A 72,089-nucleotide genomic window follows, 5' to 3' on the forward strand; every position below is an offset into this window, starting at 1 on the left:
AGGGAACAGGATAGCACCACCGTGTCATCCACATATAGTAACAGAGAGAAGGTATGAGAACCAAGTTTTGGAAAGTATCTGTCTACCACTCGCAAAATAAGAGCTAGGTCATTAATAAATTCATTAAATAGGGAAGGAGCCAAAATGCAACCTTGTTTGACTCCTCAATTAGAAGAAATCTTAGGAATTAGCATACCTAACTTGCTATATCAAACTTAACAGCTAGTGGAAGAATGCCCACATCTACTTTTTGAGACCATCTCATTCTTTGCATAAGTTAGTGGGAATAGGAAATAAACAGATGGGGACTTCACATTCAAGGATCATTATCAGTGAGATGTGGTCACTATCAGCACACTTTCCCACAAAAAAGTCCAGGATATGTCTTTTCAAATTAAAAGGAAAAATAACACAGGGCTTTTTTTTGTAGCAGGAACTCCTTTGTATATTAGGTCACACACCTCTGATGTAGCCAATCTTCCTGGAGCTTCCAGTAGGCCCTGTACTAAGAGCCTTGTAAGCTCTTGGAGGATTGGCTACATCAGGAGGTATATGGCCTAATATGCAAAGGAGTTCCTGCTACAAAAAAAAGCCCTGCAATAACATAATCAATAACACAACTACCTTGGATGGAGCTAAATGTATATTCACTAGGCAAATCCTCAGGCAGAGACCCATTTAGAATAAATCTATTAGATGGTATACAAAAATTAGCCAAAGAGACCCCTGCAGCATTAACATTGGAATTCCTTATAGAAAGAAGAAAATCAGGAAGGGAATGATTGGGGTTGAAGTCCATAGCCTTACGCAAAAATTGGTTATCCTTCCCTATCCTAGCATTGTCTCCTACAAGCAAGAATTCCACTGAAGAGTATTCCCACTCAAGGTCCTCAACATACGCGTTTAAATAGTTCCATTGAGCTAAGAGATCATCTCAATTATAACAAGGAGATAAATATACATTAATCACAAGCAGGCTTAAATATGGCAGTTTAAAAAAGAACTGCTTGGGCCAGTGGAGGGCAGGAGAACAAAATGGTAGACTCAGCCTTTATCTGAGTTGAGATTAAGCAGCACAAACCTGTTCTGCAAGGGCTCCTATGTTCTGTTTTAGAACCCAAAATTGTGTAAGTTCTATATCCCTCCAACTGTAGATATCAAAGTCACAGGGAACCTCCCTGGATGCTCTTCTATATGATCTCCAAGTTATGTTGCTTTGAAGTTTGGTAAACATTTACATTGAGTGGAGACTGTCTGGAAATATATCCATTCATGAACCAGCACAAATCTCAACTAAAAGCTTGAAAGTTCATGGGAAGTTTGAGCCAGTTCAGCTGTCACAAACTTGACTTTGTAAACCACAAACTGGCCAAAATTCTTCACAAACTTTAGTTCATGAGCCAATTGTGACCATCCCTAGATACGGCTGCTATTTATATCACCTGAGTAAAATGGACTAAACTTTACATCCATGTTTTCAAGGTTCTCTTCATATTATTGAATATAGTAGACATTTTAACTGCCTGCAAGCAATCACTAACTTTGTGAAAATATTTCAGTTAATCTCTAAAGCTACATCCTGAGAGTTTGAAGTTCTGTTCTTCCTTCTTATTCATTTCTCCCTCCAAAACAAATACTGACAAGATTGTGTGGAATCCTCTCAACATCGTATGTGTAGAATCACTAGCCCTGTACAAGGGAAACCAGTGGAGCCAGGTAAGCAGGTGAAGAGGAGGAAATCTTAAAGTCTGAGCAGAGCTCAGGACATTAATGCCTGTTATCCTTTTGAGAGTGGGCATCACAAGCTATCAAGATTAGTATTCCAAGGCAAAGTATGACAAACTTCAGCCATTTATCTACTTTTATTATCTTAGCAGTGAAAGTAAGATGACCAACTAAATATAGCAGGACAAATTATATTCTTTTTTTTATTACAAATCAATGTTTAAGAGATGGATTTGGACCTGTATTCCAGCATACTCTGACAGAGCAGAAATCCCAGCGTCATTCAAAACAAAGCGATTATCATAATTCTTTCCATAACTCTGTGGAGCTCAGGCCAAGGCATCATAGACTCAAATCAAGTCCTGCTCATGGCACTTTCAAATCACAAACTGCAGTTATTTTTCTAATCAGAAGCATGTGATAATATTTACATTTTTCTGGAACATAGTAGCTGATCTGTCTCATGGTGTGATACACTCTCTTCCAGCTCAAAATCACACTATGCCTTGTTTTTACATGTGTAATGACCTCTGACACATAAAATAGTTGATGATATCATTGATGCATGCACACACCTCACCACTATGAGGATTGTGGGAATGCGCTTCTTTGTGCATGATCATAGCGGATTGTGGAATCTATTCCATTTCCATAAACCAGGCTTTTGACAGAATAGAATGAATCCATTCCTGATTTTACCTGTGCTACCTTTCCTTTCTCATGCACAGCTGTTGTGAATACAAGTGAAGGGGCATCAGCTCTGAGAAAAACAAATCAGAGTAAATGTTATTTACCTAATTTTTTGAGGGAGGGATTAAGAAATTTGAACATTATGCAAAACAAGAATCATTTGGCTTTTGAAAATTATTTACATGAGCAATTTGGCATCAAATTTGGATCCTCTAGTGCAGCTGTGAATCATCATTCAGTGGCTGTTACTTTAGATATTCTGCAAGTCCTTAATAAGGAAGTTGATATATATCCTGTTAAAGCAGGCTGAAAAAAAGAACCACATGAACAAAGGCATTTCTATTGCAGAGATTTGTGCGTATTTGCAGAATGGGAATGAAGAGAAGACTGTTCCACTTGTTTTGTGAATCTATTATTTATTAAAATCTAAGTGTGTGTTCTCTGTTTGGTTCTTCTGCCTGCAGGAATTTTGATTTGATTTGACAAATGCAACGAACTGTGAACATAGTTGGCCAAAACCCCATTGGACTAGATCTCATTTGCAAGTGCTAGCATATTCTTTGCACTGAAGAACTGCAGGATTTCTGAGTCTTCAAGGACTCTTGATGGTAGCAGCCATATGGAAAGAAATATTTTATCAGAAACAAAGTAGCCTTGCAAGCCTGCATCAAAATTTTCTTCTGATAAATCACTCCACCTTAGGGAAGTAAGATCTCCCAGTATGGTTGAAGACCTCCCACTGGCAATTGTCACTGTTCGCTGCCACTCTATGAGCTGAAAAAATGCCATTGGCCTGACAGCATTACATCACTTCTGGGGGAAATCTGGAAATGGTGTCATGCCTCTTTAGGAATTGTTTTGAAACTCTATGGTTTTATAAAATAATATAACCCCAGTGCACTGACAGTGCCACCCTAAGATGTCGCCATCCCCAGTCTTCCTCAGGCTGGCAACCCAACTCCAATGAGTTTGCTGCAAACACATCAATATGGTCTTGAGCTAAAGGGAAAAATCCAAATCTATAGATAACTGCATATATCCCTCTTGGAAGGGCAATTTCCAACATCTTTGAAAGAGGCCATGGTCTGCCCTCTCTTGAAAAAAAGTACAGCAGACCCGGCCGAATTGGCGAATTACCGACTGGTCTCGAATCTACCATTTTTAGGTAAAGTTATTGAGAGGGCAGTGGCAGCACAGTTACAGAGATTTCTGGATGACACTTCCGCCTTAGACTTCCACCAGTCCAGCTTCCATCCAGGCCATGGAACAGAGACAGTGCTGGTCGCCTTGGTGGATGACCTCCAGCGGCATCTGGATTGAGGCGGCGTGGCGGTGCTGATGTTGTTAGATCTGTTGGCCACGTTCGACACGGTCGACCATTGGCTACTGGCCCGCTGGCTTGCCGACACAGGGATTAGGGGGTCGGCCTTACAGTGGCTTTCCTCCTTCCTTGATGGGCGGGGACAAAGGGTGGCAATTGGGGGAGAGCTGTCCCAGAGGCACCCACGACTGTGTGGGGTGCCACAGGGTGCAGTTCTCTCCCCGATGTTATTTAACATCTACATGCGCCCCCTTGCCCAGATAGCCCGGAGGTTTGGGCTCGGGTGTCACCAATATGCAGACGACACCCAGCTCTATCTGCTAATGGACAGCCGGCCTGGCTGCGTCCCGGAGAACCTGGACTTAGCATTGCAGGCCGTGGCAGGTTGGCTCAGGCTGAGTGGGTTGAAGTTGAATCCAACGAAGACAGAGGTCCTTTGCTTGCGCTGTGGTGCCCTGGGGGAGGGGGAAATCCCCCTTCCGGCTTTTGACGGTGTACCGCTGAAAGCGGCCCATAGAGTCAGGAGCTTGGGGTTTTTTCTGGAGCCTTCATTATCAATGGCGGCACAGATAGCGGCCACTGCCAAGTCCACGTTTTTTCATCTTCGACGGGCGAAGCAGCTGGCCCCCTTCCTTGGGTGCCAGGACCTAGCAACGGTGATCCATGCTACAGTCACCTCAAGACTGGACTACTGTAACGCCCTCTACATGGGGCTGCCCCTGTGCCGAACTCGGCGGCTGCAGCTGGTGCAGAACGCAGCGGCTAGGCTGCTGTTGGGGCTCCCAAGATGGGAGCACATACAGCCGGGGCTACTGCACTGCCTGCCGGTGGCATACCGAGTTCGTTACAAGGTGCTGGTTATTACCTTTAAAGCCCTATATGGCCGAGGACCTGTCTACTTGAGGGACCGTCTCTCCCCGCATGAACCCCAGAGACCGCTGAGGTCAGCTGGAAAGAACCAGCTGAATATCCCTGGGCCAAAGGAGGCCAGATTGAAGTCCACCCAGGATCGGGCCTTCTCTGTAGCAGCCCCCTTACTGTGGAACCAACTCCCGGAGGAGGTATGGGTCCTGCGATGCTTAGATCAATTCCGCAGGGCCTGTAAGACCCACCTCTTTAAAATAGCCTTCACATAAACCGAGTCAAGAAAGTCCTGTTGGATATGTTCTATGTTTTATGTTTTAATCACTGGATTTTATGAAAGATCTTAATTATAGCACCATAATCTTAAGTTTAATGTAATTTTAATGATTTTAAGGATGATTTTATATTGAAATTGTATATGAATTTATAATTGATTGCACATGGTTTTATTGTATACTGTATTCACATGTTGTGAGCCGCCCTGAGCCTGCTTGCGGGGAGGGAGGGATACAAATAAAAAGTTGTTGTTGTTGTTGTTGTTGTTGTTGTTGTTGTTGTTATTATTATTATTATTATTATTATTATTATTATTATTATTATTATTATATAGATATCAGGACTGTTGCAACTAGATGGTTCAGTGTTTGCAAATATTGCAATCAAACTTTATATATGCCTTGTTCTTAATGGGTGATTCTGTTATGTATGCCACGGGCACAGACATTATTTATTTGCCATTTTTGACAGTTCTTGGCTAAACCAATGGAACAAACAGACACAAACACCCAAGGATGTTTAACAAAAATCTTTATTTTAAGAAAGGAAATGGCTTTGTATTAAGCCTCATTTTTATCTAGGTAAGTTTCAAGCAGCCCTGACCAGGATAGCCCAGGCTAGGCTGAAGTAATCAGATCTCAGAAGCTAAGCAGGGATGGACCTGAGGCAGAATTTACTTTTGTACACTTTATTGTACCCTCAGTAACACAAACAACCTGCAGTCCTCAGGAACTGACACAGAAGAACAAATAGTTTTCTAGGCTATACTGATAAACTTTATTACACTTATGTTCCTTCTCCAGTCAGAAGTCTTAAAATGCATATCTAGAAAGGCAAAGCAATTAGATAACATTAGTACAATTTCAGAATATAGTTAGAAGGTTATACAATCGTATTCAGATAAACCTTTTCCCAGTTCTTGTAGTCAAACTTACTCTATCTTATAATCTAATACCTGCTAAAAATTAATTCTATGAAAACTTAAGTCCCATTCTATATTAGAGATCTCTAATAAGAGTTAATTTCATGGCTTGACCAGCATAGAGACCCTCTGTCTCTATGAAAGTCAGCTACTTCTTCGCAAAATCCCAGAGTTTATAAAGAGTTTTCCCCAGGAAACTGGCATCATTTATCTCTATTTCATCATCATCTTATCTTATCATATACGTCATCAATTTCCAGTTGCATCAACGGATGGTCTCTCACATCTGCCAACAGACCAGTTAACTTTACTCTATCCGGTTCTTCTCATACCTCTTAAAATCAACAATTATGCTGCCAAATCAAAACATTTAAAGCTAAGTTTGCCCTCAGATAACTTTCACCCTTCACCTACTTTTCTAGTAGCTAGCTCAAAACTTGATGGTGCTGGATAGCTTGGACCCCTTGTGGCCATTTTCATAAGAGAACCAACCCCAAAAGAAATTCCACGACAGGACCTTGTTAGTATTTGGATGATAGATTATCAAGAACACAGAGGCAGGCAATGGTAAACCACCTCTGAACTTTAGTTGCCTTGAAAACTCCATGGGGACACCATAAGTGACTTGGCTACAAAAAAAGTTTCAACCATGGAGAGTTCAGTTCCTTATCAGGTAATTTTGACAGGTAATACTCCAGCTTTGTTAGAGGGTTTTCCATTACTTTGCAGAGAAATCCATTTGCACATGTTCATGGCTTAAGTTCCCAGAAATCTGTTACCAGATGAACTCCCCATTTCCTTTGGGTTCTGGCTTTATGGTAGCTTCCCTAGCATCCTTCAGAAAGTTGTGTTTCTAAAAGCTCTGGGCTTTTCTGCCATTCCAAAACCTGTGTCCACTGCTGTTTCAGCTGGGAACCTGCTTCCTCCTTCCTGGAGGACTCAGCTTCCCCCTGCCATGTCCTGCACAGTCCTTCCACTTTGCCTTCTCCCCCCAACATCAGCCTCCACCCTCACTGTTAACAACTGCCTGCCTTCTTCTACTGCTCTGTTTCCACTTCCATGTTGATGGGAAGAGTCTGGAGGCTGTCCTTGAGCTCTTGCAGAACTGATGCCAGTGAGAAAAGAGCTGTCATGCCAGTTTTGTTCCCAACTTCTCTGTCTTCCAGGTAGCTTCCATCTTGCAGCCGTCCTGTCTGCATCTGGCATCCCAGTGCTGCCAACAGATCCTCTTGAATAAGAGCAGAAGCATGTCACTCAGGGCTCTTTTCAGGGAGAGCTACTCTTTGCCCTGTGCCTCCTCCCTCACACAGCTATGCATTCAACATAGAGACTGACTGTGAATGTGCAGTGTTAATGCACACTCACAGTTACAAGTTTGCTTGGCTAATGTATGCCCCAGAGTCATTGTTATAGGGAAGTCACCGTGTAACCCAACTATTTGAGGGCATCAGTTATGTCACAGCTGGAGGGGGTTGGTAGGGAAATGGCCCTGGAAAGGGGCCTTACCTGCAGCTCCCCAGAACCACATTCCCCAAAGGAGACAGAGGAAAGAGACCCTGCTCAGCCAGCCCTGAGCAAGAAGTAGAAGAAGAAGAAGAAGAAGAAGAAGAAGAAGAAGAAGAAGAAGAAGAAGAAGAAGAAGAAGAAGAAGAAGAAGAAGAAGAAGAAGAAGAAGAAGAAGAAGATGATGATGATATTGGATTTATATCCCGCCCTCCACTTCGAAGAGTCTCAGAGCGGCTCACAATCTCCTTTACCTTCCTCCCCCACAACAAACACCCTGTGAGGTGGGTGGGGCTGGAGAGGGCTCTCACAGCAGCTGCCCTTTCAAGGACAACCTCTGCTAGAGCTATGGCTGACCCAAGGCCATTCCAGCAGGTGCAAGTGGAGGAGTGGGGAATCAAACCCGGTTCTCCCAGATAAGAGTCCGCACACTTAACCACTACACCAAACTGGCTCTCCCTGGCAAAGGGGCGTAGTTGGGAAGGCACATCCCTGGTCAGGGCCATACTGGATGGGTGTGTCCTATCCTTTGCAGCAGTGAGACTGGGCCATGCTGGGTGGCAAGGCCAGGCCAGATGGGTGCATCCAATCCTTCATCATAGCACACTTGGCCAGGCATGTTCAGTCACTCCCACAGAGAGTCTGGGCAGGGCAGGTGCATCCCTTGTTGCTGTAAGCCCTTCTTTCCCACACCTCTGGCTCACATCTTTCCCTCTCCTGGACTGGGTGGCCCTGGCAGGATATGGCCACAAGGCTGTGGTAGTCACAGCTGGAGAAGGCAGTCCTCAGGCCATGTCCACTGTGGCTGCATCTCTTTATAACTGATGGATTGAACTACAGTTCCTAGATGGCAGTGTGAGAACACATTATTTGAAATTGGCCATGTTCGAATTTATGTGCTGAAAACCATGTTCATGAAATTCAACAGTTGGCAGCATTCATTGTGCTGGTGCATGCTGAGAATTTACTGAATCAAACTACAGTCACCAGGCAGCAATACAAGAATATGTATATCCTGTTAATACAAACAAAGGAACTTAGATGCATTCAGCTTTGGGAATCAGGCAGAGAGAAAGCTGGGCATGGCTAAAACACTAATGAGACACACCATGCATCTCCATTCCCCCTGTAGGATCAAAACAACCAAAAGATGTCTCTGTTTGATAAGTGATTTTTTTTCCAGTTGAGAGCTTTTCTGAATGCATGGAGGAGGAAGACAATCATGGCAAAGCATTAAGTATTTGCCCATAGTGTATTGCAGCAGCCAGGCAAAGTGGGTGAGGGCAAACTAGAAATACAAGCCATGTGACTTTCACTGTGGGTGTGTTTTGTTACATATATTATGAGGGAGGGAAAAGGATAAGGAATGCAGTTTGAGAATGCATGTGTAATACTGTCCAGCTAAAGAAACAGCACTGTTAATTAATAGATTCCTATCACTCTCGTTTAAAGCTTTCCAGCTACTGCAAAAACACAGTTAGGTGGCTGCTTGGTTGGGAATGCAAATGAAGACTGTGAGTCAAGGCTTCGTTTCCTCCTAAGTTCCTTTCTGGAACTGTCAAGAAGTAGTTACTTCGATCTGACATTCCTGGCTGTTCCTGATTTGCATTGCCCTAGCAGAGAATAAGTAATAATTTGTTGTTGATCAAATTTTTCAAAATTCAGACTGTTCTTAAAGTAGAACGTATATATCCTTCTATGAGGAAACCTAACCAAAACTGATTTTTCCCCCCTGAAAGGACAGAATGGGAAAGGAAAAGCAAAAGAAAAGAAATAGGAGCATAAAAGATGTAGGTAAATCTTATCCAACATTCATCTGAACTGTCGTTCATTTCATAACCAACTTCTTGCTTTAAAATGATAAAAAATGAACTGCCAATGTCTTCTTACATGCAAAATTAAATGGAAGGCTCTACAAAAATTAAAAAGTCAAATAAATTCCTTACTTGTCTTGCTGAAAACTTCATTTTCCAGAAAGTGAAAAGGGAGACAATGGGATTTGCAATTTTGGACTTGATTCTCAACAGAGAAGAACTGGTTGATGAAGTGAAAGTATCAGCAGAAGTATACAGTCCAGATCATGCAAAATGATGTTATTGCTTTACTCTGCTCTAGTTAGACCTCACCTAGAGTATTGTGTTCAGTTTTAGGCACCACAATTCAAGAAGCATATAGACAAGCTGGAATGTGTCCAGAAAAGGGCAATGAAGATAGTGAGGGGTCTGGAAATCAAGTCCCAAAAGGAAAGGTTGAGGGAGCTGGGTATGTTTAGCCTGGAGAGGAGATGACTGAAAGGTGATATGATTAGCATCTTCAAGAGCTTGAAGGGCTGTCATATATAGGATGGTGGAGAGCTGTTTTCTGTTTCCCCAGAAGGTAGAACCAGAACCAACAGGTTGAAATTAAATAAAAAGCATTTTCAGCTAAACGTAAAGAAGAACTTCCTGACAAAGTGCTTCCTCAGTGGAACAGGCTTCCTTGGGAGGTGATGGGCTCTCCTTCTTTGGAAGTTTTCAAACAGAGGCTAGATGGCCATCTGACAGCAATGCTGATTCTGTGAATTAGACAGATCATGAGAAGGAGGGCTGGAAGGGCTGCATCTGTGTTGAGTTCTTATGTGGCCCTTTCTTACATTTCCAGAGAAATGCTGATTACTGTTTTGGGGTCAGGCAGCATTTTTTCTCCTGACCAGTTTGGCTCCTCGAGGTGCTTTTTTTTTTTTTTTGCCATATTCTGGGCATGGAGGAAGGGTTACTGGGGACATGGGGCAGGTATTTGTGAATTTCCTGCATTGCGCAGGGAATTGGATTAGATGACCCTGGAGATCCCTTCCAACTCTATGATTCTAGGACCATTTTCCTTTCCCCTGTATGCAGAAACTACAAAATAAATAAGTTGTCATCTCTCTCAAACAAAAAATACTTTACAGCAAATTCAAGAGTATTTTTCATGTTCTGTCCAAACACAAACATTCTTATGATGAATTGATGGATTCCTTGAAAATATCTGGCCAGCAGATTGTACCTGGTACTGAAGACTTTCTTGAGAGTCTCAAGATGTCACACTCTTTCAGTAGTAGTAGAAGAAAAGTTGGTTTTTAAACCCTGCTTTTCACTACCTTGAGGAATTTCAAAGCAGCTTAGACTGCCTTCCCATCCTCGCCTCACAACAGTCACCTTGTGAGGTAGGTGGGGCAGAAAGAATTCTGAGAGAACTGAGTAGCCCAAGGTCACCCAGCAGGCTTCATGTGGAGGAATTAGGAATCAAACCTGGTTCTCCAGATTAGAGTCCACCACTCTTAACCATCACACCACTCTAGCAGTCAAAGTCAGCTTCCTCCAGTCCCTGATGCTGCTGAAACTGACCACTAATTCAAAAGTGAGATGCTGGCAGTGATGAAGCACTTGTCTGTTTCTGTTCCTGTTCGTATTTTTAATGGGCACACTAAATGACATTCTGATTTGGTGAAAACGCTGTGAAAATGGCCTCAGAAAGAGCTTAAGAACCTTACCAATATGCACAAACCAGGAAAATGTACAATTAATTGTGAAGGAAAAACAAAGAAGTTCTCAGTTGCTAGCTGGAATAGGCTAGTCTCCTTCTAACTCAGCTCTGCATCAGAATAGGTATCTGAATTATTGGAAATAACAATTAGGTATTCATAGAAGTAATTAAGTAAAAAAACTAACAGGGTAGTCTTCATCTGAGCGCAGAAGAATAAATGCTTTTGAGCTGTGGTGCTGGAGAAGAATCTTGAGTCCCTTGGACTGCAAGAAGATCAAATCAGTCAGTCCTAAGGGAAATCAACCCTGACTGTTCCCTGGAAGGCCAGATGCTGAAGCTGAAGTTCAAATGCTTTGGCCACTAAATGAGAAGGGAGCACTCACTGGAGAAGATTCTGATGCTGGAAAAGACAGAAGGCAAAAGAAGAAGGGGACGGCAAAAGATGAGACGGTTGGACAGCATTACTGATGTAACTAACACAAATTTGAGCAGACTTCGGAGGATGGTGGAAGACAGGACAGTCTGGCATGACTTTGTCCATGGGGTCACAAAGAGTCAGACTCGACTGTGTGACTAAACAACAACAATTTTCTCCACAAGTAATGTCTGGCGCCAATTTTACACTAGCCAAATTTAAACTTGGTTTTGGTTAGGGAAGTCTGCAATTTTATACCATGAATTGAGTGTAAACTACAAAACCCTTTTTCCTGCCACCATGGTTCTTTCTAGTTACAGCACTGTTGGATTCAAATATTCCTGTTACATGATAAAAAGGAAAGTGAAATCTTCCTAAGTGCCTTGAGAGATTTGTGTTCCATAATGGTATATTAAGAGCACAATCCAAAGGGGGGGGGGCTGCAAGTGCTCTGGGAGCGGACTTGCCGCTACGTGGGCGCCAGAAGAATTTGTGCCGACGTATGGCCAGTGCCGCCGTGGAGGAGGTGAGTTACGTGGGCGGGGGTCACCAAAGTGCCGCTCCACCCGAGGGCAGCGGCGCCTGAGGGCTGCACCCAAGCGTGGGCGGAAGTGAGGCGGAGCGCGGCACTCAGGCGGAGGAGGCGGTGGAGTTGGAGGCATGGCCAGGCTTAGGTGGCTTCCTGAGCAGTTTGGGCCATGACACGCCCCCCCCCCCGAGAGGTGCAACATTACGCCTGCAAAACAGCAGCATGTCCCATAGGCACTCGTTGAAATAAAAAACAAAGGTCAGCTCCGCCGCTGCAGAAGCTCGCAAACCCCTTAGAGAGTGGCATGATTGCCTCGCCAATCCCCTTGCGCCTCGGGCTGACAAGCCCCCTCCCCAGCACCCAATCGCAGTCTCCCCCCTAATAGAAATACTTACACTCTGGCCTCACACAACTCTGTTGTTAGGGAGAGGAGCGCATGGACTTCTGGGTTTTGGCAACACGGCGTTGAGAGTGGCTCGGACTGTTGCATCCTGAGCCACTCTCAAATCGGCACTTCAGAGGGGTCACCCATGAAGGACAATCTGACTCTGGGGGCCAGGAAGGCTTCCAGAAGGTGGGAGGATCGAGCGGTAGATCGGGGAAACCAGCGGAGGCGGCTGTTCCCATGATCCCGCTTTCCTCGAGCATAAGGGTCAGCCACCTGTTTCTTTTTCTACTTTCTTCCACTCTGCATTCTGGATCTTCAAGTTTTACAAAGGACAGAAGCTTCTTATTATTGTAAGTGTTTTTCCCTCACTTTCATTCTACTTAAGACTTGTAATATTGACAGGGAAAAAGAAAATCAGGAACAGAGTTTTAGCAAAGCAAGAGACTGAGAAAGAGGGGGGGGGGAATCCTCCCTCTTTCTTTTGCAAGGCTTGAAAAAGTTTGCACAACCTGATATATGGAGAGTACCTGCATGTAAGAAACTTCATCAATTTATAGTAGATGGCTGAACTTAAATGGTTTCTTTGAAACTCTTGTGGGCGAGGAAGGCTCTTGGCTTCTGGAGAAAAGATCTCTGCTGATAGATCTGAGATAGATCTGAGAGTTGGATGGCTTGGATGTGTTTTGCAGATCTTGTTTAAGTGTTTTGATGGAATATTAAAAGTTGCTGGGGATTGGGTATTGATTATAAGACATAACAGGATCTCTGGTGACAAGAAGTGCACTTTGCAAAACTTTTTGTTTTTTCAAGAATAATAATTGGCTTTTTAACCTTTCCTTTGGATATATATTATTTTATGGGGTATTTTACCTTTTTCTTTTTTGATTTTTTGTATACCTGTGGCTGGATTATTTTTTTGGATATAGTTGTAAAGATTTTTGGTTTGAGTTTTTATTTCTTGTGCACCTGTATGCTCTTATTTTTTGGATATGGGGGTCTTTCTTTCTTTAGGTTTGGATCACTGATTTTTTACTTATTTTTGGGGCATCTGTTTGGATTACAAATAGGGCATTCAGCCCTGGATTACAGATTTATGGTTTCTCCATCTGGATTATTGAATTTTTTGTTGGAAGCATCTGTTTTCTTTTTTTCTTCATTTTTTGGGTATTGGTTCTTTTCTAATGTGGTTTGGTTTATTATAATTTGAACTTGGGTCTTACCTTTGGATTACAAATAGGGCATTCAGCCCTTGGGTTACAAATAGGGTACTCAGCCCTTGGATTACAGATTTATATTTGGTATCTTTCATACCTGAAATTTGGCTGGCAGATCGTTGGTGACTTGGATTACAATTGAACTAATCTAGTTTTACATAGCAAGCACTGGCTGCATTCTCAGAGAACTGAACTATTTTTTCCTGTTTGTTCTACTAACTTTCTATTGTGCTAAACTGATAAGTGGTTTTTTTAGTATTGTTTTGACTAATGTTTATAGAAGTCAGAAAATTGTTTCATTTTTGAACTGTTTGATAGTAAGGATATACTAGGATGCAGTTTAGTCTATTTGACACAAACAAGAACAAAGAGCTCCAAAACAAACGTGGAAGAACTGTTATTGGATTTTTGCTGGTGAGTATTTTTACTTTCAGCAAAAATGAATGGACCTAAGGACTCTGTAAAAAAACAAAAAGACAACAAAGACAGAAAGCAAATGTTTCCCTCACTTAATCCTCCATCTGGACCAGGTAAACTAGTGGCCATGCAAGGAGATATGAAAGAGATGCAAGCAGCTTTAATGACTGCTATAGTACAACTAACTAGCAAAGTAGACAATATTGGTGAGCAGATGACAGAGATTAAAAAAGAGCTTGCAGAGAACACTAGACAGACAACTGGGACTAACATAGCCTTAAAAGTGTTGGAGGGCCAAGTGACAGAGAACACACAGAAGGTGGAACATATGGAAAAAGAACAGAATGTACAAGATTCTAGACTCCTACAATTGGAAGTAGACAGAGCTGCCTACATGCTGAGGTTCCAGAACATACCAGAAGAAAAAAATGAAGTTTTACAGAAGATTTTAAGTGAAACGTTGGCTGAAATTTTACAGGTGACCCCTGAGAGGATGGAAGAAGAATTTGATCAAGTTAGACGGGTACCCTCGAGTTATAAAAGATGAAACAAGCTGCCCAGTGAAGTACATCTGAAGTTCACAAGAAAGAGGATCAAAGATGATATTTTAAAGCAAGCAAGGGATAGACCAATGATGATAGCTGGAAATATGGTGAAAATTCTCAGGGAGATTCCCTGGCCTGTGACACAAAAGAGGAGAGAATACCAAGAGTTAACAGATTTTCTGAGAAGAAGAGAAATACCTTATATGTGGTTAATACCAGAGGGCCTTCTTTTTACATATCAAGAGACCAGATATAGGATCAACTCCATCTTTAAAGTGCAACATTTTTGGGAAAGAATGAAGGAAAAGAAGGATGAAGAAGAGGAGGAGGGTGAAGTTTCTGGGGAAGAAAATCCAAGTGAACCACAGAGATATCATACAAGGCAACACTCTAAAAAGGGGGGGGGGGAAGATAATGATAATTCAAATCCATAATGGCCTCAATAGTCTCAATTAATGTAAATGGACTTAATTCTCCAGCAAAAAGGAGAAAGACATTTAGATATTTGGCAAAATTTGAAATGGATATAATTTGTTTACAAGAAACTCATATTTTAACAAAAGATCAACATCTCTTGAAAAACAAAAAAACTAGGTAACCTATTTACAGCAACAGACAACAGCAAGAAGAAAAGGGGAGTGGCAACATATATTAAGGTTAAATTCAATCCGCAATTGAAATTTGCTTCTGAAGACAGAAGAATTCTACTAGTGGAAATCACTGTGAACAATAAAAAGATCTTATTGGCAAATATCTATACCCCAAATGATCATCAAGATAAATTTTTTCAAGTTTTGCATTCTAAATTAATAAATTTGGAATATGCAGAATATTATTTAATAGGAGACTTTAATGTAGTTCCGGATAGAAAATTGGATAAAAAAATGTCCAAACAGATGAAATGTAAGGTTGCCAGTTGCCAGTAAGCTTTTGGAAACTAGCAGAAGAAATGGATCTGGTAGATGTATGGAGAACAAGGTGAGGCACTCCAAAGGGATCTGTTGAGGCTGGGTGAGTGGGCGTCAATGTGGCAGATGAGGTTCAATGTGGCCAAGTGGAAAGTAATGCACATTGGGGCCAAAAATCTCAGCTACAAATACAAGTTGATGGGGTGTGAACTGGCAGAGACTGACCAAGAGAGAGATCTTGGGGTCGTGGTAGATAACTCACTGAAAATGTCAAGACAGTGTGTGATTGCAATAAAAAAAGCCAACGCCATGCTGGGAATTATTAGGAAGGGAATTGATAACAAATCAGCCAGTATCATAATGCCCCTATATAAATCGATGGTGCGGTCTCATTTGGAGTACTGTGTGCAATTCTGGTCGCCGCACCTCAAAAAGGATATTATAGCATTGGAGAAAGTCCAGAAAAGGGCAACTAGAATGATTAAAGGGTTGGAACACTTTCCCTATGAAGAAAGGTTGAAACACTTGGGGCTCTTTAGCTTGGAGAAACGTTGCCTGTGGGGTGACATGATAGAGGTTTACAAGATAATGCATGGGATGGAGAAAGTAGAGAAAGAAGTACTTTTCTCCCTTTCTCACAATACAAGAACTTGTGGGCATTCGATGAAATTGCTGAGCAGTCAGGTTAAAACGGATAAAAGGAAGTACTTCTTCACCCAAAGGGTGATTAACATGTGGAATTCACTGCCACAGGAGGTGGTGGCGGCTACAAGCATAGCCAGCTTCAAGAGGGGATTGAATAAAAATATGGAGCAGAGGTCCATCAGTGGCTATTAGCCACAGTGTGTGTGTATAAATTTTTTTTGGCCACTGTGTGACACAGAGTGTTGGACTGGATGGGCCATTGGCCTGATCCAACATGGCTTCTCTTATGTTCTTAAGGTATCCTAATTCTAAAGATTTTACCTACTATTCTGCCAGACACCAAACCTGGTCAAGAACTGACATGTATTGGCTTTTGGCTAGTTTGATTAAAGATTTAGTTGACACAGAGAGGCAATGACATCCCAAAAGAATGGTAAAGCTCCTGGTCCAGATGGTCTACCTGCAGAATTCTATAACGCTTATGAAGATTCTTTGATCTTACCATTCAAGTGTCTCATAGAAAAAAATTCAAGAAGAAGGCCAAATACCAGTCTCATGGCAAGAAGCTACAATATCTTTGATTCCAAAAGAAAACAATGACCTGAACTTTACCATTACAGGACTATGATCTGAAAGACATTAAAAACTATCGTCCAATTTCCCTTTTAAATATGGATTACAAAATTTTTGCTGCAATATTGGCACAAAGTTTGAAGAAAGTTCTACAATCTATAATACACTATGATCAAGTAGAATTTCTTCCTAAAAGATATTTAAAAGACAATGTAAGGACAGTTTGCAACATTTTGGAATATTATGAGAGACATCCAGAAAAACAATTGGCTCTAATTTGTTTGGATGCTGAGAAAGCTTTTGACAATGTTTCTCGGTACTTTATGTTACAACAATTGAAAGGTATGGAGTGTGGCGAAAACTTTTTGAGAGTAGTAAAAGCAATATATTCTTCACAAAATGCAAGGGTGACAGTGAATGGCGAACTAACAGATGTTATTAAAATTCAAAAAGGTACAAGACAAGGCTGTCCATTGTCACCATTACTCTTTATCGTATCTCAAGAGATGTTGAATAACCAAATAAGGAAATGCTCAAATATAAAGGAAGCTGTTATAAAAAATGAACAATACAAACTCAGAGCCTTTGCAGATGATTTAGTCTTCATACTAGAACAACCAATGGACTCAATTGACTGTCTTATAAATAAGATCAAACAATTTAGCCAATATGCAGGATTAAAGATTAATTACCACAAAACAAAATTTTTAGCAAAGAATATGATGACGGAACAAATTCAATCCTTTCAGCAGAAATCAGGATTTTTGTATAAAAAAAAAAATTAAATACTTAGGCATCATTAAAAGCAGACAACTATGACTACTTAAAGAAATTAAAAAGGACTTGGAAAAATGGTATGACTTAAACTTATTTTTATTGGGAAGAATAGTTTTAATAAAGATGAATATTTTACCAAGATTATTGTTTCTATTCCAATATTTTTAAATAGTGAATTCTTTCAGGAATTGAACAGGATGATCGCTAAATATGTCTGGCAAGGCGAAAAACCTAGAATTAAACTCAAAGCATTGCAGAATTCTAAATTAAGAGCATGCTTGGGCCTGCCAGATTGGCAGTTATATTATAAAGCATCTACACTGTTATGGATAAGAGACTGGATACTCCTGGATGACAAGAGACAACTGTTACTAGAAGGACATGATTTGACTATGGGGTGGCATGCATATTTGTGGTATCAAAGACTTGAAGGTCACTCTTACCTTAAAAACCATTGGTTTCAAAAATCTTTGTACCACATCTGGTCAGGGTTGAAGATGAGAATCTATCAAAAAATTCCAAGATGGGTCTCGCCAGTAGAAGCATTTACCCATCCAAATATTTTAAAAACAAACCAGAATTATAAGTATGAGGACTTGTTGGGAAAAGACAATCAATTGAAAACCAAAGAAGAATTGGAAAACATGGATATCATGAAATGTCTTTAAAAGCCAAATTTGTCAGAGCCAACGCTGTAGCTGACTGCACTCCGCCATGTTGCTTTGCAGGAGTTGACTTAATTTCAACCTTCAGTTAGATTCACAGTTCAAATGAAAAGACTCTAAAAATAAACCTGTCTTTGAGGGACAACGTAAAACTTTGTAAAACTTTATAAAACATCAGCTGTAGTTCGTTAGCTGTAGCAGTTTCTGAGTCAGAAAGCGAAAGCAGAAGCTTATTAACTGATTAAACAGCCAGAGCTTGGGAAAGACAAAACAGCTGGACCAAAATTAGAAGTGAGGTGATAAGATAAGACTATTTAAAAACAATTCCTTCTATCAAGGCAAGATAAAAGTTAGAAGATTGAAAACAACTTAGCGTTTTTAGGAGCAAAGAAACAAACGTCTGTCTTCCTCCGAGTCTGCGCCAGGGTTCACATGGATATCAAAATGAACTGGTGGTTGAGAATGCAAGTTGAATCGAGATATGCCCTGGGCAATCCCCCACCCATCAGTAGCCTCTCTGAGGGAATGCCTGGGAGGGTGGGCAGACTTGGTTCAGGGGGGGGGGGGAGTGGGCTATGAGCCGCCACGCTGCCCCCCGCATTGCTGGACAGGGGAGGGGGGTGCCACCCCTCAGCCTGCCCAGGCTGATGGTCTACCCGACCCCACAGGGCTGTTGTGCGCAGGGCACTCTGACTTCTGCAGTCCCCAGGGAAGGTGTTCTTTGCACATAGTGGGGGGTGGCAGCAGGGGCTCCGGGGGGGGTGCTCCAGGGGCTGTCTTTTGCACTTGGTCTGCTCGCTCCCAGACACACATTCCAGCCACTGTCTAGGACAGCAAACTCCTGCACTTGGGACTTCCTGCCATTGGCAGAATCTCTGACAGTGGGAGGGAGTGAGGGGATTGATGGCCTCTCAGATGCGGGCTTTCCGCCCCTTTGCCTGGTCATGTGCAATGGGCTGGCCAATCCTGTGGTTCCAAGCGAGCCTGTGCCTCTGCCACCCCCGCTTCAGCAGCGGGCCAATGGCGTGCGCCTGGGCGGAATCACCATGGCGACGAGTTCTCTCTCTCTCTCTCTCTCTCTCTCTCTCTCGTCAGGCTGCTCTCCCCCTCCAAGCATGGCCTAATGTCTCCCCTTTGGGAGCTGACTATGGCTGCCGATGCTAGTTTTGCACTCGAGCGCATCTACACAGCGGTTCTATGGAGTGGGCAACCCAAGACTTAATGTGATAAGTGATACTAGATAATTTACTCCAGGCCCAAGCTGATATATACATTTTAAAACACACACACTCACACATCTCAAGGCTCACACAGAACCATCTCAGGTGGGCTCATTTTTCATGACTGACACCAAAATAGGGAATATGGCAGAATTCAATGCATGATTGTTCCTTATTAATAACTAAACTGAAGAGATAGGGAACATCTGTGGATTAAGAACCAAACACATTTATTCTCTAATATCAGCCTTGAGAATCAAGAAACCAGTCATATACTAAAAAGTATATTATTCTTTCTTGTTCATATCTGTTATGAAAAACATATTAGATATTGTTTTGAAGGATTTTTTCCTTTTGAATATATTAAAACAATTTATTCCATAATCTAAAGAAGCTTTCATTTTGTTTCTTGAGATAGACTAAAGTGGCATTTTAAAAGGTTGATGACAAAAAGTGCTTCTGTTAAAGCAATTCACATCTACTTAACTTGCAATTTAGATCTCAATCTATTACAGACTACTTAGCAAAAGTGAGACATACCTAAGCACTGCTATTAGACAGCATTATAAGGGTGCTTTGTCAACATGATACTGACAAAAAAAATTGTTTTCCTAGTAAGCTAACCTTTACAAGGGAAAAATGTAGAAGTTTTGCTTAGAGTATTCTGGACAATTTAACTAACAATTAAGCAGATTACAACCAGCTTTTGCGTTATGAGAACTTTTGGTGACTGTTTTTGTCACCTGAAGGGTATGTATTACATTTTGTCATTGTGCTACCAGTGACACTCCATGATTCACCCCACAAACTACATGATTTAACCACTGAGTTTTGGGCAAATGCTGGAGTGCCATTTGGGGTAGCCAGTGTTGCTTTTTAACCCTACCTACCACCTTTATGTCCCAGAGACACTCTCAATTTTTTCAATGTATTTTTAACGTAACATTGCGTGCATTGTAATACTGTGAGAAATGGGCAGCACAACGTTATCAGAGGGATGTCAGTCTTCAGGTGGGGGCAGGGGATACTCTGATTTGGGGGGCTCCCCTGAGGCACAACCAGCTGGCTAGTGGAGGAAGCCCTGCCCCTAACAGTCCTCCATGGCTCCACAAGTGCTGTGTGCATCTGCCCTCGCAAGCTACAAATTCATGATTGGGGGCTGGATGTGCTGTGGGGTCACTCTTTCCAAGTGGGGGCTGCATGTCCATTCCTCACAAGCTGAACATTTGCAGTTGCAGGGCAAGCACACATGGTACCTGCGAATTTGTGGCTTGCAGGGTAGGCATGCAAGGCACCCACTTCCCCCCAACCATTTAAAGGGAAGGTACATTTAAATGACTGGGGAAAGCAGGGGGAGTGTATGCACAGCACTGCATTCCCGTGCAATGACATCACTGGCTCTGGCAAACCTAGGGAAGAACAATACAGATATATCCACTAATTTATTAAAAACAGAAATTATAAACCTGTACAGGCTGTGATAGCAATGTGGCTCTAAATGAAATCTAAGTGGCTTAATATCTTTTTTTCAGAAGTAGATACTTTAACAGCAAAGCGAGAGGGGAACCCCAATTGCCTTGTTTACAGTGAAAAGGAATCCAGAAATGGACCAGAAGACATGCTCAGTGCCTCGAGTTCTTTCACTGTGTCAATTGTGGCAGGGAGGTCATGTCAGAACGACGAGACCTTACCTGCAAAAAAACTCGCAAAAGCCTCACAGCCAATTTCCAATTCTCTAACATTTGATTTACCTTGCGGTAAGGTTGTCAAAGACCTAATTATACTAAATAATTGTACTGGGTGCGAAATTGCAGATGCAATCCAGGTCGCAAAGTAAGTTTTCTTTGTGGCTCAGACTGCCATCTTATAGGTCCGCATAAATGACTTATAAGATGTTCTTCATCACGAATACGTCACCACTATCTCTCTAGTTGTCTTAGTCACCGTTTCATTGATTGCAGCTCCAGGATATACCACAGTGCGGATCATGACTGGGGACAAAGAGGACATTGAGGAGCGATCTCATCAATGGCTGCCAAGAGCTGGTTATTCCATGTCTCTGCCAGCTCATTCAACGAGTCACCAGAGGGCCAGGGATCCCGCAAAGCCATTTGAAAGCGCACAGGGTCCGTCTGGCTTTGTGGGTGAGCCAAAACCTGTTCACCGCCTAAATAGGGTAGAGGTGAAGTATTCACACGGGCCTTTAGGGCATAGTGGTCAGACCATGGCAATGCATCAGCAGAAATCTGATCCACTACAACTCCCACCGCAAAGACCAGGTCTAATGTGTGTCTGGCTTGATGTGTGGATGTTGTTACATATTGGGAGAGTCCTAGTGCTGTCATGGAAGACACCAGGTCCGTCGCTTGAGTGGAGGCCGCGTCCTCAGCATGGACATTGAAGTCACCCAGGACAATAAGCCATGGGTGCTCTAGTGCCCAGCCTGCCACAGCCTCCATCAGGGACGATAAGGCACTGGCCAGTGCATTAGGCGGACGGTACACCAGCCAGATTGCCAAACTCTCCCCAGCATCCCACATCAATCCAGCACACTCTGTACCCCTGATCTTTGGGAGCGGGAGCACCCGAAAGGAGCAAGCCTCTCGCATGAAAAATGACACCCCTCCCCCCCCCGCCTGCTAGTCTGTACCTGGTGAAGGACGGAGAACCCAGGTGGCGCCACCTGGGAAAGAGATACTGTCTCCCTGTCTCTCACCCAGGTCTCCGTCGCGCAAGCCAGGTCCATGTCCTGCCTGATTAAAAAATCCTGCAGGACTGAGGTCTTATTATTTATGGACCTGGCATTGCACAACACCAAGGACGGAAGCAAGTGTTTCCACTTGGCCCCCATACCTACTATCCTTGGGATGGGACACAGGCTGGAAGGTGAACGAGCCCTCCTATGTCTCAGTCTCCTTCCGTTCCAACCCCACCTGCTCCCACCGTTATACTTTCCCCTCCCCAGGAGCACTGTATGAATTTTGATGGTGTACTAACTGATATAAGATCTTTTACTCCTCTTTTATGTATTTGGTCAATGATTGTAGAAATATATTATATATGTAAGAGTATGGCTAATAGAAGTACATTTTGTTTAACACACTGTAACTTTAGGATCATTAAGAGGGAGACGCAGCACATTTTTTGTAGGAGGGACTCCTTTGCATATGAAGCCACACACCCCTGATGTAGCCAATCCTCCAAGAGCTTACAGAGTACTCAGTACAGGGCCTACTGTAAGCTCCAGAAGGATTTGCTACATCAGGAGTATGTGGCCTCATATGCAAAGGAGTTCCGGCTACCAAAAAAACCCCCGCCCTGGTGGAGATGGTAGGTGAAAGAAATGAGATTCATTATTTATGGAGAACAGAGTGGTTCTGTCCCTGCTGAGGACCTAGGCTGCCAGATTGACTTTGCAGACTTGTGCGATTAAACATTTTGAGCAATGGGTGAGTTTTCTTAGGAAGTGTTATAACTGGTTATATAATGGTTTCAGCGCTCATCAGGTTTTCTGATAAGAGAAGTATTGTTATAATTGCTTTACAATTCCGATTCAACGTGGTGATTTGAAAAAGAGAGAGCCTCTTGAAACATGCTGCTATAAATAAGCCTGGGAGTCATGTCATCACCATTTATCACCAATTATCAACCAGCGCTGGAATACCATCTGTGAAATTGACTAGAGTCACCTATGGACTTTTGCTGTCAGTAATGCATTCTAGTGGCTTACTGAACTAATCTATAGTGCTATGTTAACGTGTTATAGAATACTGTATGAGTGTGTACTGTGAGAATAATACAAGAACACACCAATACAAGTAAGTCTATACAGTGTTTGATTCCTATGGTTGTTCAACCTTCACACCACTGTTTCTTGGTTTTTGATAGAAAAAGAAGCAGAGCAGCCTTTTCCATTGGAAATCACTGTATGGAACCTTATTCATGGAGACAAGGTGACAGTTTCAATAACATCTATGTGCAGCATTTAACATAACAGTGCTGTTATGCAACCAAAATCACATTTTTAAGAAAGGGGGGAGTCTCCATGGCTTCCTAGGAGGTGGGGGAAAGCAAAACAAAAAAGGAAGGCTCCATAGCTGATGTAAATGACACTGTGCATGATGGGGCCCCCATTTCAAAGTTACCGTGTAATGCTTAGGACAAGTCCGATCCAGGATCTAAAACCCAATTGTGGAACTAATGGAAGCATCTGATTGGGATTCAACTCACGGGTAAAAGCGGGAAAGAGCTTGGTCTTTGAGTATCCTGAATAGATTCAACTCACGGGTAAAAGCGGGAAAGAGCTTGGTCTTTGAGTATCCTGAATAGACGTTAAAGGAAACTTTCCAGCACAAATGCCTGTGTTTAGCGCAAGTGGATGAGCTTGGCACAAAATCTCAATAGGAACACCTGGGCTGAGGATTTATTTTGCCTGAAAGCTAACTAATGCTTTTTGCAGGATTGTGTGATACCTAGGGGTGTGCATTCGGTTCGGCCGAATCAAAGAAACCAGCAAATCACCCCTGATTAGGAAGTATATGGCGCCATATACTTCCAAGTCCATTTTGAAGTCATTATACGGGAGCCATATACTGCTCCCCATATATTTCCGAATCGATATTTGAAAGTATATGGAACTCCATGGAAAAGGTGGGAAAGGAACTTCTGCAGCCTCAGGGGAGCTGCTTGCCTCCTTTCCCGCCTTTGGAAGCCTTTTCCCACCTCTCCCATAGCCTCCCTGGGATCAGGGAGGGAGGGGGAAGGGAAGAGGAGCCCCAGCAGCCAGTCCAAAGCATGCATTTGCAGGGCTGTTGTGTAGCTGATGGCTGGGCTAATCCCCCAGCCATCAGCAACATTGTTGTTCTTTTGTTTACTTGGGTATCCAAGTAAACAGTGTTCTACCAATCACAGAGCAGTGGTATTTTTTGAAACTGCTCTGTGTAGGGCCAGAGAACCTTTTTAAGGAGTCTGCCTGGCTGGACTCCATTCCATTGCTGCTGTGTTGGAGTGTTGGTGTGTGAGAGAGATTGTGCTGCGCTGGCCCTTGGCCTCAGCTGCTGCTGCCGCTGCTCTCTCTCAGCCTTGCCTGACCTGCCTGGAGAAGAGAAGACATCTAAGGTAAGACAGTATTGGGGTTCTTGTTTTTATTTTAGTTAGTAAAAGAACTTTTTAAGACAGAGTCCCTTTACTTATCCAGATCTGGGTGGGTGAGTACTGGGTAGTTTATTTGAGGTTAGGGGGTTGTGCTGGGGGTGGAGGCCTGGGGTGGGGGGGGGCGTGTTTGCCAATTTGCCCATATCTAACTTTAGTGAGAGGACTTTAAAAGTGCAGTGTCCTTTTACTTTTCCTGATTTGGGTAGCTAGGATTTCTTGGGGTTAGGGTGAAGGTTTTTTGGGGGGAAGGGGTTGATAAAGTTCCTGTATTGTTAAAAGTCAAGTTTTTTACTGTTTTAAAAGGATTCTGTGTTTGATTTGTTGCTGCTGTGTTGTGCTGTTGTTGTTCCTTTTCTCTTCTGGTTCTTGGGGGAGGGGGCTGTTTGGCCTAATTTTCGTTGTTAAAAAGATCACTTTTTTAACAGTTGAGTTTGTTGGCATTTTCTCAGTGATCTGTTTGGATCTTTTCTCTGTTGTTGCTGGTTTTGCATCCTGTCCTATTGTCCCTTTTCCTGGTTCTGGTTTGGGGGGGGGGGTTAAAAGTTAAGTTTCTTTCTGTCACGTTTTGGTTTTTTAAAATTACCTCTGGTTGGTGTGGGGGTTGATGTGTGGGCTGTGTGGGGTGGGTCACTTTCATGTTTTTACAGAGTTATTTTTGGAGTCTGAGGGTGCTTTCGGTTTGGCTAGGGCCACTAAATAGGCTGCCCCACTAATAAGGGTGTTTTTAGGGATTGTGTTTGAGAGTTGTGTTGTTTGGGGCAGGGCTGGAAAGCTGGCATCTGTAGATTGTGTGTTCTGTAGCAGGGAAGTTTGCATTTGGGTGAGAGACCCAGAATCAGCATGCTTGTTGTGCTTGGCCAGCTCTCCCCATGCTGTTTGGGGCAGGGCTGGAGAGCAGATTGTGTTTTGTGTGGCAGTGACATTGGCAACTGGGTTTATATTGGTTCCAGGCCAGCAGGGTTCGTAGAGTAGATAGATGGATGTACTGCATTTGGGTCCTATAAAGATTCTCTAGTGTGAAGTTAGGTTTGGCTTTGAGTGCCCCAGGAATGGGACTCCCTGGCCCAATCTTTTTGGGACTTGGGAGTTTTGTAGGGGAGAGTCCCCTGCAGGTTTCCAGCAGTTTTGGGGGCTCTCCCTCAACCCCCCTGCCCCCCAGTAGCCTCTAATTATGCCCTATGTTGGCATTGCTTTCAGTGGCCCATAGGGTATAATAATGGGATAGGGGCACCCTGTTTGGGAATGGGATCCCCTGGCCCAAACTTTTTGGGACTTGGGGGGTTTGTAGGGGAGAGTCCCCTACAGGTCCCCTGCAAATTTGGGGGCTCTCCCTCAAACCCCCTCCCCTCCAGGCAGCTTCCAATATACTCTATTTTGCCATTGATTTCAATGGCCATAGGGTATAATGGGGCCATATATTCGGAAATAGCCATGCATCTACTGTACATGCTACTATTCCGAGTACTGGTATTCGGAAATATACGGTATTCTGAATTTTTTGGCCCCATATATTTCTGAATCCGATTTTTTCTGTATTTTTTGCACACCCCTAGTTATACCTGAATGAATCATATATTAATCTGTTATGATGCAGATGTTGCCATTTACTGTTTATGCTGAATGCCCAAATCCAAGGTTAAGTGCATAAAAAGGGAGAGAAGCACTTCCAATCTTCCCACCTTTGGGCTTGAGCTGAATTGAGGGCGGCAGGCAGCATACTACAGTCACAAATAGTCAATTGGGGACAAAGTCAAGCAAGCAGCCTCCACAAGCTGCTTAAAAGATCGACCACTAAAAAAACCTTTACTCAGCAAACCATATACACCAGCTGTCAAGCTAGCCTTTCTTCCCACTTTTGTATTCAGAATAACTTTCAACCGAAAGGCTTTGTTGGGTCTCACTTTAAATTTCACTGAGGGCCTAAGAAACCCTTGGGAAGCCCAGGCCTTTTGAAAATGGCCGACAAATTTCCCTGCAAAACAGGTGTTGCTCCATCACTGCCCCTGTATGTGCAATAGGAAGCTGCAGGAGAGTGCTGATAGCATTTAGAGTGAGTGTTCATAATGGCTATGAATGATGAGGCCCAGCACATCTGACCAGCAATCGGCCTTAATGGTACAGCCCAGAATCTTATATTATATTCAGGAAATCCCAGGCAGTAACAGATCCTGCAAAGGCACAAAGCCAAAGCCTACTAATATGGGGCGTTTTCCCACGGAGCTTACCTCGGAGCGACGTCCCTCTTCACCGCGCAGCGTCTGCGCGGATTTCCCACCAACTGCTCTGCATAACCAGAAAGTGCCGGACCTTTTGCGTCGCAGATTAGCGACGCAAAAGCCGTGGCTCTTCCTGGTTATGCGGAGCAGTTGGTGGGAAATCCGCACAGACGCTGCGCGGTGAAGAAGGACGTCGCTCCGAGGTAAGCTCTGAGGGAAAATGCCCATAGTATATAATTTAGGGCTGCTAGGTTCCTCCTGGCCACTAGTGGGGGAAGGATTGCTGGCTCCAGGCTGGAAAACTTCTGGAGATTTGGGGATGGAGCCTGGGGAGGACAGGGACATCAGTGGGGTACAATGCCATAGAGTCTACTCTCTAAATCATCTATTTTCTCCAGGGGAACTCATCTCTGTAGTCTGGAGATGAGCTGTAATTCTGGCAGATCCCCAAGTCCCACCTGGAGGCTGGCATCCAGTGTTCCCTCTAAGCTGAGTTAGTGCGAGCTAGCTCAGTTTTTTAGCCTCTGGGTCACACATTTTTGTCTTAGCTCAGGAAAAATGCTCCTAGAGCAATCTAATTTATGCAGTAGCTCACAACTTTAATGCCGGTAGTTCACAAAGTAGAATTTTTGCTCACAAGACTCCACAGCTAAGAGGGACCAGGGTTTTGTTTTGTTTTTTAGCAGGAACACACAGGAATGCAATTCCAGCTGGCTTGGTGTTGGGGTGTAGCCTAATATGCAAATGAGCTCCTGCTGAGCTTTTTGTACAAAAAAGCCCTGTGGAAAACAATGGTAATGTCAGAGGGCATGGTCTAATGTGCAAATGAGTCCCTGCTGGGCTTCTTCTGCAAAAAAAAAAAAACCCTGAGAGGGACTACTGCTGGCATCCCTAATTTGTTCCACATCTTCATTTACCACAGCAGAAAACCAGAACCAGAATGGCCGAGGACCTGTCTAAGGGACCGTCTCTCCCCATATGTTCCCCAGAGAGTACTTAGATCTGGGACACAGAATCTGTTATTGATCCCTGAGCCGAGGGAGGCAAGATTGAAGACCACCCATGAGCCAGCCTTCTCTATAGAAGCCCCCTATCGGTGGAACCAACTTCCAGAAGAAGTAAGAGCCTTGCAGGACCTTGTTCAGTTCCGCAAGGCTTGTAAAACAACTTTGTTTCAACTCGCCTTCAACTGATAGTAATATACGAGGATACTCAAGAGGGCTGAAGATACTGAAATTTAACCTTAGCACCAAATTGTTTTAATATGTTTTAATTGTTTATATTGTTCAATGTTTTAATGGTTAAAGTTTAGTACTGTAAATGTTTTATTGATGTGAACCGCCCTGAGCCTACTTCAGCGGGGAGGGCGGGATATAAATCCAATCAAATAAATAAATAAAAATAATGGCATTTTGGCCATAGGGATATGGACAAAAGCTACTTGTCAAGGAAACTCTATCACAGTGCTCCTCCCCATGGGTTGCCAACTGACTTGGATAAAAACATCCAGTCCCTTTCTTTGAGGCTTAATGGGATGTTATTTATCAAGTGTAGCTGTTTACCTCTGGGTCATGCAAAGTATTAACTGACCATTTCCACATATGAACATTCTATTTTAGGCACAGGGACATTTTTATTCCCCTCCTCATGAAGGTAAATGAGGTCCATTCCAGGGTCAGGAAAATGTCAGTTTAATTACTGAAATAATTTTGGAATCTAAATAGTATCTGGTTTAAACCTGTAACAAATTATCTGTAGTTCCTTGCTTAATCTTTGTTTAAATGAGCAGAGTATAATATATCAACAACGGGAATCAGTTTGGCTTCAGAATTCTAAGAATTGAGGCTGGGTTATTATATTCGTTTCATTAAACATGCAGTAAAAAGTTAAACAGAAACTGTAACTGATTGGCATTTTGACCCATGCTGATATCCAACCAAAACCCAGAAATTTCAAGCATGAGAGGAGAAAAAGTAATTGGTTTAGGGAAAAAATAAACAGCCTGACTTAGGAAGACAAAAGCTGTGTATCCTTTTGAGCACAGAGGGAAGGGCTTGTATTGGACTCAGGTCTTGAGTATCACCTCCCTTTCCTGCTCAACAAAGATCCAGCCATGTAAGGTGATTAACAAAGAACCTCTCCTGTGCACTTTTACAGATAAGCTGACAGACACAGAGCTGAACTTCCAACTGTCTCTGGGAGTCAGTTCTGCTGATAAACTTATGAGTTCCAGTTTCTCTCTGATGACTTCATGAAACAGCTGGAAATAGGTCAGCCATTAGGTCAGCCATATCTTTTCCACAATGCGGCTCATTCATATGGCCTCTATAATATAGTGGGTTCCATACATGGAAGAGGCGAGATGGTAGTAAATCATAGGCTCTTTATTGATTTCAGCATAGTAAGGCCTAAGTATAAGACTGGGGAAAAGGGCCAACGGGCCAACCTTATATACATGTCAGGGTTCCCGCGCTAGCATTCTATTGGCCCATTCAAACCAGCAGGGGGCTTGTGATTGGAGCAGGGATTTGGATCCTGCTGCCTATTGTTCCCAAGTCCCCAAGCTCTGGTTGTCTGGCTCCAATGAGCCATGCAGGAATACCCAATTCAGTTCTCACTTGAGTCTACATACATAACAGCCTCCTTATAGAGTCCTTGTTTCTCATGAACCTTATAAAGACTTTTCTCATTAACCTTATAAAGTGTACTTTTACACTTTTAGACTTCAGTGAACAAAACTTTACACTTTTAGACTTTAGCGAACACAACTGTGCTTCTACAAATAAACCAAGAGACACAGAGCTGCCTTCCAACTGTTTCTGAGATTCAGTTCTGTTGATACTTTATGGTGTCTCATGAAAAAGCTGGAACTGGGTCAGCCATATCTTTGGAGGAAATAACGACAGTTCTGGATTCTATGTTTATTTCTTCTGTTTTCACTCTTTTTTTCTTGGTGTTCACTGTCTGGCTCCTCCTCTCCTATTTTCCAGCTCTAAACAACAAAGAGTCTTGTGGCAAATTAAAGAAGTTTCAACTATATTATTGCAGGCAGCTTAAGCTTTACTATGTATCTAAGTAGGGTTGATAGGCAAGAGGGTTGTGAGCAGGGATGAGGGGGCTGCAATGCCACCTGCGGCACTGCATCACTTTCAGTTAAAAAAAGTGACATGGGGTAGCTCTAGGAATCGCCAAAAACTCTATGGCCTAGAGCAGTAGTTCAAAACCTTTGTGGTGTGGGTGACCTACAAATCCAAATTTACTTTGTATATTTAGGCTTGGCCGTATATTTGAGAAAGTGAGCTCTAACTCATGAGAGCTAATGATAAAACAAGGTTCTACTAAACCCCTGTGTAATTTTGCTGTTAGACTATCATGGCTTCCCCTTTGGAATTATTAGTGTAAAGTTTTGTTAGTCAGAACACATTTTATTGTACGTAGTGGGCCCTGATTCATGAAAGCATATGCCACAGTTAATGTGTTAGTCTTTAAGGCACCACTGAACCCTCATTTTAGCTGCAAAGATTGATTTGAAAACATATTGGAAGCTTCATTTGGTGCCAAATGGTGCAGTGAGACTCTTATCTGGATTCAGCTGCTTGGAACATATAATGTCAGTTCTGCATCAACAGTATTGGCAGTCTATCTGCTTCCAAGGCCAATTCAAAGCCTGGTGACCACCTTCACAGCCTGGAACTCTCATACATCTTGAATCACATCTCCCAGTATACTCCTGTGTGCAGGTTATCGTACAGACAGATTTTTCCTGGTGGTGCCCACCCCTAGTAGACTGTTCATTTGGCAATAGTACTGATAGGAAATCTATCCCTTTGGTTCCATCAGGATTTAGCTTAAAGAACTTTAACTTATACATTATATCTTTCTGTCTCTTAAAGCAAATTATTTGTGTACACTGCTGTTCTTGCAGTCCAAACCAGATGTACCATCAGAGAAGCTAGAGCAGATGGGTTGGGGTAGGAAAGAATAACCACAAGACCTGGGGCTCATGCCAAGCTATGACCAGGAAAGATATGTCACAAGCAATTACTGCTGTATTGGCAAATTTGTTACTGATAAATCCATTGATCAATCACCTTGCCCAGAGGAAAACCTACTGGAGGAAAAAACCTGAAGAGGTGACACAAGGCCCAACTATCAGTGACCATAAAGTGAGGATAATTGGCATCTACAAACTGGTTAAGGGGGCTCAGCCTACAGGTGGAATCTCACCCTCAGAAGAAGATGCAGAAAGAGAAAAACTGAACAAAGAAGTCTGGGTGCAGAAGATCGGGGCTGCAAAAAGCAGGGTAGAAATCTCTCTTGCTAGATTTCTCTTGAGAGTCAGTTTTATTCCCAAATTGGCAAAGCCCTGGGGCAGGTAAGCATATCTCTTGGAGAACTCATCTACAATGCATTATATTAAATAAAAGCTGCTGCTTTGTTTTTCTGAATACTGGATCTCTGGTCTGTTTTATTCTGGAGGATGTATGGTGGAAGGTAATTGTTAAGCTGTGTTTGTTTAACTCTGTGTAATGGTTTTTAACAGTGTGCCTTTGTGTATTTTTCTTAACTTGCTGTATATAATATCTGTGTCCTGCAGCTTTTGCTATTTTATTAGCTGCCTTGAGTTTGTGGTGACAAGGCAGGGGTATAAACAGTTTAAATAAATTAATGAAATTAATCCCCATCTTCTGATTTGTTGCTCCAGCAGCTAAGGGTCTGGTTGATCTTTAATCCACATTCCTGTTAAATTTACCCTTGAACAGCACTTCTCTTCCACTCTCAGATTCCAAATTCTTACTGTCAAAAGCCAACTGGTGGATACTGTCTCTGTTTTCCAAAACCTCCTACTGGCTGGGGCTGATGTGTTGCTGGGGTAAATTTCAGTGCTCTTCCTGCCACATTCATGTTTTATCAATATGTGGGTGTACATCAGAAATGTGGAGGGAGGAAAGATGAAATAATCGAACTGCGCATACTGTAATCCCCAGGATTAGTTTTAGAGTTTCTCGTAGTTAAAATGACATAAAGGAGGGGTGTAATGCAATACAAAACACCCTGCTGGAATAATAAAGGATTGAATAGCGGCATTTCCAAAGTTGCTTTACTGCTTTAAATAATATGCTAGATGTACTTTCATCCTTAGAATCACAAAATGTATATTTTAAAAAGGTTGTTGTTAAAGTTTTGCATACCGATAAGGTCTCTTATTAACTAATTTTTTGTCTTTCATGGAGAATAAAATTCAATTAAATCCATGAAATTAAATCACTTTCACTTTGCTTATTTAATATATTTTAAAAGTGTTAACATAAGATAGCCAATTTGCCCTTTGTATATACTGCTTTAATTTTCACCAAGATAAAAAAAAAATCTGTTTAGATAAGGGCTGCTTTTCAAATCAGAGAATGTTCTGTGTGAGTCAACCAAGGACTGGGCATTTTTCCAAATGAGTCTCATGCTTGCACACTACAATGGCAATTGTAAATATATATATATAAATAAATGTGCGGCTGGTTATTTAGCTGCAGTGAAAATTACTTGCATTAAGCACAGCCCAGTTTAGATTATATAACATGATGCAGAAGAAGAATCATCTGATTTGACTGTAACTGCTTAAGGCTTACAGTACTTATCTGCTTGAACATATACAGAATAATCTGTTGTAGAAATTGAAAGAAAATACTTTTACCATGCCCCAAAATAGAGGGACAGATAAAAAGTAATGCATCTGCCGTATGTTTGTTTGTTTTAATTATGTTGACATTGGATCCTGCAAAACCCATCAGCCAAGTCAGCACTGGAGTAAACCAAGACCAACCAGGACAAGCTACAGTCCTTGACAAGATAGCAGCCTCCTAATAAGGTTGCTATCTTGAGCAATCTTTGGTATTCCCAGGGCTTGAATTCAGCAGGAGCTCACAGAAGCACAGCCAGGGTCTGCATGCAGTGGGGAGTTCTCTTCCCTCTGCACACAGATCCCAGGGCATATGTAAATGAGATACGCTACTGAGCTCCTGCACCTTTTTTCCCTACAAAGCAACCCTTGAGTCTTCCTTTTCCTTTACTTCCACTCAGCTCCATAGTTTGCACAGCTAGGTCTTGCAAAGGGGCAGCCCTGTTAGTGTGTGGCAGCAAATTTAATCCGTCTGTGAATGTGTGTGCATTAGTTTTTTCCAGTCTTTTTACTTTAAAAATGTACCAGTACTCACATATATAAGATTGTGCCAACTTTCAGTAATTTCCCTGTCAGGATTTGGGGGAGCCAAGAAAAAAAGGCATTAGTACTCAGTACCAGTGAGTGCTGTCACACACACACCCCACACACATACCCACCTCTGTCAATTAGCTATTTCACACTGATGCACAAACATCTTCACTCAAACCAAAGACAAATTTGACAATATTGTTACACAGCAAAATTAACAATTCAAGGTGTTTAGAGAAAACTAATGTGAGTTTTCATTTTTTGTTCAAATAAGATGAGTCTTGTGTTATCAGAGAAAGATGCCCAAACTAGTACTTGATGTAATAATAGCAGGATACCTGGCACAGCATACTTGATACTGAGCTTTGACAAGAAATGAAGGGTGAAAAAAACTATATAAAACCTGCCTTTTTGATGGCCTGTCTTTCCCCACTATATGTATTTTAAAAGGCACTATGTCTTTGTTGACCATGATGGCTCATGGGAAAAACAAACAGAGAAAATCTTTCAAAAAGCAGAAGCTGACATATTTGATCAGGCTCAAAAGACATCTAAAATGCTGAAAATAAAGTTAAGGTCAGCACCACAGGATTCTAAGAAAATGACCATCAACAGCCATTGCTGGAACACTATCAATAGTTCCCTAGCCACAAAGGTCAGAACTGATTCTGCATGTGGAATGCTCTTTTGGGCTCCATTATGTGTAAAAGGATTCTAGAGAGGGAAAATCGTGCATCCAGCACAGCACCCAGAGCTGCATTTACCGCTACAGCACTGTGTTTATCGCCAGATACAATCAACATTGTCAAGTGGAAGCATTGATCATATTGCATTGACTGACTCCACACCTCAAATAAGAAATGCATTATGTCAGTTCTAACAATTGGCAGAAGAAAGATGGAGAATCGGTTGTAATATACAATATTGCATGCTGATGTATACAATATTCTCTGAATCAGAAAAAATAACATATCAAGCAGCACAAAGATGCTGTTTTATTAAAACCAACCTTGTGCAATTCAGTATTTGTGGCAAGCCCAAGGAAAAGTGAACCTTTAGCAGAGTTATACAGATGAACTCAACTTTACATCTAGAGTTATTGGCAAGAGCAGGCCGGGGTCTGCATTCAGTCCAAGGAAAGGAGTAAAGGGCTACACAAACAGTGAGGGTACAAGAATGGACTGAGATAGACACTTCAACACCCAAGCAGGTGGCATCTTTGCCTGGGGGCCCATGGTGGCTCTCAGTAGACCTGATCCTAGTTATTAGGTTTGGTCAGAACCTGGGCCCAGCATCTCCCCAGCTTGTAATATCACTTCCCCACTCCCACACACACTTGAGCTTTACAGTAATTTTCCTTCTGAGTCACTGTTCTGTCTACTGGCCTATGATGGTGTTCAGTCTTTTCAGACCAGCGCTGCCAAGACTAGGGGGACAAAATTCCAAGGGCCCAGAGCATCCATAAATCTGGTAAGCATGTGATTTAATTTCATATGAAAGTTTGGTGTGATGGGAAGCTTAACAAAAATCTTTGCATTCTTGCCTGGGACCTATCATTAATTCCCAAATACAAAATAAAGTCCTGCTCCCCCATCTCAATAGTTCTGCTTGTCTTTCTCCCATTTAAAACTATTTTAATAAGACAATTTGAGTACAGTGCCACTGACGCAAGCAATTTAGTTGTGGATTATGGCCCATCTAGTGAAGGTGTAAATTCTTGGATCACTTGCAGACATTCAGTGGGGAGATCGGCATTGTAAGAAAATATATTCAGGTTAGCACTTGTGGATTAGGTACGGAGAGCTACAATATTAGCACGTGTTCAATTTGACTGATTTCAGGTGATTCTTGGATTAATCATTGCTTAATACTACTCTGACATTTTTCTCGGATAGGAGCTTTTCAGTACAATGAAGAACATTAGCAAATTTCTCACTTAATTTCACAGATGGATAATGATCCAGGCAATATTATCAACACATACACCCTCACAAAGTCTTGAGTGTTTTTCAACCCAAACCTGTCTATGTTTACTTAGAGATTGCTATGCGATGTACACCCAGGTGAGTGTTTATTGAATTGCTACTTTGGTTTCTCAAACAAAACTTTCTGCCAATAACATCAAGGTTCTTTCTTCAGTTTCCTGAGTATCTGGCAAAATAATGTCCTTTGCAGCAGCTGCTGTTTTCCACCTTGGCCTCAGCATCTTTGAGATCAATTTGATATGGGGATTCTTTTGTTATTATTCATGATTCCTATAATACTGCTAGCATACACAGCATATTTATAGTTATCTCCCTTATCATCACAACAGCACTGTGCTAAATGCTAGGCTAGCAAAGACTGATTTTTGCAAAGGTAGCTGGTGAGAGTCATGGTTGAATATCTGCCCAGTGATCTTGAAGGGGTTCCAAACAGGCCTCTTCTGTACAAAATACAAGTGGGCCAAGTTTAATAAGCCAGGAGGGGAGATTGTTTCCAGATTTGTTCGCAACTAGTCCTTATTCATGGAGGTCAAAGTAAAATGCAAGTATTGCAAGCATGGGAGAGGGGGGCTTCAAAGAACCACAAAGAGCCCCATTAGGCACTTCCAGCTTAATGTAGTGGTTAAGTGCATGGACTCTTATCTGGGAGAACCGGATTTGATTCTCCACTCCTCCACCTACACCTGCTGATGTGATCTTGGGTCAGCCACAAGTTCTCTGAAGTCTGTTCTGCTCAAAAGCAGTTCTGTGAGAGCTCTCTCAGCTCCACCTACCTCACAGGGTGTCTGTTGAGGGGAAGGGAAAGGAGATTTGTAAGCCGCTCTGAGACTCCTTTGGATAGCGAAGGGCAGGGTATAAATCCAATCTCCTCCTCCTCTTCTTCTCCTCCTCCCTTTCATCTCCTTGTACAAAAAGTATAGCAATCAAATGAACAGGGAAGCCTATGGAGGTAGTTGAGCTGGCTGATAAGCAAGTCAGGATCCTCCCTTTGCCTAAATAGATTTGCTGAATTTGGGCTTCTCTGCAAGTGAAACAAACAAACAAAGAAAGAAAAAAATCCTGCTGCACATCCTGGAGCCTCCTGCAAGTCACAACAAAATCAATGAAGGTTGCATGCCACTCAAAAAGACTTTTGTTCTCAAAGCTAGGTTGTAGGTGTGTTCTGAAACATGAATATATAGACATGCAGTCTCTGGTTTTACTCCACACTCCTTCATTTACAAGGACAGGTGTAAAGGCCCCTGGATCTGTTTATTTTATATAATCATTTTTGAAATGGTTTGATTTCTTTCCTACTTAATACTGTAGCATTTTATATCTGTCAGTTACTTCAGTGCTTCATTCACCAAGACCACAGCACTAGAATGTTAACATCCTAGTTGGCTCTGGTAATGGTATGAGAAACCAGGAAGTAACATGTGACATAATACGTAAAAGATGATAATTTGATATAACTGCACATTTATGATCATAGAATATTTATTCTAGAAATGTGTTATGTTTTTCCTCTTACTGATTTATTAATCAATTTCAATTATTCAGAATGTTCTCTTTAGTTCTGCACAGTAAAAATGGTGTTCCATTTTTTGCTCTGGGTTCCAGTGATCCACTAAGGATGCAAAGAATTCATGCATATCTGTGCTTCTGATGCTATTTTCCAACCCAGAGCTGGCTACCCCACTCAGGACTACACAGTGGGGTTTAAACCAGCAAAGTGTTTTTTTTAGGATTACACTATGAATTGCCTGAACTTTTCAAACAAGCAAGCAAGTCATTTCAATCATCCTTAGAAAGTCAGGTCGCTGGATGCTGGGACTTTGGGTTTTGGGGGCATTTTGTGTGAGTGTGTGTTTGTTTGCACCTGGAAGTCATGTCAACCTCTGGTGACTGACCAGTACTGGGGGCCTGAAGGATATTCAGAGAGGTCAAATAGAGCTTGCCCTGTCCTCTCGACTGGGTATTTTAAGGACATCTCCCATCCAAGTACTAACTACAGTTGACCCTGCGCTGAGATCTGAGATCTGACGAGATCAGGCTTGCCACTATCCAGGTCAGGGCCCTAATGGGTGTTCTTAGAGGCTCCACATAGTTAGCCCCTTCCTTAATTTTTGACTACTGCATTTCTTTAGAGCTTAAAGTTCTGTATAGATAAGTCAAAAATATTTGACATCCTGCACTTTCAACTCAAGCAAAACCAAAAACAATTATTTGAGATACTTCAGAACAAGCTTTTCCCAAGTAAAATCCACAATAAGACCCAAAATTGTTAGACCACTTAGATTTCTAGTCAGAGGATAACTACCCTGAGATGGCAGCTGATGTGCAGAAAACCTGGCACAGTGTTTTTCCCCATAGTGGGAATGCCCTAAATGTGACTTATGATAGCTTTACCCTGTCAGTTTGATGTATCTGCAGAGGTGGTGTGCAGGTGTAGGGTGTGTTCCCAGGCCTTACCAAGAACAGAATTCTCACATGCTGGCTATCTGCATTTGGCAACTGGAAGAAAGGCTTCCTCATCTGAGACTTCTGGTGATCCTAGTTAGGATGACTTTGAACTGCTGATCGTTGCACTATTTCAACCCCATTTAGAGTTTGCTTCTTCCTTGTGCAAATGGCAATTAATTTTTTGTACCATTTTCTGTTTCCTCACACCAGATTGTTTCTAGAAAACATACACATTTGTTCAATGTTATTTGTGGAACAACAAATTAACTTTGTGTATATGTGCAGAAACGATGTACATTGTACATAACCATTGTGTGTGGAGAAACTTTACAACATATGTCAGGAATATAAATGAATTGGCAAAAACAACAGTGAAAAGCAAAGCTCCAAAAAAGAAATGAATTAGAGAAGGGAACTTTTGTTCTTTCCCTAATCCTAGTAGAGATTTGCTGACATCACCTGCAGCATATCTGCTCTCTTGGTACCTTGTTGCTGTTTGCTCTTCCTTGGCTTATGGTCCAGTTTTCATGAGCTAAACTGTAGATAATTCTGCATCTACAGTTTGCTGGGCACAGGAATGGTCACAGCTCAAGCAACCCAAGCAGTGGCTAGCAGTGCAAGACTCACAGGGCGAAGTGACTGCTGTAGAATTTGCATGTTGCCTCCCTACTGGTTCCTTTCTACTTATACTGCTGCTCAGGACTTTTTTCGTAGCAGGAACTCCTTTGCATATTAGGACATACCCCTGTGATGAAGTTAATCCTCCAAGAGTTTACTAATCCTTACTAATCCTCCAAGAGTTTACTAAGGACCTTACTCCAAGGACTTGTACTAAGAGCCCTGTAAACTCTTGGAGGATTGGCTACTTCAGGGTGTGCGGCCTAATATGCAAAGGAGTTCCTGCTGCAAAAAAAAGTGCTCCTGCTGCTTCCTGGAGCTGGCAGGAGTGACTGTGCATAGGAGCAGGCATGCCCCCCACACTACTGTTGCCCAACTGCAGATACACTATGATGGGCGAGGCAACAACACCGTGAGTGAGAGGAGCATACCTCCTACTATCCATTCCTCACCGTGTGCTAGACTCCAACAGCTTGGCAGTAGCAAAATGCATTGATCTGTGCTGGTTGGGCATGGTGATTTCTTTAAATATCCTGGAGGGGAGGGTTGAGTTCTGGTGCCTCCTCTGATTTTTCAGTATTGTGCAGCTGTCATGAAGAAAATTGCATTGCTTGCTTCTGTTTTTTTAAACAAAAGGCACATTTTCATGTATGTTGTCTAGATTTAACCGTTGACCTTAATCGCATTTAATTTTTTTGAAATCCCCACATCTATACACACTCCTGCAACAGCTTTAATTATTCTCTCCCAGTCTTTGTGTTTTAAAGGTAAAAAGGAGTCTTTTGATGCCTTCAGCTTTTTTGTGGCTTAAACGTTTATAGACTGGATCCTACTTCATCAGATATACTTAAAAGATTTGACCTGAAACAACCTCTTCCTGTTCTATCTGGCAGCAGCAACAATTCTCTAAATGATTCCATGGAGGATTTATGATGTAGACAGATGTTCTCAGGGGACTGTAGTTGATCAAATCCATTTTCACTTGTCATGGAAGATGGCATCTGAACCCAGGAGAACTGAAAGGCTCTATTTCTAGCCTTATCAGGTGCATTAAATAAAAATCTCCCTCACTCAAAAGTGGGTCATTGTTTGGATGACGCTTAGAAAGCTAAAGAAGTGCCCAGTTTCTATATGGGATAGCTGAGAAGCAGAACTGCATTAAGGGGAGGGGAAAGTGATGGACAGTGAGAATTCACTATCCAATTATCCTCCTTTTATCCTAGTCAGAAGATGGAAGGGGTGTTGTAAAGAACGCTTGTAAAGGATGCAAAGATTCAATGTATATTGGAGCCAGCTTTATTAGAACAGACGGGGAATGCTTCAGGGCAGAAAATTAGCATCTGTGGTGAGATAAAAATTGGGTGTTCATTCACTCTAACACCTTGGGCTAGAACAAGGGACCAGCATGCCTCTGAGTGCTGTGCCGCATCCAGCCTCTGAAAACCATCTTTCCATGGGAAATTCCAAGATACTTAATCATCCCATCACCTGGGTAGTCTACAAGCGTTGCTCTGAGCCTCTACACAAGTCATGGAGCAGTAGAACATCTGGATGGCCATGGTGCACAGCAACCACAATGAGGGTTGGTCTTAGGTGTTCGCAGTGTGCACCCCTTTGGTCCAGCTTCAGGATGCCCAGTGCTCCCAGGCACTACTCCCAGGCCAAGCTGAGGTCCCCTTGCAAACTCACTGTGTGATGTTTCCCCCAGTGCCTGACACTTGTGCCCATGACTCATGCTCCCTTCCTTCTATGAGCTGCAACTAGAGAAACAAATGCATATGCAACATGCCACCATGTATGATTGCACTCACAAATATGTGTTAGCGCACATAGATATGGAATGGGCAAATATATGTTAGAATCTCCACTACAGCCCTCTACAGATGCCAATATACCACTGAAATCAATGTGCATAGACAGCATGCTGCAGACACCAATTCCCATGTGATTGTCAGTTTCTGAGCACACAGTCTGTGCAAGTGGGAAGTGTGCATGTGTAGACTCCTCTCTGTGATCAAGAGCACTGGGAAAAAAATCAGTGTTCCCAGTTGGTGAGAGGGAGTCTGCTTGTGTATACTTGATATACATGTCATCTTTATGATCATGATCTAGTGATTGCACATAGGTGGAGTAGGGCCAGCCTGTTCTGATCACTGCCCTCTATATGCATTGATTTCAGTATATGTCATATGTACAGGACTTCAGAGTAGCATCATAGTAAGTAGATCCTTAGGGCATCAACCTTTATCCCATGGGTCAAGAACCTCAAGTGAACCATAAGACCCCTCTCCTATATAATCACAATAAGGAATGCCAGTTTGGTGTAGACTCTAATCTGGAGAACCAGGTTTGAATCCCCATTCTTCTACATGCAGCTGCTGGTGTGACCTTGGGTCAGTCACAGTTCTCTCAAGAGCTGTTTTTGAAGAGCTGTCTCAGCCCCATCTATCTCCTCTGTTGTGGGAAAAGGAAGAGAAGAAGATCATAAGTTGCTCTGAGACTCTGAGTAAATGGTGGGGTATAAATCCAATCCTTCTTCCTGTCTTCAGTGACAGTAGCAGTTAACAACTGTATGACTATTGTGGACTGGAGGAGGACTGGAGGACTGCAGTGGACAGGAGGAGGGTAGATAGTAAGCATAGCCCATACAAGCTGAAATTCTCAAGGGGCACACTGATAGAAAGGCTGATTCCTGATGTTGTCGTATTTTCCCCAAAAAGGTCAGGCTTATTGCTTATGCGATGAATACTCAGATGCAATTCTCTGCTTGGGGAGAATTTATCATAGAGTTTCTGCCTTAATACTAGAGCATCACCCTGACATTGCTGCATGATAGTGTCACTTCTGAGAAGGCTTGCCAGCCCCCCAGTCCCAGCAGGGGATCCCCCAGGTTTGCAGGCTTCTCCGCACTGCCAGCCAGCTGGCTGGCAGGGGGAAGCTCCACCCCAACAGCCACCATGTGCATTTAAATCGGTGCAGGCTTAAAAGAAGCTGGCAAACTTCCTGTGTTTTGGACGGTGTGTGCGTGTGTGTGTGCACGCGCACACCTTTAAATCTGAGCAAGAGAAAAGCTGAATGGGTGGGGTGAGCAAGCAGACCCATGTGGGTCTTCCCAGTGAGTTTGTGAAGCATGTGATTAAGAAAGAGAAGCCAGCTGAGTCCCTCTGTTTGGAGGAATACTCCACCCCCTAGGCAGCTGTGCTTTCATTTTCCTGTTAGTCTGAAGAAGTTTGTTGAAATACACCAGATGGTTACATTCAGCAACTCCCATGAGTAAATTGCCCCAGTGAGATCACAAAAGTGTGTGTGTGCTGTATTTATTTTGGCTGTTGTGGGAGTGTGTGTGTGTGTTCACAGTCATTTAGTGGAAGTGCAGCTGCTGGGGATGAGGAAATGAAGACTGTATTCAGGGAAACTGCACTGCTGTATTTTTATTTATTTATTTTAGGGAATGGGAAAGTCTCCTGGCTCCACCCCCAAAGTCCCCAGTTATTTTCTGAGTTGGACCCTGCAACCCTTCTTCTGGGTCGTGTCAGAAGTGATGCAGACATGACATGACAACATCAGCTGAGCCTCCTTCTTGCTCCTGGTAAATCCCCCCATCACCACTGGTTGCCATGAGGGATCTGGCAACCCCACCCCATCCTCATGTGCCACACAATGTTGTTGACGAGACAAAATGGAATAGCCCCGTGTATGCTTCAAAGGGGACACAAATATGATCAACTGTCTAAAACATGCTGGCTCCCTCTATAGTTGATAAGGTTTATGTATATTATGTACTTAATGTGCCTACCTGAGTATAAAATATTCTGTTCTGAATTCAGCTGGACTGCAGGCAGTTTTGAGGCTTCATTCTCATAATAAAACTCCCCATCCATGCAGCCAGCATATCTCTTCTTTTTTGTTATCCCCTATGGTGTCCTTATTGAACATCCCATCACATTCTGTCTTCCTATGTGTCCCCAAACTCCATTTTTCTACCCAGCATAGCATATGACTTCCTAATTCCATCCCATGCAATATCTTTGACATGTCTCCTTTTCTTCCTTGTTATTTAATTTTACGTAGTTGATTTTATATTCTTTGTTCCTCTCTTATCTCATAAAAACAGTACATGCTTGTTGAATGCAGTATACCTTCCTTCTCCATATATGTTCTCAACAGCTTAATATTCAGTTCTTCTTCTAATTGACTCATTTCATTTACTTCCAATCTTAGAGCTTACTAATACCTTTGCCATTTTTCATTCTTTTGGGACTTCTTGAGCGGTAAGCCATGCATTTTAATTACGTCTTGACCTAGTTGTGCACAAACGGCAGGCGTCTCCTCTGTGAATGTCACTTCTGGGAGATTATAGTTCAACCTGGTCAAGTATTCATTAGGTTACTCTGGGAAATCAGCTATGTTATTACTTCTTGTCTCACATCCAGCAACTACTCTGAGAAGCCCACACATCCTCCAAACTGTTGTGGACAACTTTTAACTCTCATGGATGAGAAAGAAGCAGAATTCACTTGGTGTCCAGTCTGGGGTCATTTCTGTCACCGAATCTCTCTGTACAGCCAGTTGGGGAAAGGTTGTTGAGGTTGGCTATTGTCAGCATGGAAAATAATAACATGCTCCCCTTCCTTCGGGGTCTTTCCATGCTACTGTTTCAGAATTATATTGAATAACATGTTTCCAGGCACTTAAACTACAGACCTAGGGCAATAATTTGGATATAAATCATGTAATACTGTCACTTCCAAGAGTGTCTCATTGTGCGAATTTCTGTCTGCAGGCAAAACCTGCACTAGCCTTGAAGAAGACTCACAGGGGGGGCGGAGCGTCGCTGGAACATGGCGGACGTGTTCTGAAGTAGCTCCTGAACCACCCCCTGTAAATCGGACGTTTAAACTCACCAGACTTCGTCGCTAAAACCCTTCTGATGGGACTGCAAACTAAAAGCAAAAAGAAATCGACTTCTAAAGGAAGAAAATCTGTTGCCGACTTCTTCAGGCCAGAAACTGCAGAAACAGTGAGTCCCCCTCTAACCAGATCGGCATCTAATATGGCCGCCAGTAACCCTTCTTCCCCGGGACCGGGGCAGGAACTTGAAGATCAAGAAGCCCCTTTATGTAAAAGGGACATAGATGTCTTGAAATCCGATATACATCGGTTTTTCACAGAGGCTTTGGAAAACTTTTTGAAACCCATACGATCCCGGGTGCAAGAACTCTCTGAAGAATTATCAGTCACCGCCAAACTAGCGGAGCAAGCAGCAGAGGGAGCGTTGGGGCTAAAAGAGGACATCAATGCAATGAAAAAGCATGAGCTACAGCTCGAGAACAGGATTGCTCTACTTGAAAATCATTTCCGAGCTGCGAACCTCAAATTTAGAGGAATAGAAGAGGGGGAGGAAAGAGACTTAGATCTATCTATTTTTATGACTAAATGGCTGACCAAATCTCTAAAAATGGAGGAGGGATCTCCAATTGCGATTGCAAAGGCACAAAGACTCGGTGCAATGGCGGCAGCAAAGCGCGGCAGGCCAAGAGATATCCTAGTAAGCTTCGTTTTCCCAAAAACAAGGGACATGATATTAAGGGAGGTGAGGCTTCACGGGACACTTTCCTATAAAGGAAAATCAATCTTGGCTCTCCTGGACCTACCTCCCGAAGGCCTGACAAAACGAAGGAAACTCAAGCCCTTCGTTTCAAAACTCCATGAAGCAAATATCAGATTCCGGTGGAGCCCGTCGTCCGATATTTTAGTTTTCAAAAATGGCGCCCTATTAAAGGCTTACAACATCGAAACCGGGAAGGTCTTACTGAACTCCTTAGCAATCAAGCTATCTCCGGCCGAAGAAAAAGCCCTGGAAAAGGAAAACGCTGCTGAAGAAAATATGCCATCTGGATCTTGAACGGTTTTGTCCTTGTTTGTTTTCGTCTAAAACAGTTTGCAGAGTACGTTCGTCTTTGGCGCCAAAACTGCTAACGTTCCCGCTGGAGAAGACGGCTCAAGGACGCCATTGAGAGATCGTTTATTGCCCACAGCGGTCTGCTATTGTTACTATACCTATAACCATGACTGTCTTGAAGTTTATTACTTGAAGTTCATTATTAGTTCATAAGCAACGGGTATGAGAAACGAATGGAAGGCGTGAGGAGTGAGTGAGGTATTGAGGTCGATGTTGGCGGGAAGTTTGAAAGTGAGTGCGGGTGGACGGGTGATTGTGGAGCGGCGGGATGATGTAGATGTGTGTGCTTCCTAGTCTTCTATCCTTCTTTTTTATGTAACAGTATGAATGAGATATACATGGTATAAGAAAGTTGGAGAAGATCGTGAATTAGTTACAATGCTAAGTAATTCACTTTAAGACAGAGGGAGTGAGGGGGAAACTGATTGTACTTTATTTCACTGTGTGGTGTTAATAGCTCTATGTTACTAGTTACATGCTCTTGTATTTAAAGCTATGTATTTATCTGTTCAGCATCTATGAAAGGGTAGAGGAGTTTTGAGTGTATGTATTTCTCTGATAGAACTAAATGGTAGTGAGGTCATAATGTTTGCTGTTCCTGATCATACTTGTTAACTGAAGAAGCCTGGACTGATGTTCTAATATGTGACCACAGGGGGGCGGTGACGGTGTTTCATCCCAACCTGTTTGTTTTACATCACTAATATTTATTGCTCCCTTAGTTAAGCTAAGTAGTTTCACCTTGAGGGGGTACTTTGTGTATTTCTCCCTTGTGCTCCTTGTACTAGGGGTGGTGGAACCCTTCCCCATTAGTGGGGTAGTTGAGTTTGTTAGTATTATTAATTTGCTAAAAAAGCTGGGCAGAGACCCTAGTAGTTAATTCATCTGTTGGTTGACCCTACTTTTAGGGGTCTGAGTGTTGGAACTCAGTAAAGGGGGAGGGAACTTTTCTAGAGACCTTTTCATTTGTGGTATACAATACACCCCCCCAGAATTGAGAGAGGAGACAGGTTAAGTTAAAAGTTGTAGTTATTTATTAATGGTTATTTAAGTTCAGGGCAGTTGTTCCCTGTGAATAGTAATAGAAGTGCATGGCCGATCACATTAAAATAGCTACATGGAATTGTAGAGGATTTCATAACCCCATAAAACGCAAACGTATATCCAATTATTTGGAAAAGAAAAAACTTAATATTGTATGCTTGCAGGAAACCCACATCAAGGAGAAGCACATCAACGTCCTCAAATCACGGTGGTTTGTCCAATCATTCCAGGCTCCTGGTACCTCCAAGGCAAGAGGGGTAGCTATCTTAATTTCCAAAAACACTCCTTTCGTCTGCTCTCAAACAAAACTTGACCCCCAGGGCAGATTCATTTTTATCAAGGGCACACTGGACGGGAAGCCTACTACAATAGCCTCAATCTATGCCCCTAATTCTGGCCAGAATGACTTCCTTAATAAAACGTTCTCCGAGCTGCATACATTTCAGGAAGGCAATGTATTAATTGGCGGAGACCTTAATCAGGTGATTGATCCTCTTTTAGACAAATCCAACCAACATAAAGCTATACGGAATCAGACCTCTCCACCTTCTAATTTGGGTACGATTCTCAATAACTTCAACCTAATAGACACGTGGCGAAATTTACACCCCAAAACCAGAGATTACTCTTTCTTTTCTCCTGTGCATAACTCCTATTCAAGGATAGACTATATACTTGTCTCCCAATCTCTAATTAATAGCATATCAAACGCTGAATTTGACATTAGAAACATCTCCGACCATTCGCTATTGCAGTGTGAATGGTCAGCTCAAGACACGGATGGAAAGGGTCCTAAATGGTCTCTAAATAGGCTTCTATTGTCCAGGGAGGACATACGTCTGAAGATAGAACAACAAATTCAGACGTACTTTGAGTTCAACACCAATTGCGGGGCCCCTCAAACGATCATCTGGGACGCTTTCAAAGCAGTCATGCGAGGAAACCTTATTTCTATCGCATCCGCTTGTAATAAGGCTCGTAGGAAAACCTTAACAGATCTAACTGCCCGCATTGCAGAACTCCAAAATAGACATCAAAAATATGGGGGAAACAAAACCTTAAGAAAATTAGACCAAACCAGGAAGCAACTGGAACTACTCGAATCTTCCTCCATACAGAAGTCTTCCCTCTACCTCAAACATAGGTACCTAACAAAAACTTCGAAATCAACTCGATACTTGAAATTCCGTATTGCCCAACAAAATCCCTCTAAATCCATCCATGCTATAAGAGATTCTAGGGGAACCCTACATTCATCCTCTAAGGAAATATCAAGAGTCTTTCTTGACTATTGCAAGATGCTCTATGAATCTGGGAAACCCAATGGTCAGAACATTGAGAACTATCTTAAATCAATTAATTTCGATGCAACCCTCTCTATAGAACACGCAGACTTTCTTGATAGACCATTCGATTTGACGGAGCTAACTGCGGCTCTCTCCAAAAGCAAGAATAATAAAGCTACTGGTAGGGACGGATTCCCTTCGGAGTTTTATAAACTATACAAAACCTCGTTACTAACCCCCCTTCTAGAGACTTGTAATACGGTCCTTAAGGATGGTCAACTACCCCCTAGCTGGCGGGAGTCACGAACAATATTAATTCCCAAATTAGGCAAAGACAAGTGTAATCCTGCTTCATATCGCCCTATATCAGTGTTGAACCACGACTTTAAAATTTTTTCTACTATGCTGGCGGAAAGGCTAAATAAAATCATCACTAGTTATATCCATCCTGACCAAGCAGGCTTCATGCCTGGCCGTTCCATCACGGATAACATCCGTAAATCGTTAAATCTGATCCATATGGCAAAAAAGTCTCCGGCCCCCTCTCTGATTCTATCACTAGACGCAGAGAAGGCCTTTGACAAAGTGGAGGTTGTCTACCTAAAGACCCTACTCCAATTCATGAATTTTGGCCCAAACTTCCGTAAAGCCATTTCAGCGATATATAGTGCCCCATCAACCCAAATTCTTACGAACTCTTTTAGGTCAGAGGAACTCTATTTACATAGAGGTACCAGACAGGGCTGCCCCCTTTCCCCATTATTGTTTGCTCTCTCAGTAGAGCCTTTCGCACATGCTACTAGAACTTCACCTGGAATATCAGGCATTCAAGTGGGTGAGTCTGAATTTAAAATAAGTCTATTCGCAGATGACATGGTGTTCTATCTAACCAATCCTCTCTCTTCGTTGACCCATCTTAAAGCAAACCTAGAAGAATTCGGTAAACACTCTGGCTTCACCATAAACCTTACTAAGTCGGAAATTTACCCTATTAAGATTCCAGAAAGCTTACAGCTACTTATAAAATCATCCCAACCGTTCAAGTGGGTTTCTAAATCATGGAGGCATCTTGGAATACAGATTCCATTAAGACTCGAGGACTTATTCCAAGCCAACTACGGTCCCTTGGCCAGCTCCATGACTTCTTCTATATCGGCTTGGTCCAAACTTAACTTTTCTCTACTAGAAAAAATTGACCTTCTCAAATCCTTTCTGCTACCACGCCTGCTATTTCTATTTCAAAATCTACCAATTAATGTCCCCAAAAAAGAGCTTGCTCGTTGGCAGTCACTGTGGTCATCTTTCCTATGGAACCACCGCAAACCTAGAATCGCCCTTTCCGTACTAACCAGACCATGTAATATGGGAGGCCTGGCTGCCCCATTAGTGGACAAATATTTTATAGCGGCACAACTGAGAGTCATCGTTTATTATGCATCACCATACGCCCTACCTGCATGGGTCCAAATTGAAAAGGCAGACTTGCCCAGTGTACTCCTACACAAATTTATTTGGTCCTCGAGAGCAGACAGAAAGGAGCTTAAAATCTCAAACCCATTCCTAAAATTTACCCTCCAACTCTGGGATCAATGGAGGAACACTATTACTCCAGCTTCTTCTCCAGTTATGGCCTTCCTTGGGCAATCTTGGTTCCCCCCGGGAAGAGACAAAACTCAATTTAGAGTCTGGAGGGAGAATAATATTTTTAAGTTAACTGATATTACGTTGAATGGTAAATTGTGTTCACACACCCAATTAGAAAGTAAATTTAAAATCACCATTCCATGGTTCCAGTATCTACAAGTACACCACGCATTACAGCATATAATACCCATTGTAATGCATAACAGGCCATTAAATCCGGTCGAGAAATTAATTAAGACAGGTAACTGCACCATAAAAGGAGTTATCTCTATGATTTATATTCTCTTAAATAAAAAAACATGGAAGTGCCCCTCCACTCATCTAAATAATTGGCAGAAAGATTGTGCAATCTCAATTAATGAAGACCAATGGAGTCAGCTCTGGACATCACCTTTATTCAAATCCAAATCCCTTTATTTTTGTCTTCAAAATTATAAGTTATTTGCAAGATGGTATATGACTCCTCTTAATCTCTTTAAGGCAAAGGCGAAGGCTGACCCCCGGTGCTGGAAAGGGTGTGGGCTTCCAGGTTCATTTTTCCACTGTTGGTGGGATTGTCCCAAAGTAACTGATTACTGGAAGTCTATTCTAGAAATGATATCAAAAATAGTAGGGGTAGATATCCCTTGTACCCCTGCAGTGGTCCTATTAAATCTATGGCCTGATCAATCGCTGTCAACATTGAAACAGGAATTGGTTACTTTACTTTTGCTTGCTGCTAAAATTACCTTGGCATCACACTGGAAACACCCAGATACCCCTCCACTACGGAAGTGGTGCACGAAAGTGTGGGACGTCCTGATACAGGACAAGCTAACTACTGTTATATCTATGCTGGATAACATCAAAACAGGAGACTGGTTTTTAAAAAAATGGTTTAGCTTCCTTGAATACGTAAACAGTTCCGACACTATATTTGGGAAACTGCCAGCAAAATATCTGAATATTATGATTTATTAGCTTTGACTTGATATAACCTATAGCTTTGGAATCTCGACTTGTATGTATCTCTTGTGAGATAATTTCTTTTTTGTTAAAATCTGCTGACAAGATCAAATGTGTCGTAGACCCCATGTTGGGGCGTGTTGTTGGTTGTTGTAAGGTTATTTAAACATTTCAATAAAAATTTAAATTTGAAGAAGACTCACAGCGCTATCCTAAACAGAATTACATTCTTATATGCCTTTTCTGTCTCATTCTGCGAATTTCCTCTGCAGGCAAAACCTGCACTAGCCTTGAAGAAGACTCACAGCGCTATCCTAAACAGAATTACACTCTTATATGCCTTTTGATTGCAATGGATTTAGAAGGGTGTAACTCTGTTTAGGATTGCATGGTCAGAAACTTACTGGGAGGAACAATTTTCCCATCATGCCCCCACCCATTTCCTCTAGTGTCCTGTCACTCACATACCAGCTTAGCCCATGGTTAGATTGTATATGTGTGAGTGTAAGAGAAGTGCCATAAAATCACTCCCAACTTATGGTGATTCTATGAATCAATGTCCTTCAAAATGTCCTTTCATTAATAGCCTTATTCAGGTCTTGCTGACTGAGAACTGTGGCTTTCTTTATAGCCAATCATCTCATGTTGGATCTTCCTCTCTTCTGCTGCCTTCAGCTTTTCTTAGCATTATTGTCTTTTCCAGCTAGTCTTGTCTTCTTATAATGTGACCAAAGTACAATAACCTCAGTTTAGTCATTTTAGTTTCTAGGGAAAGTTAAGGCTTGATTTGATCTAGAACCCATTTATTTGTCTTTGGCAGTCAACTTTCTGTACCTGTGAGCTTTCTTCATTGTCCAGCTTTTGTAATGTAATGTAATGTAATGTAAAATTTTATTTATACCCCGCCCTCCCCCGCCAGAGCAGGCTCAGGGCGGCTCACAACATTTAAAATGAACAATACAATAATAAAACATTAAGAACACCTTAAAACCAATCAGTGATTGGTAATACATAGTAATGAGGAATACTGTGGCATGAGTTAACTTGATCTTGGTTGCCATCAATACATCCTAACACTAAAGAATCTTTTCTAGTGCCTTCATGGCTGCTCTTCCCAGTCTCTCTGCCCCTCAGGTTTCTTTGTTGCAATGTCCCTTTGGGTTTATGAGGGTTACATTAAGTATTACTGCATTTTTCAGCAGGGTACATTTATGGGAGCTTTACAACAATTTTGCAGCACACAGGAAGAGCTGGAGCCCCCAAAGACAATGTAGAAAAAGACTGATGATCTGTTGTTTGATTGCATCAGTCTACATTTTGTCTTGGATCTGCCAAGTAGTTTTTTTTAAATCAATATTGTTAAGCAGATTATGCTTGCTTTGCCCACAACACAAAATATTTTTCCCCATCATACTAAAAATATTCACTTCATTGCAAAATAGACTTGAAAGCAAATAAATTATTTATTAGTCTCATGATCTTTGTAGAATTATAAACCAATATATACAGTATTTTTTTGAAAATCTTATAAAATAAAATGGTTGATAATTGTGCAAAGAGTTATGTCTGGATCAAAACAACCAGTGGGGAATATGCAGGTTGGTGTGTATTTTTAATAAATGTTCTGCATATAGTAATGGGCCAGTCATTGGTGCAAAGAACTGAAAATGAAAGATTCCATTGAATTCACTGAGGCTGCATATGAGTATAAGTGATGCAGTCAAATTATTAAACTCTGATAGCTTGTAACAGCTGACAATTGCCTTTTTAGCAATGCATTTGAAAAAGCTTTAATGTTTTCCGATATAAGCTATCAGAGTTTAATAATTTGACTGCATCACCTATATTCATATGCAGCTTAACTCAGCTGCCTCATCCAAGGAAGGCCTTCTATGGGGGCTGACACAGTCCTCAGGGAATTCAGTGGAAACCTTATAAAATAATATGGTTGATAGTTGTTCAAAGAGTTATATTTGGCTCCAGTGGAAGCACAGACCTGGGAAGGCCGAGTGATGGGGGTGGGGGTGCGTGCACTCAGAGGCGCTTGGAGCCAGTCCTCCATTGCCGTAGTGCACCTGCCACCCTGCCCCACTGTCCCAGCTCAGCCCCTTCACCATCACTGCCAGGAACCAAACCACATTTCCTGGTTCACGCCCAACCCTCGGTACAAATAACTGGTGTTTTTTTTCTAAAACAGCTGTCCACATTCTTGCCCCTTTCCCCTCTTTCATTAACAGGACATCATTCAAGACACATACTTTAATTATCCCTTTCACTATCAGGATAGGATAAAAGAAAAAGTTTCTGCTAGGGCACATCTGCATGTTCTTAAATTGCTCTGTTCCTATCAGACTCTTAATTCTATACTGGTTCAGCAATTCTCCAATGGTGTGCCATTTTATAGATTTATTTTTATTAAAACATCCATATCCCACTTTTCTTTGTGGTCCATGAGAGAACTAGTGTGCCATGCTAAAGATGTATATCTTTTTTGAAAAAAGATCTGCCTGCTATGTCTCCTTGTGAGTCATTGTTCTGGTTTCTTGTTCCAATTAACTTCTATTGGGGGTTGGTAAATGCACTGCATCTCAACAGCAGGGATGACTGGATTGTTCAATCACACTTACTGTGATATCAGATGTTTAGGAAAAACTTACACTAGTTGCACAGTACAGCAGGCCTTTTTTCATATGAATGAATACAGGATTAAACAGGTGGGTGATTATTGGGCTGTGGAGCTCCACTCCAGATGTACATGCAGTTCCTGTTGCTCTCTGGAAATCTGCACACTGATGGAACATTTCCTCCTCTGAGTCTGCATGCTCTGTGCTCTGTCATTATGTCACATACAAAATGGACAATTGTTCAGTTTAAGTTGGTATTTTGCTAGTGGCACATGTCTATATCATACAAGTTCACTAAGCATTTAGGAGTGGTAAATAGAAGCACCAATAAAACCTGTCCTGTAGATGGGGGAAAGGCAAAATCCTTGTTAACAGTGGCTACTTTTAAATGCACTCAAGGGAAATATTTTTTAAATTGCTTTTGTTCCTTCCATTCTTACTTCATGGTGTCTTTTCTAAGTGAAGTGTGAAATTAGACAATCAGACTTGTAGTAAAAGATAGGTATCAGTTTTAATTTAAATGAATGATTGTCTGCAAAATTGGACAGTGCTGTGGCTCCCGTTTTTGGGAATAGTTATGTTTTACTTTTTTTCCACCATTGCTTTCAATAAGGAATCCTGCTGAGATAGAGTTGCAACCCTGCAGGGTCTGTCTGCTCTTTCCTGTAGCTTCCCTGTCAGTAGTTTTGGGTTTCTGGTGATCACTTGTGATGTGTTAGTCTATGAAGGACTTGCTTGTCAGCAGGACTTTTGCTCTGGAAAAAGAGGTGCCGGAACTCTCAAGAGGGAAATGAAGGATAAACACACGGGGGCCCCTCATGAACTCTTAAACATTTTTTGAGAATTCTGTTTTCACAAAGAGGCTCTGGAACTTTATTCTGCTGCATTCCCCCAGAAAAAAGCCCTGCTTGTCAGCCATGGAAAGAGAACCAAACTGATCTGTGCAGCACAGAATAGTGACGTTCTGTTCAGTAGTCAGGGTATCAGCATTCCCTGCCACCCACAAAGGCTGTGTATTTAATCAGCTTGCTTAAGTTAATAAAAGAAGAAAATTGAATTGATGCTACGGGTGAACTCTTCCACACTCAATTCAAGCTGGAACTGGCACTTGCAAGCCAAGACAGAGCGAGGTTTTTAAAAATTCTTTTTCTGTGCATATTTGATCAGGAGTGTAAATAATAACCCAAAAGATCAAAAACAATTTTGATATTTTTTCATTAAAACCCTGAATTAAAAAGATTGTGCAAGAACACACCAAGCACTCACAATATTTTAACCAGAAAAGCAAAACTGAATTGTTAATTCTCTCTCAGTGTTAAATGAAATTGTCCCCATGCAATCTATAACTATTGTGACCTTTTAGAAGTCAAAAAGAACACCCTTAAGGATCTCTCACTATACAGCTACTTATCCTGTGGTTGAGATTGGTTCTTGTGGCAGCCACAATAAGGGCTCCAAAGAAGAAAAAGATTAGTGATCTCTTGGAAACTTTGCCCTTCCATGACTTTATAAACCCTTCCAGGTTTATAAAATTATGCACAGGATGGAAAGAGCTGACAAAGAGAATATTTCCCCCCCTCTCCCAAAATACTAGAACTCAAGGGCATCCAATGAAGCTGATAAGCAGTAGGCTCATGATGTACAAAAGGAAATCTTTCTTTACACAGAGAGTGATTGAAATTTAGAATTTGCTGCCAGAGGATGCACTGATGGCCATAAACAGCTTTAAAAGGGGATTGGATAGATTCATGGAGGATAGGTCTGTCACTAGTACTAGCCATGGTGAGTAAAGGGAACCTCCATGTCCAGAGGCAGTAAACCTCTAAATACTAGTGCCAGGAGGCAACATCAGAGGAAGGCCTTGGCGCCTACACCCTGTTGTTGAACCTCCAAAGGACATGATTGGCCACTGTGTGAGACTGGATATGGGATTAATGGACCAGTGGTCCATTTCAACCCCAAATCAGACTTTTCCCTGCAGCCACTGTGGCCGGACCTGCCTGACCCGCATTGGTCTTGTCAGCCACCAGCGAGCCTGCAGCAGACGTGGACTACTGCACCTTTCTTAAATCTTCGTTCGCGAAGTCAAGCCAAGAGAGGGGTCTGATCCAGCAGGGCTTTTCTTATGTTCTTATGGTTAAAGTTCTGTCTAACTCTATCCCTTCTGGACTTTGTAGTTGCCTCACTCCATTATCTTCAAAAGATGGGACGTTTCCTCTAATTCCTCCCTTTTTGCTCCTTCAGTGTAGGCCTTTTAGCATAGTTAATAAAGGACATCATTTTTCGTAGATGGTGAACCTTCATTCCTGAGGGAAAAACACCCCAAAACACTTTCTTGAGATACACTGGTCATTCGGATCAGACTCTCATATGTTTTGCTTTGCTCCAAAGACATCTTATTAGCAGTAGCATGTGCTTTTGTTGTTGTCAGTCAGAATTTTGTCCATGACAACCCTTGCTTCATGGGGTAAGCTTTCAGATAGGCTTGTTCATCTATCCTTTCATGTTGTTGAACAATGTTTCAGGTTAAAACAATTTTATTGGTAACATATGGTAATAAATTTATTTCTTACATCTTTAAAAACTTCTTTTATCTACCCCATATATTGCTTTCTACTCACCCCTCTCCCCGTTACTTGACCCCCGGTGGTGTTATTTACTTAAAATGAAAATATTTAAAGGTACCCTTATCTATTAAAACAAAAAATTATATTCTTCTTCTTTTTAAACTTAATCATTATCAAAAATTGTCCAATGTCCTTTTATTTTCCACTCTTTTTCTACATATCTTCTAAACTTTTTCCACTCCGTCTTAAAAACTTCTAAATCATAGTCTCTTAATATTCTTGTTAATTTGTCCATTTCACTCCATGTCATATGTTGTTGAACAATGTTTGAGTCCATTGGCACCTTTAAGACCAACAAAGTTTAATTCAAGGTATAAGCTTTTATGTGCATGCACACTTCTTTAGATACATTGAAATAGAAGTTACCAGTCTAACACATAGCTAGAGGGTGAACAGCAAATTAGGACAAGCATAATAAATGATGTTTAACAGATGCAAGGATTAAACTGTTGTTCTTCTAGAACATCAAGTCAAAGTGCATAGCAGAAAGGGGAGGAATGTCTTGACTGGATCCATGCTGCTCCTGACAACATGGATGTCCAGTCACAAACTAAAACCATCTATATACTCACAGCTGAAAGCAAAAAAGCCAGAGGAATAACCTCATGCTTATCAGTGGAAAGAGACATTTGAAGCAATAAACATGATGGATGACATTTTTATAGCTGAGTGCCTTTTTCTAGCACACTATAAACTGACAGAGAGCTTACAAAGAGTTGCAGTGTAAACATTCCATCCTCTAAAGAGGTAACATAGAGATAGGGGAACCTGTCTTAATTAGGATTAATGATGAAGTGTCATTAATGTGACATCAAGGGCCATTATAACTGGATGCTAGACAGCCATTTAATCAGACAGGCATATGTAAATATCTGTGTGATAAAAATGGGAATGCAACAGAAAAGATATTAGGCTTCAGGATGTCAGCAGCTCTAAGCAATCACCTTTTTTTAGCAATTAGGAGGAGGGAAATATGATTTGTGTGGCTTTAGGCATTTTTGAAGCCCTTAAATCTACCCAATTGTTATGTGGCACCCACATTTGGGAACACATGCAGGTTCTTGGTTATGAGAACATTCAAAATCAATCCCTGAGATCCACCGGCCAAATTGGCTGCTGCTCAACTTCAGCTGGAAGCTGGCACACATTCTATGTTATCTACAATAGAGTTTGTTATTATTAAAAGATTAGTTGACATAGCTATTTATGAACAATTCCAGACTCTTTCAATGACGTTTAAAAGAATGGGCCTCCTGTGATTCTCTTTATAATCATCATTCTTGATTTACTTAAATACTCAAATCTATTAAAAGTATGGGGATTTTCAGAGGTTTACTTTAAAACAGGGCCGTTCATGTTCAAACTATTTCAAATCAGACATCTAGATGTTACATGCAGTAAGCTTCTAGGAATTGGTATTGGTTATAAATTTGGATCTGTTGAAACTGCACAGGTTATACACAGTTGTTTGATATAGCATAAATTTAAAACTTTGTTGGTCTTAAAGGTGCCACTGTGCTCTAACTTTATTCTATTGCATCAGACCAACATAACTTCCTACCCGGATCTATGCTTGATATAACAGAACTTTATCTGGGCTGCAGTCAGATGAGCAGTTTAATCCAATGTTGTTGCTGTTCCCTTGTGGATTTAAAGTGCATGATCAGACAGCAACATCTGCCTCCCATTCCCCAGTCACTGGCACCCCGGTCATTGGCACTGCCTTTCAAGTGGAATTATTAGGCACTGGGGAAGCACAGTCTTTATGGATGTCAGCACTTTCACCCCACGTTCTCAGACATCTGAACTTCCCTGTTGTTAACTAAAGCTGGTTGGGAAGTGTGAACGGCTGCACCTTTATTTTTCCCTGAGTTGTTACTGATGCGCACATAAGTGCATAAGCGCATAACATTTTTAAAAAACCAGCTGGACAGTACGCTTCCTGGTTGATGTGCAGTGATAATCTGGATGATTGAACATGGAGCAAGAGCACAGTGAAGCCATGTGGCCAGACCACACCAAGCCTGCAAGTCTGACTGCTGCCTTGATTGACTTATTGTATTTATCCCATTAGTATTCTTCCCATCTGTGTAATGCTTTAGACCTATTTCAAAACTCTGCAACATGTAATATGGAGCTAGGCCTAAGTGCACATTATACTTCCCTCATATCCTCCCTGGATCCATGTATTTCTCAGTCCTCACAGTTCCTAAGAGTGGGCAGGACAGCTAGATTTGAGTCTAATAACACCTCCAAGATCTTCAGGATGTGAGCTTTCAAGAGTCAAACCAAGGGTTCCCAATCCCCAGGTGGGGGCAGGGGATCCCCCGGTTTGGAGGCCCTCCCCCCGCTTCAGGGTTGTCAGAAAGCGGGGGGAGCGGAGGGAAATGTCTGCTGGGAACTCTATTATTGTAAGGAAAGCCCCCTACTTTTCATACATATGGACATCGTGATCACCAGTATGGTTGCCAGGGTGCCTGGAGATTTTACTCTCATACATCTGCTCTAAGAAGTGGACTTTGCCCACACCTTCTAAGGCTTATGTGGCAGCTTTGCATTCTACACCTCTGGATGCGTGTTAGCCAGAACTCTGCTCCTTGTGTGCCCAGTCTTGGCCGTTGCAGTGGAAGAAGCCAGGCCACCATGTTTCCAGCCTGTTTCCATGAACCAAAGGCTAACACCACCAGAATCCATCTTGCTTTCCTGATTCCATCTCCAGCATCTGCTTCAGCTTTTGCATAAGGCGATCAAGCTTATCCAAGCATACCCTGCCAGACCACTCAAGCCTTTTGTCTAACGAGACCCAGAACAAAGACGGCTGCTCAGAAGATGATGAGAAAAGAGGAAGAACATCTCCTGTCACAACTAAGTCTTTTGTCCACACCAGGGATACCTAGGTCAATATTTGATTCCCTATTGTCACCTTCCCAGATAAGCCCACTTAACCTTAAGTATCCAGCCATTCCCATTCTTACCCCAGTCTAACACCTTGGAGCCGCCTTAGGCCATATTGCAACTTGGAAATTTCCAGGTTCACAGGACTAAGGTGAAGTTCATTGGTTAAAGCTGACACCCAATTGGATGTCACCAAAGGACTCACCATTGGCTCTGCTAATGTCCAGCCTTCATGGTCATCACAGAGCCTCCCATCTCTCCTCCCCGTCATCTCCCATCCCCTAAGGGGTCTAAGGGAGACTATTTAACCTCTGACCCAACTCTACTCATGTGTGCATCTAACAGTATCCCAGTTCTGCTGTCTAGATCCATCCCCAATTCTGGCCACAGTTTTGGGTCCATTTCCCCTGTCCTCTTATGTCGCCATTGGAACCTTCCTCGAAGACTACGATGGTAAATATTACCCTGTCTGTTTACCCTTATGTGTTCCCCTATCAATCTATCTGTGTTTCTTAGGCCTGTGTGAATGTGTGATTGTATTGTATTTTTATCTTGTGTGGAAGAACTATTATTCTAAATAAATCACAATTGGTTTTATTAAATTAGAGTCCTTTTTATTGAGCATTACCCTCTGGATGGTTGAGCCTGGTATATATTGGTAAAAAGATTCCTAGTGAGCCAGGTGCCCACCTAACTAATTCCCCAACCTCGTTTTGAGGGCATTTTGGCTTACATTATTCCCTATAGAGATCTATTCCCATAGAAAATCATGGAGAATTGATCCGTGGGTATCTGGGGCTCTGGGGGGGGGGGCTGTTTTTTGGGGCAGAGGCACCACATTTTCAGTATAACATCTAGTGCCTGTCCCTAAAGTACCCACCAAGTTTCAAAAAGATTGGACCAGGGGGGTGCAATTCTGTGAGCCCCAAAAGAAGGTGCCCCTATCCTTCATTATTTCCTATGGAAGGAAGGCATTGAAAAGGTGTGCCGTCCCTTTAAATGTGATGGCCAGAACTCCCTTTGGAGTTCAATTATGCTTGTCACAGCCTTGATCTTGGCTCCACCCCCAAAGTCTCCTGGCCCCACCCCCAAAGTCCCCAGATATTTCTTGAATTGGACTTGGCAACCCTAGTCAAACCTCTCTTTATCAGGTTGTAGAGTTACTAGGCCTATACCAGCAATCCCCTAAAGCTGTTTAGGGGCAAAGCCTGAGAGGGAAAACATTTTCACCCAGAAGTGGTCACCACCACCACCCTGCCCTCGATTTAAGAATGTCCCCAATCTCTATGGTGAAATCCATAGAGGTTAGGTCTTCACCCAGAAGTGACATCAAAATGCCAGTTAAATTCCCTCTTCCCATTTTTCTCCTCCTCCTTGCTAGATGGAGGGTGGGGCGGGAGTTTTCCGCCCAAAGCAGGACCTGGCCACCCTAATATTATAGGCAAAGAGATCGTTTCAGCATGGGCAAGAGATCCCTTCCCTGTGTGCCATGGTACCAATCCAATTTGTCCCCTGCATACCCAGCAATTGAGTTCTGGGAATGGAACTTGCAGCAAATGCCTGATCATCAAGGCCTAGACAGGACACAAAAAGTATAACATGTAGTGAGGCCCATGAGTTAAGAGTATCATGCTAAGATCTGGGAGGCCCATGTCCAAATCTCCACACCACACTGAAGGTTATTGAATGATCTTGAGGCAGTCACACACTGTCAGCCTAACCTACCTCTCAAGCTTGCTGCATTAATAACATGAAAAAGAGGGAACCATGGCCACTGCTCTAAATTGCTTGAAGAAAAGGTAGGATTAAAATGTGTTAGACAGACACACAGAGAGATTGCTGCTTTGGTTTAAGGTTCATTGTACAGATATCATTTTAATATGTGATAGTGAGCAAAAAAACATGGCAGTACCACAGAATGGGACAGAATTTTTTACAGAAAGCAGAGTGCATGTATCCTACTTGCTCTGCTATTTAGCGAGAAGGGGCAAAGAGTCATTTGTTCCAAGCCATATAAACAAGTGATTAAGTACCTTCCCCAAGTGCACACAGACACACACCATCATGGGCCCAATGAATACACACTTCTGAGACAGCTCCCTCCTTAGACTGAGTGGCCCGGTCCTATTGGGCAAAAATCTGTATTTACCTGGGGTGGCAAATGTTCATCAGTCAGCCCTAGCCATGAGTTTAAATTTTCTGGACTTCCCGTTGTAACAGTACCCTCTGCTAAACAAATAACAGTATATCTTATAGTCAGTTTTATCAACCAAGCTAAAAAGCAGTGCATCCTATGAATCACTGAGTTCAAACAGCAAATTTCTAATGAGTTCCTTTCCTCTTTTCCACCCCACTGTTTGACTGCATCAAATTTCACTATTCTTAAGCAGCTTTGACTATGAAGGGAACAAATTCCCTGCAGATAACCAGCAACCCAACAGAAGCAGTGGTTGGCATTTTCAGGATTAGTTGACATCAGTTCATCACATGTTCTAATTAAGAGAAAAATAATCGGGGGGGGGGGGGGGTTATGCTTTCACACTTGTGAAAGCTTAGACAGCCAGATGAGAATGCTGGATTTAATAAATTCCATGCCCTGTGATCACAGTTTATCCTGTTATTCAAAGCCAGCTCATATTTTTGTCAAATTAGATTAAGTTAGACAGATTCGTGCAGAATAGGACTACTAGCCATGGTGACTAAAGGAAGCTACTAGCCGTGGTGACTAAAGGAAACCTCCACATTCAGAGCCAGTAAACCTCTGACTACCAGTGCCAAAAAGCAATTCCAGGGGAAGGCCCCTATCCATGACCCCTTTCCCAGTGACCTTGTTGTTTAGGATACTATTTGGGCTCTGGAGTTTCCTGGGGTATCTAGTCCTGCTTGACATGAGGCATGGGTTTTTGTTGTTATCTGTTGTTGCCATTCATTGTTTTATTGTTTGATGGTTTTATGTTGTAAGGTGCCCTGAGCCCACTCCTGGGATAGGGCAGGGTATAAATAAAAGAAAATAAATAGATAACCCTTCTTTCCTCCCTTCCTTCTCCACCCCCCTTTTCTTTCCCTCAGCTGGCTTCAAATAATAAGTCCAATTACAGTTATAGGCATACCCAAAGCATCAGCATACCCAACTGGGCACTTGGTATTACTGTGACCTAAAAATCACTAAGAACTGACACGCTATGTCAGATTCATACAGCATCTTGACAGCTATCATTTGGAATGGCAAAAACTCCCAAAAATACCTTTAATCATTCATTAAAATTATACTGTTCTTCTATCTGCAATGGATCCTTTGACTTACATAGACTTCAGTGAGGTCCAGTGGGAAGGCATGATGACCCACTTGATTTGTCCCAGCCCTTTATTTGGTAGAGATATACAGTACCAAAGAGGAGTATCAACATAATGCATCGTTTAATCAGCATCATTTGTAATGGTCCCCATATTTTGGCTTGGCATTATGGGTGCCAACCTCCAGGTGGGACCTGGGGATCCCCTGAAATTACAGCTTATCTTCAGACTACAGTGAAAATGGATGCTTTGGAGGCTGGAATAGATGGCATTGTAGGTCCCTGTCCTCCCTAGGCTTCCCAAGGAGTTTCCCAAACTGGATTTGGCAGCCCTATCCACCCACCCTCTGCCAGTGGCTAGTGGGGACCTGCTGGCAACCCTATTTGGTATTGATTTTTCCCTATACTGTGCCTGAAAGAGTCAGTCTTTAGCTTAAGCCTTCCCTCATGCATCCTACTGCATTAACAACCACACTGCATCTTTACTTCCCATTTTTGTTGAGATGTTTAATAAATGACTCCCCATCCATTTGGGATCTTCCTGGATACCATACATTTTTGAACCTCTGCTCCTCTGATATTTTGGAGTGGCCATGGTGTAGGATGCTGCAGTCACTCTGGAATATGTTAAGGGCTGTCTTCAGTAAACAAAATATTAACTTTATTCAGAACAAAAAAGGAAGGAAGCCAGGTCTCACCAGAGCCCATCACAACAGCTTGCCTTGTGAGTTTACCCAGAACCAGAAATAAAATCTGGGCTGGAACTTTTCCAGACTCCAGTAACCTGGAGCATGAAATGGAAATCTGGATATTACACATGGCTCTTGTGCCCTTGATCAATGAACTGTGACAAGAATGCTATTTATTCTGTTCTATCTCTTCTATGACCTGTGATGGTTTAACTATGCGAGGGAAGCACTCTTGGGTGGCTCTTGTGGCTCCTGAGAAGGAACTGAGAAACATGGTTCTGCTCATCACCTTCCCAGTGGCTTTCTTGTAGCACTCTGCAATGACCCATCCCACGTCTTTTCCAGCTCACAGGATTTGAGTGCTGGATAAATTTTGCTCAGAATTAGATGCCTGCAGTATGCTGATGACACACAGACATGTCTCTTTTTTAATCTCATCCCAAAAAGCAGATACCAAAAAACATGAGCAACTCTCACAAGCTCTCATAACAGAGATGTGTGAAATTCACACAGATCTGGAGCCCATACATCTCATGGGAGAAACGCACAAATTCCCTTTTTATATCATGCATATGTAGCAAAATATATACAAAAGGAGCTTTTAGATGTAAAGGTTTTATATCCAAAGCTTCACAGTATGTAACTGTAAAATACTGACTTAGCTAAGATGCTACAAAAAGTGTTGTGTGTAGAATTTCATTACAGGGAATACAGAGTAAGAAATCAAAATCTATATCAGAAACTATCATTATAAGGGCTATACTCTTCTCATAAAATCTGTTGCATTCTACAGTCTCCTGTTTGCACCATTTATAATATTTGCAGCAGAAAATATTAACAAATGGTTATGGAGTGGATGACATTTTTGTTGAGACTTTATTTTTATTACCCTTTTTATGAACTAATCTTCAACTACTGTGCTGAAATACTGTTGTTTCCAAATCTAATAAAATGCATGAATGCAACGTATCAGTTTGATAATCCTCAAACAGAGCAAGTTTCTGCAAACATGTCTTTCCGGCTATTTACACTTTCAAATGACAGGAAGGAAATAATTCATTACAGTGCTTGACAAGGCAAACAAAAGTCAATTTGGAAGCAATGGGAGCCATCTCACATTATGTTATGACTTAGATATGAATGATTTGGTCGTCTCTATGGGTAGGTAAGGGCAACTGAGGCATCTGTGAGGTCTGTTATTGGTTGCAACTCTGGTAAAGTTCCACTTCAAAACACCTCTGAAACTAGGGTTGCCAGGTCTCCCCTGCCAGGTTGTCAGTTTCAGATGATGGAACTCCTGGAGATTTAGGATTCAGGTGAGCTTTTTTTTTTTTTTGCAGCTGCACAACTCACAAAAGTTGAACTTGTTAAGAAATAAAGCAAGTACACTGGCTCTGCTGCTGATCTTCCATTTCCCATTTCATGCTATGGATGTATTTATTTAGTGCCTTTGTATGCTATCTTTTCAGGGGCTTGCTCAAGACATCTGAATAAAAAATAAAAGGAAAATTAAACTCCGTAACAATCAATGAAAGCAACAAATAAAATACTGTAAGCAAACACCCCCAGCTATAAAATCATCCCAATTTAGCAGTTATAAAATCATCTTACATGCAACACCAATGTAAGGATGCTCTTAGGCTTTAGTAGATGTTCATATTGACCTCATAAAATGCTAATACAAGGATCAACAAATATTTGTTCAGCCTAGAGCCTTGCACATGATAATAGCTTGAACTGAACTCCTAATTTTGATAATTTCACTGAGGATTCTTCTGTACTTTAAGATGTTGGGCTTTGTTGCTAAAGTTGTGACACTTTGAAGGAAGCAAACATTTTTCAAGGAGCTCTTACAAAGAGTGGCCCAGAAATAGAGAGACATCAGGAGGAAAAATAGTTTAAAGATGATGAAAAAATGCAGTTGTCTGGAAAGCCACTGCCTTTCATATGATCTTCAACATGCCAGAAGAGGAAAATACTCCTCAAATCTGGAATGACTCCAGTTCCAAAAATGAAGAACCAAGCAGAAAGCAAAGCTATTTAATCAGCTAGCTTAAAGGCCATGACTGCCTGGTTCCAAGCACAGTCATCCTAAATCATTGTAGAGCATTGATCTAAATACATCTAGTAGGAGACCAGTGACTGGTCATGAAGACAGAGCTTTGATCCTAGTCATGTTTCTGATGGATTGTATTATCTCTCTAGTTTGCCAGGTGGTGTAATATGAATGGCTCTGTGTTCCTTTTGTAGCCTAATAAAACTTTCTGTCATTGTACCTCTATTGACTTTATGAGTCCTTCATTGTCAGTTATATATACCATCAACTACAGGGAGGCTAAAGCCCTTAGGTGTGTTACATTTTGTGATGTTCATTGTTCTGTACCAGTCATCCCACATGATTTATGTCACAATATTTATTACATTTTTTAAAAAAAACCACCTACACACACACACCAGGAGAGTCGTGAGGAATTTTTATCCAATCTGGCAAAACTTAAAAGCAATTTCTGTTGTAATGCAATATTTTAATATTTTGGTCAAAATAACTTGCCCCTTTGGTTTATAAACCAAAGGCTGCTGTTTGCTAGGAGCCCTGCACATACATCATAGTGACTCACTGGGGCTCCTTGGATGGTCCCAGGGGGTCAGTTTGTTCAGTTGTATGGGACATTTAATGGGAGACGGCTGCCACCACATCTGGATCCATAGCGCTTTTATTTCTAACTGCCCAGGATCTGTGCGTGTGAGAAAGAAAATATTATATGATCTGCCCAAAGTAGTATCATTGTTATTTATCTGATTGTTTTAATATTGTTTTTGTTTACTGTCTATTTTATGCTGTTAGCTGCCTTGAGTCTGTATGGAATGGGCGGGATATAAATATAACGTAAATAAATAAATAAACTTTCAGCTTGTCTCGTATGAGGATGTGAACGGGATTCTTGGAAGTTTGAGACTTATCACCTGCTCATATGACTCTTGCCCCTGTTGGCTACTTAAATTTGCTTGGGGGAAAAGACTGGAGACTAGATCTGGTACAGAGAAAATGCCTCCATGGGGAAGTGGCCATCCCTGCCATGAAGTGGAAAGTGGTGTGTCCACTCCTAAAGAAACCTACTTTGGACCCAGGAGATTACTGTCCAATCTCAAATGTATCATTCTTGAGCAAGGTGACTGAATGAGTGGCATCTCAGCAACATCAGGGATTCCTAAACAAAGTTGATCATTTGGATATGTTTCAATCTGTTTTCAGGCCTGGTTATGGGATTGAAATGGCCTTGGTTGCCATGGTGGGTGAGCTGCACCCAGAAATGGACAGGGAGACCATGACCATGTTAATTCTCCTGAATCTCTTATCAATGTGTGAGATGATCACTCATTCTTCTGGCCTGCCTTTCAGGGTTGGAACTATGAGGCACTGTTCTGTGGTGGTTTTGATCCTTCCTGGAATGGTGGGTTTCAGAGTATCATGCTGGAGGACAGCTGCTTCACATCTTGGCCTCTGGGATTCCCCAAGGTTCTATCTTATTCCCCATACCTTTCAACATCAACATATGTGCTGAGTTGCCACTAATACACAGATGATGCTCAGCTCTTAATCTTGACTCACGAGTGAGGTCATGGTTAACCTAGGAAAGGAAAGGTCCCCTGTGCAAGCACCAGTCCATACCATACCATACCAAACCTTTAATGGCATAATAGATTCAGATAAAAATATACAGAATATAAAAATTTAAACATTGGAGATAAAATCAAAATAAAACCGAGCTTACAGATGCATTCAAACATGGTCAGAATTAAATTTAAGGATGTCAGCCAGAAATTTTGCCACAGCCTCACTAACCATCCCCTCAGTATCACTCAATAAATAATAACAGGGTGGCAGAATAGACAAATCTGGAGAAAAAGAAAGCTTGCCAAATAAATCTTTACGGAGGTTATGGTATAAAGAACAATCAAGCAATATATGCTGGATTGAGTCAGGGGTATTTGCTCCACAGGAGCAAAGTCTGTCGGCTAAAGGGACTCGCTGATATCTCCCTTGTAAAACTTTGGAGGGAAACGCGTTTAGTCTAGCCAACATAAATGCCCTGCGATGACTTGGAGTGGTTAGGTCTGATAGATAATTGGGCATTTTGCCACAAAAAGCATAAAGACCTAAGGAAGCTGGAGAGCAAATATAAGGGTCAGTTGGCCGTAATTTCGTTTCCTCCGATTCCCATAGTCTCCGTTTAATACATCTGAAGATATATGACTCATCAGTGGTAGAAAAATCATCTACCTCTAACCCCAATTGATTGAGTTTAGACAGAAGCACTGCTGTCCAGGATGAAATATATGGGTCTCTTTTCATACAATCAAGAAGGCTGTTGGGATCTGTTCTAAAATGAATTTTGAGCCAGAATTTAAACACTGCAATCCAGGCTTTTGTCTCCACCAAAGACTGACCCACTTCAGAGCAGAGAGCAAAGTAGGACACACATTTTGGCAAACCAAGAATTTGTCTAAAGAATGAGGCTTGAATGCCCTCCACTTTCCTGGTAAAAGCTGAGATCCAAATAGGGATACCATAGAGGATTTGGGCAAGCATTTTGGCTTTGAACACTTTAATAGCTGCTGGAACTAATTGGTTGCCCCTTGCAAAGAAAAACTGTTTAATTTGAGCAGCTGAACATTTAGCCAAGTTGACGGTGTTGTTACGATGTGAAACCCAGCTTAACTTGTGGTTAAAAGTGATCCCCAAGTATTTAAAAAATTTTGTTTGCTCGATTGTTGAATTGCCAATAAACCATCTCTGTGGGCGCCAGCAGTTTGAAAAGACAACTACTTTAGATTTGGTGTAATTGATAGTAAGTGAATTACAATTACAGTAGTCATAAAAGGCATTCAAATACCTTTGCAGGCCCACTCTTGTACAAGAGAGGATGGTAATGTCATCGGCATAAAGTAATAAGGGGACCGCTCGGCCAGCAAGTTTAGGCGGATGACCGTTGACAGGGTTCAAAAATTGTGCCAGGTCAGTTAAAAATAGATTTAAAAGATGCGGGGCCAGCACGCAACCTTGTTTAACCCCCTTTAACACTGGGATTTTACTAGTCAAGTCACCGCTAGAAGAAAATTTCACTTGGCAAAAGGTATTAGAATGAAGTTTCCTCAAGAGAAACAGCAGACGAGGGTCCATTCCCAGGTGACCTAGCTTGATCCATAGTTGGGCTCTATCTATTGAATCAAAAGCACCCTTCAAATCGATGAAGGCAGCATGTAATTTTTTTGACCCGGTATGCATACATTTTTCAGCAAGGAAGGCCAGAGTGCAGCAGTGATCCATAGCAGATTTGCCTTTGGAGAAACCAATCTGTTCAGGTCCTATGATGTTGCCTAGGCGCATCCAGTCAGTTAATCGGAGTTCTAAATGTTTTGCATAGTTTGCCCACTATAGATAATAAACTAATGGGGCGGAAATTTTCTGGTAACTCCAACCCCCCCCCTTTTTGTATATTGGAATAATTATAGAGTCAAGCCAAGAGTCAGGGATGGAGCCATGCCGATCGATAAAAGAGAACAATTTTGCAAGGGGCAAGAGCCACCAATCGGCAAACTTTGTGAATACCTCAGCGGGAAGGCCATCAGGGCCAGGTGCTTTACCCGCTTTTAAATCCTTCAATAACTCACTGATTTCCTCTAGAGTTACTGGAGGCCAGACCGGCATATCAGTAACTGAGAGGTTTGCTAAGATAGGAGGGGATACACATGGAGCAGCAAAAATGTTAGAGAAGTAATCAACCCATGTTTGCTCAGAGATATTTGGGTCAGTAACAGAATTGTTTTTTAGATTACCTGAAATGATTCTCCAGAAAGCCTTATTATCGTTAGATTTTATCGAGTGGTAAAGTTGGTCCCATTTATTCTGAAAGAAAACTTTCTTTTTGGATGTAGTAAGCTCCAGGTAGGCTGTCTTGTAAGCAATGTAGGCCTTAATTTTTGATTGGAGTCTTTGGAGTGACAAGCCTCTTTAAAATGAGCTCTCAGTTCTTGTTTCCAAGCTAAACAATCTGTATCGAACCAGCTGGAGAAACTAGACCTAGACAAGATCACAGGTTTAGCTTTGGCACTACAATAATCAATTAATAATGAGAATCCAGAAAGGATTGAATCGTCTGAATTGGAATTTATGATTGAATCCCTTAATCTGCGTAGCGCTTCAGAGCCAAAGAGGGAAGAAAACTCCCTTTCTAGGGCCGGGGACCACTTGATTTTTTTTAGAACATTCTCAGGGGCCTTACGGATTGGGAAGGTGATACCATATTAACCTCTAGATCCAATCTTAGGGATAGAGTTAGGGGCAGGTGGTCACTTTCTGTACGCGGATTGATGTAAAAGTTATCGATAGATGACAGAAGGTTGGGTGAACCCACACAAAAATCTATCACACTGCAACCCCTTGTGGAAAAAAAAGTAAAGTCAGTTGCAGCTGGAAATTTGGAGAGACCATTAAATATTATAACATTGTGCACTATGCAGAATTCAATTAATCTAAGACCCGCCTTGTTGGTTAAAGTATCTTTAGAACAACGGGGTAAACATAATTGTAGTGGAAGGGATTCAACCGCTTCAAAGCCAAAATGAGAGATCCATTTCTGATTGTTACTGCCTATCCGAGCATTAAAATCACCAAAAATCATGAGCTGAGCAGTATGGAATTTCCTAGACAAAGACATCACATAGTCAGAAAATTTCTCCCAGACAGCATCAAACTCCAGCTCACCATTAGAAGGGGCTAAATAAACATTAATCATGATTAGGGTCAGTGCTGGGAAGGACAGCAATAAAGCCTGGGCAATTGGCGGGCAAGGATCCAAGAGGATCACCTTAAATGGTAAGCTAAATTTCACCAAAGCAGCCAGGCCTGCTTTACTGCGACCTTTAGAGTGAGATCTATAAGTGGGGAGATTAAAAACTTTAAAATCCGTCAGTCTAAAACTGTCTTCTGCCCATGTTTCCTGAAGGAAGACACAATCAAAGGATTTCAAAAAGTCCAAAAAATCTGAGTCATTCACTTTACTCTTCCACCCAGCAATGTTCCAGGAGATGATGTGGATCTTCCTTGTGGCTTCCCTAGCTGGTAGTCAATCAATAATGGATATCCTTTCTAGCACCCTGGAGTCATCTGTGAAAATACAACCGTTATGTTGGGGTGCCCTTGAGCCAGTTAGAGAGAGTTCCATAGACAGATCAATTAAGTCAGCTGATGGAGGAGAAGGGGACAGGGGGTTGCCAGCAGGATCCATGTTGATTGAAGGAACTAATTTCCCCGGCTCTAAAGACCTTTGCAGCTGCAGCTTAGTACCTTCAAGTCTTACGAGTATCGCCTGTTGATCTTTTGCTGGAAGACTCCCAAATGACTGCAAAAGGTCATCTTCTAATGAAACATTAAGGGGACTATGCATCACATCCATAGAGGGCTGCACTGATGACTCATTATGCAACTCGGGGTTTGCTTGGGACTGACCAGATCTGGATACCTTAAGACACATCGCAGCCTTATATTTTGCCGCTGAAGATGATGCGTTCTTCAAGAGATGGGGATTACTTCACGTACTGACCCCTGCGGACAGGTTAGGCAGCAGAGCATTAGTTTGAGAGTTAATAAAAGACCGTACGGGGAAAACCCCCTTTGACCATAAGTAATTCTTTCGCCTCAAAATTAGTGAGGGAATGTTGGGGGATTGAAAGGTAAGCAGAATCCTCTGCATTTGAGACTGATCATTAAGAGATTCAATGGTAATCAAGTCAATTTTGTGATAGTTCAAATGAAGAAGTTCACAGAGATGGGATTTAGCTAAAAGTTTACTTCTCCAGCATGGGGTCTTCTTGCCATAAGGACAAACAGTGATGCATACCTTATTGGGCTGTAGAACCAATTGTTGCACGTTCCTTTTAAGGCCCACGCTGACCTTAGACTCTGTAAAGGAGCTCCGGGGATCAACCTCCTGAGTTGCAGACGGACATCGCTTTAAAGGGGCTAGAGCTCCAATAGAGGTATCATCCAGCTGGGCTAAGTAGACTTTATCCATTGACACTGATAGTCTCTTTAGTTCCAAAGAAAGGTCAAGAATTTGGTCTTCTAAACCCTTTAACTTTTTAAAGATACAATCCACTGTGCTTGCAATCAGGGTAATTGGGGCAAGCTCGTCAGAAGACATGGATCTTTCTTCATTATCATGCTGACTCTGCTGCACCTTTAAAGCCCCCACCCCAGACAGGAGTTGAGAGTCAACGCCATCTTCGTGGTCAGACTCATTAGTCAATTCATTAGTCGGTTCCTCCTTTTCAACAGGCTCTATCTTGTCTTCTAGAGGGAAGAAACGATTCGATGTTTCAATAGCAAATGACGGCAGAGCAGATTTGGACTTATTGTTTAGGGTAAAAAAGTCCTCTATCCTGAACTGTTTGCAAAGTGGCAAAGAAGCAGATTCCTCCTCCACTTCTCTTGGCCGCTTGCCCAATGCCATTAAAAGTGTTCTATTGGGTGGCAATTAGCCCTGTGCTGATAAAAATGAATAAAACAAATAAAACAAATAAAACAAATACCAAACAACTAATGTCTTAAAACTTACAGATAAAAGCTGCAACATCTGCTAAGAATATCGTAAAATATCTTTAAAAGCCAAATTTGTCAGAGCCAACTCTGTAGCCGACTGCACTCTGCCTTGTTGCTTTGCAGGAGTTGACTTAATTTCAACTTTCAGTTCAGATTAAAAGATTCTAAAAAAACAAAACAAAAAACAAAACCCTGTCTTTGAGAGACAGGCTAAGACTATGTAAAACTTTATAAAACTTTATAAAACTTCAGCTGTAGGTCGTTAGCTGCAGCAGCTTCTGATTCAGAAAACGAAAGCAGAGGCTTATTGACTAATTAAACAGCCAGAGCTTGGGAAAGACAAAACAGAGACACCAAATATTAAAAGTGAGGTGATAGGATAAGATTATTTAAAAACAATTCCTTCTATCAAGGCAAGATAAAAGTTAAAAGATTAAAACAACTTAGTGTTAGTAGGAGCGAAGAGACAAGCGGCTGCCTTCCTCCGAGTCTGCGCAGCACTCAGACGCAAGCACCAGTCATTTCTGACTCTGGGGTGACATTGCTTTTACAATGTTTTCATGGCAGACTTTTTACGGGGTGGTTTGCCATTGCCTTCTCCAGTCTTTTACACTTTCCCCCCAGCAAGCTGGGTACTCATTTTACGGATCTTGGAAGGATGGAAGGCTGAGTCAACCTTGGGCCAGCTACCTGAATCCAGCTTCCACCGGAATCGAACTCAGGTTGTGAGCAGAGAGTTCAGACCCCCAGTACTGTAGTACTGCTGCTTTACCACTCTGCACCGCGGGGCCGCTGATTAACCTAGTGTTATGAGGACCCTGACCCCCGCAGAGCGCAACTACACTCAGATCGACAAGGAGGCCTTGGCAATTGTGGCGGGTGTGCATAAATTCAATGACTACCTATATGGTAGACGCTTCACGATCGCCACGGATCACAAGCCGCTCCTGGGCCTCCTCGCCCCAGACCGCCAGACCCTGCAAATTGTATCACAGCGAGTCCTGAGGTGGAACCAGTTCCTAAACTCGTATACATACACCCTGGTTCACCGTCCGGTCAAGGCCATGGGACACGCTGACGCCCTCAGCCGCCTACCATTACCCTCGATGGACCCAGATCCCGCCCTGGCCCACCATGTGATGCTTATGGAGACTCTGCCCGAGTGGCCCCTCCACGCCGCTGAGGTGGCTCGGGCCACAGGGAGGGACCGTATACTCGCACATGTTTTGGACTGGGTGGGAAGGGGATGGCCCGAGGGCAAACTGGAACCAGAATTCAGGGCGTTCGCATCGTGCAGAGACGAGCTGTCCACACACAAGGAGTGCATACTCTGGGGTAGCAGGGTGGTGGTCCCACCCTCACTGCGGAAGCAAGTGTTAGAGACTTTACACAAAACACACCCGGGGATAGTGCGGATGAAGGCCCTGGCACGCAGTTACGTATGGTGGCTGGGTATGGATGACAAGATAGAGGGGTGGGTGAGAAGGTGCCAACCCTGCCAAGAGTCCCGGCCTGATCCGCCTAGCACCCCCGTCCACCGCTGGGAGTCCAACAGGAGGCCGTGGTCTCGGTTTCACTTAGATTTTGCAGGGCCATACCAAGGCCAGATATTCTTCATCTTGGTTGATGCATACACCAAGTGGTTAGAGGTGATCCCCATAGCTTCCACCTCCACAGCAGCAGCGGTCCGAGCCTTGTGAAGGGTCTTTTGCACACACGGAATCCCCAATACCCTGGTCACGGACAATGGGACCGCTTTCACCTCCCGGGAATTCTGGGATTTCTTGAATAGATATCTCATTCAACACATTAGGTCTGCCCCCTTCCATCCGGCCACCAACGGCCAGGCTGAGTGCATGGTGCGCACCACCAAAGAGGCCCTGGGGCATATTGTACAGGGCGACTGGGACCACCGCCTGGCAGCCTTCCTATTTGACAACCGAATCACCCAGAACCCCGTCACCGAGTCAAGCCCTGCCGAATTACTAATGGGGAGGAAATTGATCACGGGGTTAGATAGGCTACATCCTGACCGGGCCACTGACCTCCGCAGTTCCCCCAAAACCAGGGAAGCCACCAGGGGGTTCTTCCCAGGGGACCCGGTGTACGCTAAGAACTTTGCAAGTGGCCTGGAGTGGTTAGCCGCCCGGGTGCTGCACGTGACCGGGTCCCACTCATACGAGGTCTCAACAGAGGGAGGCCAGGTTCTCAGGAGGCATATCGATCAGTTGTGCCGCCACACTTTGCCAGAGGAACCGACCACCACAGGGGGCAGGGGAAGCGGGGGAGAACTGACAGCAACACCCCCGGAAAATACCCTGCCCATGCCGGCCGCACCGACTACATGGGTGGAAGAGCACCACAGCGGCGGAAGTGACCCCACCAGAGAAGAGACTCCGAATGAGCAACAAGCGACGGCCAGTCAGTGTCTGGCAACACCTCAACAAGGGGAAACCGCCGCCCCGCCAGCTGCAGCGGCTGCACCGACTCCCCAAGCAACCCCGAGGAGGAACGCCGGGCACTGGCGTACTTGAAAGACTATGTGTCCTGAACTAGGGGGGGGAGGAGTGTTATGTCCTGCATTCTAATCCCTCACGGAGGGTTGTTCCGGGGCATGTATATAATCGGGACCCGGCCCGCCACTCTCCCTCTTGTGATGTACCTGCTAATAAAGTATGTTGCCTTCAACGCGTCTCGTCACTGAGTACATTACACCTAAGAACTGGGTTATGTCCTGTTCTGGATATGGTTGTA

This window comes from Heteronotia binoei, chromosome 9 (genome assembly GCF_032191835.1).
Source record: "Heteronotia binoei isolate CCM8104 ecotype False Entrance Well chromosome 9, APGP_CSIRO_Hbin_v1, whole genome shotgun sequence".
Lineage (NCBI taxonomy): Eukaryota > Metazoa > Chordata > Lepidosauria > Squamata > Gekkonidae > Heteronotia > Heteronotia binoei.